This window comes from Pseudorasbora parva, chromosome 14, assembly GCF_024679245.1.
Source record: "Pseudorasbora parva isolate DD20220531a chromosome 14, ASM2467924v1, whole genome shotgun sequence".
In the NCBI taxonomy this organism is placed as follows: domain Eukaryota; kingdom Metazoa; phylum Chordata; class Actinopteri; order Cypriniformes; family Gobionidae; genus Pseudorasbora; species Pseudorasbora parva.
Genome location: NC_090185.1, coordinates 30186164 through 30258252, shown reverse-complemented (window position 1 = coordinate 30258252; position 72089 = coordinate 30186164). Strand labels below are relative to the sequence as shown.

The 72089-nt window shown below is 39.0% G+C and overlaps 1 protein-coding gene across 11 annotated transcripts; it reads right to left on the bottom strand.

Moving 5' to 3' along the window:
• Positions 1-32950: 32950 nt before the first annotated feature.
• On the bottom strand, positions 32951-66230 carry abi3bpb (ABI family, member 3 (NESH) binding protein b). 11 transcript variants are annotated; one of them, XM_067416188.1, is made up of 21 exons: positions 66052-66230; positions 61529-61597; positions 61230-61362; positions 56965-57146; positions 56825-56877; positions 55666-55705; positions 54634-54705; positions 54370-54444; positions 52553-52756; positions 50107-50277; positions 49439-49504; positions 46063-46131; positions 45724-45834; positions 45473-45562; positions 45153-45362; positions 43237-43342; positions 42557-42636; positions 37996-38025; positions 37215-37373; positions 36995-37117; positions 32951-34312 (listed from the first exon to the last, which is right to left on the bottom strand). In XM_067416188.1, exons 1-21 carry the CDS (start codon positions 66215-66217, stop codon positions 34197-34199), a joined length of 2325 nt encoding a protein of 774 aa, XP_067272289.1. In that variant the 5' UTR covers positions 66218-66230; the 3' UTR covers positions 32951-34196. The 11 variants fall into 11 exon arrangements, with proteins under 11 accessions (XP_067272289.1, XP_067272291.1, XP_067272290.1 ...); XM_067416190.1 differs by having other exon boundaries at positions 45724-45768; XM_067416189.1 differs by lacking the exon at positions 49439-49504.
• Between the last annotated feature and the right edge of the window lie 5859 nt (positions 66231-72089).

Sequence of the window (72089 nt, the reverse complement as noted above, 5' to 3'; positions counted from 1 at the left end):
AAAGTGGACCAAGGAAGGAACAGTTGTGTATTACCGACAGGGTCATGGGCGGCCAAGGCTCATTGATGCACGTAAGGAGCGAAGGCTGGCCTGTGTGGTGCGATCAAACAGACGAGCTTCTGTAGCTCAAATTGCTCAAGAATTTAATGCTGGTTCTGATAAAAGGTGTCAGAATACACATTGCATCGCAGTTTGTTGCGTATAACTGAGGACACACCTAACGACTGTTAGGTCGATTATGAATGGACTTTGGTTGTTACGACTAATCATGCTCAAACGCGCCGAATCAAGGACAGTTGCAGTCTGTGTTTACAGTCTGTATGAAAAATCATGCAGTGTGCTGTATTTTAAGATTCTAGTCTTAGAATTTAAGAAACAGTCATTTTTCTACGTTTAATATTTGAGATATTGAGATCCCAATTCGTCGGTTCAGTTCCGACGTACGTCTCCGTTCCCTTCTTCAGGGAACGAGGGTTACATACGTAACCGAGACGTTTTACACTCCGTGATAAAGGCTTATTAATATTTTGCGGTAAACATAAATACGATCAGTTATCCAGATGGCGACAACTTGACGTGATCAAATGTAAATGTGCTCTGTCCTGATCGAGTGATGAGCCGATCGGCGATCGTATATGCCAAGTGTAAACGCAGACAAAATAAGTTACCTACAGTAGATTATTTATGATAATAAGCTAAATATATAACAAGTAAGTTACATTAGATGCCGATCGCATGCAGTCAGACTGGATGTTTATAAAGCATTCAAGCCAGGCTTTTTGGTGAGTCACACACACTGTTTTTGCGCTGGTGTCCTCTCTTGATTGTTAATATTTATATGCTATCCAAGAATAGTACGTCAAAAATGTGTTTCTACTGAGTGCGCCATAATATCCACTAGCAAGACTGATAAAAACGGTTTTATTCAACAAACATAGACCTGAGGAAGTTAACTTCGGGCCAGGCGTAACCGTAACCGTGGCAACGCGCGTTCATCCGATGAAACCATTTATAGTCGTAAACGTTTGTGCTGTTCTCTGACTGCCAAAGATTAAAATCTGCTCCAGTCGAAGGAAACAGTCTGTAAATGTGTTCAGTTCAGTCTTAGAATGTTTCAGCTAGTCGTTCAGTGTGTCCCCGGCTTAAGGGGCCGATTTATGCGATTTATTGGACAAACATCAATGAAACCTGAATAAAATTAGCCAGTCTCTGTACAAATTTCTCTTCATAAATAAATAAATAAATAAATGCATAATCTAACCTATATGCTTGTCCTGTAAGTTTGTGAAAAAAAAGGAAAATGTGAACAAAAATAGAGCCTAAATGGGATATCATTAAAATATGAAAATTTAAATAACGGGTAATGCATAGAAAAAAATGCAAGTAGAAATAGATGCAAAAATACATGTACTATTTCAGCATTTAAAATTATAGGTTATAATGTATCCAAAAACTAATTTGATGACTTTTTTTTTTTCTTTTAATTTTTATTAAATCATCCTAGAGGGACAGAAAAGTTTCAATTGACGAATGAAGAATTGTCCATTTATGCCACTGATTAAAAACTAAAATCTTCAGCAGTGTATAAGTGTATAGCAGTGTATGTAGATGTTGGTTACAAATTAGTATTTTGGGTTTGTATTTTGAGGCGAAGTGGTGTTAGAGTTATATGGAGTTATAGCAGCAGTTTGTTCATTTATAGTTTTATTAGAGTTTTGAATGGGGTCTGAGGCCAAGGTAGTAATGTACTCATAAACCAGGAGGGTCAGGACAGCCTCAGGCCCACGTTCTTTCCTGTTACCTTGGACTACGTGGGTCTCTGAGGTATATTGCTGTGGTAAAAGGACATGATATTTCATCCAGGTTTTCTCTCCAATGTCCTGGCAATAAAAGGCTGATTCAGCATGCCTCATTAGAAGAGGCTGAAGGTTGGCTGGTATGGCAAACGCTGCCTGTATTGTTTGGCTTAAGGAATATTCAGTGTATAAACTTGTTTATGGTGCTTGTCACTGCTTTATTTTTAATAGGGTACTTTTTAGCTGTTTGTGACATATTTGATGTGATTTCTGAGATCTGCCTAGTTAATTTATGGGAGAGGTCTGCATTCTCTACTTCAATGGGCTACTTCTTTTATAGGCTCATGCTTGTTACCTTTACAAAAAATGACAGATATTTGGAGGGGTTTGCTTGTGTTGCCTACCTGTAATGAAGCTGAAAGGACACTATTTATGAGGGTCAAATAAGAGGTTTGCTTTTGCTGATGCTGTAAGCAAAGCATAAAGTTTTCCCCAGAGTGTCGTCCGCTGACAGGCCATTTATCTTGGCAAACAGGAAAAGGTGGTTTTTCACTCTTCAAACGATGTCCTCCTTTGCTTTATTCTTCCCCCAAGGTGTGTTTGTCATCTTTAAGGAGGCCCTGCTGAGATTTTCATTCGATACATCTGAAAGCTCTCTGAGGTAGACCGCATATTTGAGAAGAAACACGGTGCCAACCCGACCACTGTAACCCACCTTCATCATAAACTTACCTCAAACCTCAACACAGCAGTGTATTTTGATATCTCAAGTGCTTGTGCAGAGTAAAACTTGCCCGCAAGCCTGCGCGATAACATCGGTTCGTGTGTTGAGGGTCGTTTTAAAGACCTTTGTATGTTCAAAAACAAAGCTGAAGCCAAAACCAGAGCCTCCAAGGCTCAGACCAATATTAGACCTCTTGAGGCCCAGATCCATATCAAAACTAAAACATTCAAGGCCCAGATCCAAACCAAGACCTGTCAGTTTTGTAGAACTGAAATAAAGAAAATGCAGCATTCATTGCACATACCCAACTTGATCTGTCCCTGACTAAAGATTGGTCTAGTAATTGTCCATTTAGTTCACTTCAAAATGAAAATTTCCTGATAATTTACTCACCCCCATTTCATCCAAGTTCATGTCTTTTTTTTCCTCCAAGTTTTGTGAGGAAAACATTCCAGGATTTTTCTTCACATAATGGACTTTAATTTCAACCATGGTCCAAATCAATGCAGTATTAAAAGCACTTCAGAGACTCTGCCCGATCCCAAATGAGGAATAGGGTCTTATTTAGCTAAACAATCGTTAATAAAAAAAAAAACTACATATACTTTTTAACCTAAATTGTTCATTTTGCGCTGCACTGCGACGTGCCAGTGATTGTGCAGTCATGTTGAAAATGTCACACGAGGAGTAGGTTTAAAGTACCCTCCCAAGCGAACATTCGAGGATGAGTACAAATGGCCTTTACCAAAAAACAGTCCATCTTCAACTTAAAAATCGTCTGACATTGACAAACAAGTGTGTTTGTATTAGTCTTCGCATGTGATCTTTGTAAACAAAGGGGCAGTACTTCTGCCTACGTCTAGTGTGACCTATTCAATGTGATTGTGTAATCCCTGGCAAGATGAGCAATTTAGGTTAAAAAGTATGTTAATTGTATAAACATTTTTTAAATGGCCGGTCATTTTGCTAGATAAGACTCTATTCCTCTTCTGGGATCACGCAGAGCCCCTGAATCCCTTTGAAACTGCATTGATTTGGACCTTCAACCAGTTGGTTACAATTGAAAACCATTATGTGAAGAAAAATCTTAGAACGTTTTCTTCAAAACGTTTTCTTGGTTTAGCATCTTGTCTGCCAGCATTTCAGTGAGTGTTCATCGTTTTTCTATCGGAGTTTTACAGCAGCTCAAGGAACACTCTTGTGTTTACTTGCCAGTTGCAAAATCATGTCATTGCCACTGTAATGATGGATTAAACATGATAAAACCTTGCAGCGCAACCGCAACCGCTACGCACGCCGTCATTCATCTTGAAATCATATGATTCGCATCTTCTGATTGGTTTCTGCCAACAAACTGGTATTTCTGAATGGGCTGATCCTGGGATTTAGCAGATTTGAAGTGAAAGTGTTTGCTGAACACATACTATGTGCGGAGAGCATTCGCTCAATATCATCAACTCATTTTTGTCAGGTGGTGTTTAGCGCCTTTTGCATCTGAACTCTTCAAATTTTCTGAGGGACAATATTTACGCTGACAGGGAAAGAGTTAATATTGCAGTGTCAGCTTCAAAGATGAAGTTGACAATGCTGAATCACCATCTCAACAGTATATAGTGGACACGCCTTTAGAGAGTATTTGTTTTCAATTTTAATCGGTTTGTTTAAAAGTAGACATTTCAAGCAGATATGACAGACTGTATCCTGTTTGTTTTCTTTATTTTACAAAAGCACAATGTTTTGTTGTTATTGTGAGTTTACACAAATAAAAGTAGTTTACAGTTACATCTTAACAGTTTTGAATGATGCTCTTATCTGTAAATATTTAGAGTATTTTTAAGTTGTTTCTGCTGTTGTAAGGAAAAAATGCAAGTGATCGTGCCGGCACCTCCATGTCATGCAGTAAGCATGCTAATACTTCAGCTTCCACATGCTGCGCAAACACTTAGGCCAGGGACACACTGCAAGCGTGCTGTGAGCGTCTCGGCTGCGTGGCGTGTCAGTTTTTATTTCGGCTCCCATGTTAACCGATTAGACCTTGCACACTGCCTGGCTTGAGCCGCGCGGAAAACGCGTGCATGCTTCAATTAGAAGAGATGCCTATTTTTCACGTGACACACGAGCGTGTTGGAAGGGTTTCCAGGCAAAATAGAATAGGAAAAGGTGTTTATATGCCATTTTGACACGAATTTATATTAATAAATTACATTTTCATGTTTGAAATTCTGTAGGTTAACATAAATGCAGATGCAGGCCTAACTGTAATAATAAAAAAATATAGAGATTTTGAAATATTAAACCTGTCAATACAGAACAAAATATTCTGTATCCCTATTTTGCCGTCAATACCATAGATATGTATGGTCAATAGGCTACTGCCAACGTTTTCTTTGCTGTATCAATAGGCAATATATTTATATTTAACTTGAAGTATAGGGCTTCCCTGTACATCAATAGCAGTAGCAGCGCCGCGTCAGACACGCTTCTGGTGTGCAAAGACAGAGCCCCGCGGCTGGCACGCAACAGAAACGCAACGCTCACGCCACGCTTGCAGTGTGTCTCCGGCCTTACAGTGAGGAAAATAAGTATTTGATCAGTCTGCTATTTTGCAAGTTCTCCCACTTAGAAATCATGGAGGGCTCTGAAATTGTCATTGTAGGTGCATTTCCCCTTGAGAGACATGATCTAAAAAAAAAAAAAAATCCAGAAATCACAATGTATGATTTTTAACTATTTATTTGTATGCTACAGCTGCAAATAAGTATTTGAACACCTGAGAAAATCAATGTTAATATTTGGTACAGTAGCCTTTGTTTGCATTACAGAGGTGAAACGTTTCCTTAGTTTTTCACCAGGTTTGCACACACTGCAGGAGGGATTTGGCCCACTTCTCCACACAGATCTTTTCTAGATCCAACACGATCTCATGGTAATGCGTATAAATAGTACGAGTGTGCAATCTCGTGGAATGGATACGCCAAAATGAGTTTTGGCGTGCAAATGCTACGCAGTTTTTCACGTGCATATGATACGCACTTTATGGTGTGCATATGACACGGGATAGGGTAAGATTAGGGAGGTGGGGGGGTTACGCAATAAAGTGCGTCTCATATGCACGCGAAAAACCGCGTACTATATGCGCGCCAAAACTCATTTTGACGTATACATTCCACGATGTAGCACACTCGTACTATTTATACGCATTTTCGTGAGATCAGGCTCCTAGATCAGTCTGTCGCTGAGAAACACAGAGTTTGAGCTCCCTCCAAAGATTCTCTATTGGGTTAAAGATTGAATGGATGATAGGCAAACGTTTGGATTTCTGCCCGACATAATGTAATTAATTACCACAAGAACCCGCCATTAACGATCTGTCCCTCACAGACTGCGTGAACTTCGCTACTTCCTGTGGATTTTTTTTTCCTGCGACTAAACGACTAATACAATTTTGGTAGACTAAGCCTCTTCCATTCAACTATTTTGTTAACTATTAGAAGGCAGCCCTATACCCAAGAATCAATTTTCGCCTGTTCAGTGCTTCCTTTTCCCCATACATCACCACCTACTAAATCTATTTAGATAACTGAACAGTAAAGTAGTCAAATGTTTTGTTATTCTTGAGAGCGTTATTTGCCTCCTGTGAGATCCTACAGTCTGTTGAATTGGGGGTTGAAAGAATTTTGGAGCCTAAAAACTGGATCACTAAGTAAAAACTATCGAGAACCACTGATTTAAATCAAGAGGATTTTAGGTTTCACAATGGAAGGCCGCATGCCAGACACTGTCAGTGAATCCTGCTGAATGATAAAGATACCCTGCTGACTTGCGGTTGAGGTAATTTTCACCTTTAATACGCTGGAATTGGACTGCGGTCTTGTCCGAGACCATAAGCTGGGACCCAGATCCAGACCAAGACACTGTGTAATGAGACCCACACCACGCTCACATTATTGTGGTCTCGAGAGATCTCAAGACCAAACCCACAACATCAAGACTCTGATTAAAAGCGTAATCAATTTAAACTATTAATTGGAAGATGCAAATGGAAACCCTTAAAAAAAACATTTTGGATGTTCCAGCAATGAGATTGTGGTTCTCGTCTACCAGTTTTCTTTTTCATTTCAATGCTGTCTAAGCGCTCTGATGAGCTGGAGTCTCGGTGTGGAGAAAGTCAGATGGGACCGAAGCCAGTGTGGTTTCTGCGGCAGACGTACTCGGACAGGCTTCAAAATAAGAAGTTGAACAAGAAAAAGGGGGTAGGGCAAGTGTGCTAGTGCTAAGAGGTCATTAATGCTATCAAAATGTACCGAAAAGCTCTTTGGAACGAAATAACGCCACATAGCTGCTGTACCTGTTCTAATGTGTCTAATGTCTGACTTCTGGACAGATTTGTCAAAGTTCAGCATTTTTAATAATTCTGGTACAGTCCATAATGGTGAAATTGTGATGGGGCTTTGGCCTTTTCTCTCCAGCCACTGCCTGCCATTACTTTGGAGGTTCATTCCATCCTGATTATAATTGCTTTCATCTTGTATCGTGACTGTTTTCAATTTTTCACGGCCCTGTCAGCTCAGCCAGGTTCACAGAGGTTGCTGGAATCCCATAAGTCCTGTATTCACTGCTGTGATCTAAGTGTGTAATTAATAAACACTTGTTTTGGGCTCTATTGTCAGTGGAAATCTTGATGAAGAAGTTATTTACTTCTTTTAAAATGCCTTTTTGTGTGTTCTTTTGTTTACTTGTGTTTTATTTGGATTTTGATTTACATTTTCAAACATTTGTTGAAGTTTGGTCTGTTAGAGTTTGATATTTTTGTCATTGTTGACTGAAATTGTCATTTTACACTACCGTTCAATAGTTTGGGGTTGGTAATGTTTTTTGAATGTTTTTTAAAGAAGTGTCTTATGCTTACCAAGGTAATATTTATTTGATCAAAAATACAGTAAAATGGTAATATTGTGAAATATGTAATTTTTTTTTAATCATTATTCTAGACTGGGTAAACCCAGCCCGATCTGCCGGGCTATTTGATTTCGCCCTGCAGCTCGGGCTGGAAACCTGTCAATATTTCTATCCTGGTTCTGTTACAAATTTGCGGCGACCAATCCCAAACCGCCTTAATCCATCTATTGGCATGTTTAACACAATGATGGATAGAGAAGCAGTGTATTGTTGGTCTGATTGGTTAAAGGATTATTCAATTTCGTACAGAGTCATTTGAACTATGCCCGTTGATCACGCCTCTTGTGCAGTAAAAATAAAGAGCAGACTCCCCAGACCAATGTTCAATCTTAAAAGATTGAGCTTGGTCTGGTGATAGCCAGACAATCATTACTTCAGTCATCAGTGTCACACAATCCTTCAAAAATCATTCTAATATATTGATTTGCTGTTCAATAAATATATCTTACTATCAATGTTGAAAAGGTTGTTCTGCTTAGTTCACCCTAAAATGAAAATTCTGTCATTAATTACTCACCATTGACTGCTACACAACAACTACATTCAAGCCCCAGAAAGGTAATAAAGAGATATACTTTAAAATATATTTTATATACTTTATTAAGGTAATAAAGGTAATACTTTAAAAATATAATTAAAGTAATCCATATGAGTAATCCAATCATAATCTATATGAATCCATGTGCACTAGTAATAATAATAATAATTCATTACATTTATTTAGCGCTCTTCTAGACACTCAAAGCGCTTTACATCGGAATCTCCTCAACCACCACCAACGTGCAGCACCCACCTGGATGATGCGACGGCAGCCATATTGCGCCAGAGCGCTCACCACACACCAGCTTATGGTGGAGAGGAGACAGAGTGATGAAGCCAATCATTATATGGGGATTATTAGGAGGCCATGATGGACAGGGGCCAGTGGGCAAATTTGGCCAGGATGTCGGGGTTACACCCCTACTCTTTATCGAAGGACATCCTGGGATTTTTAACGACCACAGAGAGTCGGGACCTTGGTTTAACGTCTCATCCAAAGGACGGTGCTCATACGAAAGTGACTGACGCTAGAGGCTATGGTCTTTAGCATCCTTGTTATAGCACCCGCCGCCCAAGCCGGAGACTTGTATTTGTATATAACCAATAATGAATAAAAGGAAATGAGGATCTTAAATACACATGGCGATGAATTTGAAAACAGACAGGTGACAACTAATTAGTTAAAAGAAGAATAAAGATAGCAACTACTGACAAAATAAACTTTAACATGATGCAGAACTGATATATATGGGGATTACATGTTCCAGTTCCAGTGTTTTGATATAAAGGTGTCTACTTAATGACTCAAATAGCTAATAATGAAGTACATTCTGGGTTTTAAAATTATACTTTCCCTGTCAGTTATCTTTCTTTCTTTTTTTGTGTGTGCTAAATGCATGACTTTTTTTTTTCTGTTCCATCTACTGTAGGGCTGTAAGTCTTTCCAGTATTTTAATTCAGAACATGTTCACTCGGAAGAAAAAAAAACTTAAGTTTATGTGTGTATTTTTTTTTTTTACAGAAAAATATAAAGATAACTAAGTATGTCCATTTGGTGGCAGATTTCTCCAAACATGGCGAATCTGTAGCACTTTCAACATGGCTAGGTTTGTTGGAGCGTTCACATAAAAGATTGGCTTGACCAGTGCAGCGTTTTATTTTATTCATTTATTTTTACAGCACGACAGTCTGTGGTCACTATGAACAGATTTGGAATGACAAAGAAATTAAATGAATCAGTACTGTGATTGGAAATGCTGATTCATGTTACCCTTTCATGTTGGTAGAGCTGCATATCCAGACAAACTCCTACATTGTGGTCAGTGCATTTCAGATTCATGTTCATGATTCTAATTTATTCCACATGTGTTAGATTAAATGACCTGGTAAAAAAAATCAGCTGGTTGAGAGGGCAGAGCAACAAAGACTTGCTGGCTTAGCATATGCATAATTAATTATTTAATGAAGCCCACTTTAATGCTGAGTTCTGTCTCTGTCCTCCTGTCTTTTCTTTGGCAGCTGACAAAAGGATGAAGGACTGAAGGATGAAGGCAGTTTTTCCTTGCAGTACCTTGGAAAGAATGAATCTAAAGAAACATATGTTGGGTGATGAAGCGGGTGCCTTTTCCGGCTTGAGAAGGTGACTTTTAAAGTACATTTTGTACTATGTAAACATTCTGTGAGAAGAAGAATGTGCCAAGTAATGCATTTAATGTCATTTTATTATTATTATTATTATTATTATTATTTAAATTATTATTTTTATTTACCGTATTTTAAATATTCACCTTTTTTTCAGTTGTTACATCATGGTAACAGGGTTGATGTTTTAATATTGTCTTTCTGAGAAATTAAAACAAAAAGGAAAAAAGTGTTAACTTTCTTGAAGAGTTATATATATAGTTTTGATGTAATATATTATAGTAATGACTTTTTTTTCATGTTTGTTTTAAATTATAGACCGATTTAAGATAAAAGTATGATAGTAACAGAGTTGACCTTTTTAGTATTGTCTTACTGACAAAAAAAAGAGATAACTAAGATATATACTTTCTAGAATAGTTCACTTCTTGAGAGTGTAGTGTTTTTATTATGGTAATTACATTTTTCCCAAATATTGTTTTATAATATAGACCAATTTAAGATACAAGTATGACAGTAACATGTTTAACTTTTTTTTGTATTGTCTTAAAAGACACTTAACTTTCTTGAAGAGTTCACTTCTTGAAAGTATGATGGCTTCATTATGGTAATGAAATTTTCCCCCATAGTAAATTCTAGACCAATTTAAGATACAAGTATGACAGTAACAGGGTTGACTTGACTAAAAAAACAACAAGATAACTAAGATATGAGATATACTTTCTAGAAGAGTCCACTTCTTGAAAGTGTGATGGTTTCTTTATGGTAATGACGCATTTATTTAATGTTTTATTTTATTTTATTTATAGAACAACGATAAAACAAATGATGGTAACAGGGTTGACTTTTAGTATTAAGTATCATCATAACAATATAGCTAAAAAAAAATTATGTGGGACATAAATGGCACCCATTCTGTGTAAGTCGAGAGGGCCTAAGCAGAACTCTATTATGTTTCAAAAGGAACAACTGATGCATATTTCTGGATAGATGTGCCTTCAGGAGGAACATGAAGGTTTCTGTTGGAAAGATTTACCTTGCGATCTTGTAGTATCTATGTTGTCCACAGTCCTGTCTCCGTCTCAGTCCATGCCGTTCCTCAGAGACGTGTCCTGTTGAAGTTTTCATGTCTCGTGATAGTATCTGGTCTGTTCATTACGACATTCCCTCTTGAGACGGTCAGGGTGAGTAAAAAACATCTCCCTTTTGCAAATGCACGCGTAGTTACACACCAACTTTAGAGTGACTTATAGATCAAAAGATTTAGGCAGAGAAAAGAATACACATGGCTACTTTCGAACAGCTGTCAATGGAAAAACATGCTTGCATGCAGGCCAGCTAAACCTTGACCCTTTGTCTGGAACTACATGTAAATCCTTGCGGTAAGCGACATGCGTTTTAGTAGTCACTGATAATTTGTTCCGATGATTCCTCCTGATGGTGACATGAAGACAGTCGAGTTAGCCAAATGTGTCAGCTCTTCCTGAAAGAGGCCGACGTCAGTGAAGGACCAGAATCATTCGAAATGAAAGATGACGTTCATAGTGAACACTGAAACAAAGGAGCTTTAATGTTGAGGGACTTTACCCTTCACTTTCAATTCAATGATTCGCTTGCAGTGCATCTGGATGAAGTACTGATGGAGGGTTAAATGAATCAGATTGGCCAGTAACAGCAACAAACCATTTTCCCTTCACACCTCAGTGCTGCTGGCCTCATAAATTGAGACTTTGAATTTTTGCACACATGGCTTTTGTGCTTGCCAGTAGTCAATATGACTATGAAATGTCTGAAATATGAGCCTTCATTGAACAGTTTGAGAGTTCATGGAGGCTGCCAAACTCATTGCTTGATGGTCTATTCCCCTCGCGCTCTCACTTACCCTGGTGGTCTTTGAAGCAAACTTCATAAGTTTTTCTTTGCTAGAGGGTGGTGACAAGGTTCACATCTCCTCTCACATTTAATACACACATATTATATTTCTCTCCAATGACATACTTGCATGTTGCAGTGTACAAAATTAAACAACAAAGAAGCTGTACCTTCTTATTACAAAGCTTATTGCAATGGACTATTTTTCTTAGCAGAAGAACGTTTACTGTAAGTATGACCATGTACTTGTTTAGTAAGTAGCTTCTACTTTGCCCTTTTCGGTTTATTTTGTGATAATGACCACCTTACAGTATGCTATGCCTTACATATAATCAAGTGTTTCTGGCTAACATTGCCCGATTCCATGTATACTGCTTTAATCAACCACAGGGCTATCAAAACAACGAAACATTCGAATCACTTAAAAGATGACTGATCTAAGGATGGCGATGCAGTGCATGCAGTCCATTCATCAGCAGTAATTACATTACATTACAAGCATGCAAGCCACAAGACCCCTCTCGCTTAGGTAACCATAAACAGCCCCCCCCCCTCTCTATGGCTAAATGAGAACCATGCATGTATGTCTGTAATCCCGTAGATGTTGTGGAATCATAAACATTGCATTTAACAATACATTTGCGAACACTGGACAGCATGTTCTTGATGAGGTGCAAATTCATTCCCCATTGTACCTGAGGTTTATTTTTTAAACTATTTAAGATTAAAATTATGATTCTAAAAGGTTTGGTTTTAATATTGTCTTACAGACAAAACAAAAACAAGATGAAGATATCTTGAGGAGAACTTTCTTGAAGAGTTTATTTTTTGGAAGTACGATGGTGTTATTTTTCCAGATTTCTTTTTTTTATTTTTTATGTAATGAACCATTTAAGATGGTAACAGACAATGTAATATTGTGTTTATATATATATTTTTTATTCTTAGAATAATTTAAGATAAACATATGGTAACATGGTTGACATTTTAATATTGTTTTATGGACCCCCCTCCCCAACAAAAAACAACAACAAAAAACAAGATAAAAATAAAAAATACATTACGTCATGAACGTGATAGTATCACAAGATCAAGATACATTACTTTATTTAAGAGTTCCTTTCTTGAAAGAATGATGGGGTTATTATATTTTTATGTATTAATTTATAGAACAATGTAAGATGAAATTATGATGGCAACCGGGTTGATGAAACCTAGAGACAAACTCCAAGCCCTCCAAGTGTCTTCAAGTTAATACGTTGTCAAATAAATATATATTTTAGGGTTGACCCCGAATAGTCGAAGATTCGATGCATCGATATGCAGAGCCTGATTCGACCACCGATCTCACAGTCAAATCTTCGCAGGTGTTATGAAACGAGGATCATACCATTTTGGCAATATGGGGGTGCTCAATATTTTAAAGACATGTCGCGGCGCTGAGCTGAGCTGAGCATCGGTGTACGACCCCTTTAAGGGCGCTGAGCTTCGCACCGCGCCTTTAAAATTAGAACACGTTCAATGAGTGTACACACACCGGCGGCAGTATTCAGCGCCTGTCCGCGGCCACTCAGGAAGTTGTTTAAAATCCTGCTGCACCACAGAGCGCTTTCGTGCAGCTCATTTGTCAGTCAATTCAAAATTGAGCTCGCGTGTATATAATGTGCGCGTCAGGTGGCGGTGTGAGTGAGATCCTGAGGCGCGGGGCTGAGCTTCGCGTACGTCTTCACCCGCTTTAGGCACAATCGGCTTCAGAACATGCAAGTAAACGCACTCAAAGTGTTCTTTTCCTCTCTAGGCAGGTACATTTTTAAGGTTTATTTATCAAAATGTTCTTTTATATATTCGTATGATGTTCTGTATTTCGGTCGCGGCTTTAACATGTTATGAGAAAACGGTTAATTAATGTTTATCCACCACATTACCTTTTAGGCTATTTAAACCTAAATCAGAAAGCCATTGTTAGTTCGTCTGTCAGTTGGCAGGCAGTTTTGGTCGCTTTATTAAAAGTTATAGCTGTGTGCAGTGTGTAAAGGAAAATAAAAATAGTTTTACCCTTCTGCTGAGAGTGTCGTGCCCCTCCCAACCCATTCACACGCACACAGATGATTCGATTATCAGTCGACCATAGAGAGATTCGACAATTCTGATTCGATTGTCTAAATCCTTAGTCGAGGACAGTCCTAATATATTTTAATTTAATCAAAAACAAAATTGAATATTAGCTGAACACAGGGAATGTCGAGGAACCATAAAGACTGTAATTATTTATTATAAGGATAGGCTGTGAACACAGGACAGCTTGTTCTTGTTAAGGAGCGAATTCACACCCCCTTGTTCCTGAGTCACAAAATGAACCGAGTCTCATAAGATGTCAGAGAGTCTATCACTGTGTATCCTTTCTTTCTTCTTTCATAGATTTCAGTGTCCTGTTCTTTTCCCAAGTGATGGACCTCTAATTGGATCTGCAGACAGCCATATTATGTTTGTAATCGGACCGTATCTTTTCTCGATTAATGCACAATTGAACCAGATCAGAGTAGGACAATTTAGAAAATCTGTTTTCTTTATTAAGGAATGTACGAAATAAACAACCCAGCGATTTGAAATCGCAAGCATATGTGGAGAGGCCTTTCTGCACCTACACAAATGCCGAATTGGTAACTTCTGAGCATAAATCTATGACCTGTGCCAAAAGTCAAGATTTCAATCGGTCAAAGGACTCATTGCCTGATTGTATGACAGCCAGGTTGGCGGGCACAACGATGGCCTGCAACTGCAGAGCTCATCAGGTGGAGAGATATTCAGTGGATTTGTTTCCCTTTTCTTTTGTCTGTTTAAACAATTAAGGCCTGGACATGACAGAGAATTGGACGGGCGTCCCCTTCGAGGTCTCTTGTGTAAGATCCCGCTCCAGCCGTGATTAAGTGATGTCTTTTGGAGCCGGTGCCGGTTTAGTTATTTCTTTTGTTTTGGGCTCCAAGGAAAATCTCCACCAGAGCAGATGGTGGGGTAGGCAGGAGTGAAAGGGAGATGAAGGAAAGCGAGAGAGAGGTGACACATTTTCTCCGGGAAACCTCGGAGGGCTCATCACGGCCTGCTGATCTTCCAACTGCTTTAGAATATTTTAGTGTTTTTCCTTCTTATTGCGACGTAAGAAACTTGCAGAGTTGCAGTCCAGTCCGCCGTGAGTCCAATAATCATGTGAGATATTATCTACAGCTTCTGCTTCCAAATATGTATAACTTTATAGATCAGGAAGAGTCGAAATGATGCAGTTGTAAAGGGATAAGTGATTCAAAACCGTCCATGTATGGCTGCAATCCCAAAGATGTTGTGGAATCATAAACATTGTCATTCAACATTACAGGGATGGTTTGGAAACACACGACAGCACGTCCTTTTTGTTAATTCATGCCCCATTTTTTCTGAGTTTGAACAAAAATATGATTCTAACATGGTTGATGTTTTAGTATAGCCTAGAAATCTAGCAACTCAATGTTGTCTTGCGAGCCTGAAAAATCAAAATCTAGACAGGCCAATCACATCGTGTATGTAGTCGGTGGGTGGGTTTAGCATAATGACGCTGAGTTGCATCAGTTCCACGAGCTTCTTGTAAACACAGAAGCTGGCGAACGGCGATCTTTCGAATCGGCCGCGACTCTGGAAGATTTGGAGTTAAGCTTTTCTTTGAGAAAAGATGAAAAATGGCAAAAAGGAAGATGTGTTCGAAGTTTTCCCGACTGAATAAGGCAAAAGTTGAATCTATAAACTAGCTCCGCTTAACCTTCTTAATTGCGCTGGTTGGTTGTAGCGCTCTCCTATTGCGTGGAGAGGGAATTTAAAAGATAACCGTTTATCCCGCCCCTCGGATTGAGCCCTGCCAATGGTGAGTTCCCAGACCAAACATCTTGATGTGGGTCTGGCTTGTCAGGCTAGTTTTGATATGGTCTTACCAAAAATCTAAAAAAAACAAGATGAAGATACATAAATAACTTTCTTGAAGAGTTCCCTTTCAGTTCAAAGTATGACAGTGTCATTGTGGTAGCTTTAATTTGTAGAACAATTTAAGATAAAATATGATTCTAACAGGGTTGACATTTTAATATTGTTTTACTGACAAAAAACAAGATACATCATAGATGTAAAGGGACAAGTGAAGCAAATATTTTTTTCTGAAAATGGCTTAAGTGAGGGTTTAGTTAATAAATCTCAAATTTACATGAGATGTAATAAAACAAAATGTACTTTAAAGACGTAGTTCCCTTTAACTCTTCAATTCTGTACAATGATTCATGACTAGACCTTTTAAGCTTCTAAAAGGGCATAAAAGGACCATACAACTATCAAAACTTTCATACGACTCTTGCAATGTATTCTAAATCTTCTGAACCCGTATGAAACTTTTTGTGAGGAAAAATTAATTCATTAATTCATTGATAATCTTCTCCATTGCCACCTGGATCATTAGATCAGTTCAATTTGACAACCAAATCAGTCTGATTCATGAACAATTTATTCAACCTAAATTGGAAGATTAATTGAAAAGATCAGACTTTGCTACTTTACTAGGATTGCCAGGGAATAGCAAATATTTTGTTCTGTTCTTCACACAAAAACATTAAGTCTCATTTGCTAAGCGCATAGACATACATCTGAATGCTTTCAGATCAAATCATGATTCCTCAATAGCATTCATATTAAAATGTATTTAAAATTTATAAAAACATGTAGGAAGAACTGAATCTACAAGGACGCAAAAATCACACTCTGGGTGGTCTTAGAAACGTGTTAAGATTACATTTTATTTTTAGATATTTTATCTTTATACTACATCACATACAGTAAAAGAAAAGCTTAGAAAAGATAGAAAAGGGCACATACTGTATGTTTGCTGAGTGCAATGAAAGGCTGTAAAGGAAAGGTTAATTAATCCCTCATTTAGAATACTTCAAAAATCATTAGCTTTTCAAGTTTAAGAAAAAAAAAATTGTGTGTAAACACTCATGTTGTGAATTAGGTGAAAACATCTTTCGTGAAAAGATCTCCTGTGTAATTAGTCAGTGAGACCTATTGAATGACTCAATATACAGTCAAGCCAAAATGTATTGAGACACCTTTATCATTTTTTAATATTTTTTGGTATGACTGTATATAACTTTTTATTTTTATACTTTTATTGCATGTTTTTTTTTCTCCTTTTTTTTCCAGCTTGACCTCCCCAGTCATTATTCACTTTTATTATATTGAAAAGAGCAAACAGGATTGTCTTCAAAATTTCACCTTTTGCAGTCCACGGTAGATGGAAAGTCATAAGAGTTTGATGACAGATTGTTAATTGATTCCCTTAAAGCGATTGTTCACTCAAAAATTTAACTCACCCTCATGTCGTTCTAAACCCATAATCTTCGGAACACAAATTAATATCTTTTTGATTGAATCTGAGAGCTTTCTGTCCCTCCATTTACCAGCTACACAACTACTAATTTGACGCTTAAAAAAGTTCATAAAGAGATTGTAAAACTTATCCATATGATCCAAATTTTTATCCATATGATCCAAAACAGATTTAATTTATGCTTTTATTCACATATAAATATTCATCAACGCACACATCAGTTGTGGTAAAACGGAAGCTCACACGTTCGCTTGACGTTCGAAAACCAATGAGGTTCATTCTCATGTTACGCAGCACGCTTGAGCTTCAGCAGGAACCAATGAGGTTCATTCTCATGTTACGCAGCACGCTTGAGCTTCAGCAGGAACCAATGAGGTTCATTCTCATGTTACGCAACACGTTTGAGCTTCTCAAGAACCAATGAGGTTCATTCTCATGTTACGCAACACGTTTGAGCTTCAGCAGGAACCAATGAGGTTCATTCTCATGTTACGCAGCACGTTTGAGCTTCAGCAGGAACCAATGAGGTTCATTCTCATGTTACACAGCACGCTTGAGCTTCAGCAGGAACCAATGAGGTTCATTCTCATGTTACGCAGCACGTTTGAGCTTCAGCAGGAACCAATGAGGTTCATTCTCATGTTACACAGCACGCTTGAGCTTCAGCAGGAACCAATGAGGTTCATTCTCATGTTACACAGCACGCTTGAGCTTCAGCAGGAACCAGTGAGGTTCATTCTCATGTTACGCAGCACGTTTGAGCTTCTCAAGAACCAATGAGGTTCATTCTCATGTTACGCAGCACGTTTGAGCTTCTCAAGAACCAATGAGGTTCATTCTCATGTTACGTAGCACACTTGAGCTTCCCTTTAAGAACCAATGAGGCTCATTCTCGTGTTACGCAGCACGTTTGAGCTTTAGCAAGAACCTATGAGGTTCATTCTTGTGTTACGCAGCACATTTGAGCTTCAGTAAGAACCAATGAGGTTCATTTTTGTGTTATGCAGCATGTTTGAGCTGAATCTGTTCATCGTATAAAACGGTCTCTCAATTCCTATGGATAAGTTTTATGATCTCTTTATGAACTTTTTGAATCATTAACGTGATATTTGAATAGCTGTTAATGGAGGGACCGAAAGCTCTTAGATTTCACCAAAAAGATCTTCATTTGAGTTCCGAAGATGAACGAGAGTCTTACTGGGTTTGAAATCACATGAGGGTGAGAGACAGAATGACAGAATTTTTCTTTCCTTTAAAGTCAGAAACAGAAGTTGCAATCGTCTTTTCTATTTTCTTTGTGACGAATATCCATATGAAATGGCTTCTCGAAGAAGAACATTTATGGGGCGGGGCTTGATTTTGTCCATGGGGAATTGATTGGATGGTTATGGTTTGCTATTGATGGGTCTCATTTGAGTGACAGGTTATCCCACCATCATGTTAGTAAATGCATCATCAGAGAAGAGAAATTTGATTAAAGATTTAGAGGCCACTTACTACTGTAGCATTCCATAAAAAACAAGAACTGTTAAACTTGGTGACTTTAAAACATGCCATAAAACATCCAGTTTTTGTATATCCACTTTTTAGTATTTGCATTTTGCTTTTGGATGAAATAACATCAACTTCCTTTACTCTTTCGGAACCTACTCCCACTTGTTTGTGTAATGTAAGCCACCACTGTTCTCCATCATCCTCTCTTTCTTTCTGGCTCCAGAGGTCTTGTGAAGAATTGCTGTCCACTTTTGGCCTTTAGACCAGACCAGAGAACAGGTGGTGAAGCCATCTCTTCCAACAGCTTTTCTTTCGCTTCAGCTCTCTGCTTATTCGAAAACGAGCCATGTGGCGTGCAGAGCCGCGCTGAAGGTGAAGGCAGGGCTGGGTCAGCACGGGCACAGGATGGAGAAAGTCTTTCAGGAAATTCCTGCGCAGAACAAAACGTTTGACACAAAGCCTGGTCTTAAAACCGATCGCTACATTTCTCTCCCTTTCACTCTCGCACACTTTTTCTCCAGTGTTTTCCATGCCATGTGTTTTATTTTCATTTTTTACGTACAAAGAAACTCAATGCCCTTTTTTATCACACCGAGCAGTGCTGCATTGCAAACAGCACTGACCTTTTTACAGGACTAAACTTTGCTGTTACTGGAGGCCTTCTTGCTAAACGATTTGAACACACATGATGGTAATTGACAGCGTATGTTCTTGTTGAAGTGCAATATGGAAACTATTCCTTCTCTCAAATGTAATTTCAAATCACAGGTGTCCAAATACATGAGATTCTGTGGAGTGTTCCTTCATTCCATTTGATGGGGTCAAGCGAATAAAGAGGGGGGTAGGATAATGACAGATGCAGTCACTCTGAAATGACTCCCCCAGAGTACAGTGGATTGGAAATATCTGAAAAATCTTGCTCTGGCTCGCCCCAATGTCATTACTAAGTATTCAAACGAGTGGAGAATCATACCACTATGGTTTGGGCTAATAAATGTGGTCCTCACTGTGACCTATTCACCTTACACTGAAAACGTGTTATTTATTTATTTACGCATTATTTAAATTTTCTTCAGTTTAAGTAAAAAGATTATCTACAAAAATACCATTTATAAACAACAAAAACAATGTGATATATATATATCATTTCGGATCATATCGTTCTAAATGAACCAATATTGTCCTTAAATTGTATCGACAACCTCAAATTGTGATACAAATTGAATCGTTGTTAAAACGAATCGTTACACCCCTAATATATATATATATATATATATATATATATATATATATATTAGTGGTGGGCCATTATCGGCATTAACGTGAGACTCTTATCGGGCGATTAAAAAAAATAACGCCGTTAATCTATTCTCAAAGTTGGGTTGGGAGCTGGGTCTATGCCATCTCTCACATCTGATGACGCATCTTTACTATGGGTTAACTTAACTTTAAGTTAACTTTAAGCTTTACATATGTTTCTGTCAATGGATACACGTGCTGGCTTCTCAGTGATTCATTACAACAACAGCAATAATAAAAGAAAAGCGTGGGAAAAAAGGTCTCTTTGTAAACTGTTCAGTCCATGCGAGTAATCCCGTATGTCCGAATATGAGCAGTCGTTTCGCCATCATCACCCACGTGTAGAGCCAGAAGATGCGAGTGAGAACTTACGTGCGCTGAGAGAAGATTTATCTCTGTGCACTCACTTGAGAGCAAGCAAACGTCTCAGTGTGAAAATGTTGAGTTATCTTTCAAGTCTTGCGCTTGAATGGACAAACTCACACAAAACGTATGTCAGCATGTCCATCTTGATGAGTGTCCAAGCAGACATAGTCTGAAAATGCCTTAAGTAAACTTTATACAGTCTAGAAGGACGACACATATCCCTGCATTAGGTCTTAAAGGGGCAGTAACCTTTACTTTGTTTAATGTCAAACAAAAGTTAAGGACATCACTCACTGCTCTTGATTGAATAGCTTGTGCAAGTTTAATAAGGATTAATCTTTAATTTAAACAGTGAAATATGCAATTATTTTACATTTGATTACTTTATTCAATTTCCCTACCTAAAAACAAATGTAAGACCTACCTGAAAAAACGGAAAAGCATTGTTTATTTTATTAGTATCTTTGCTCAATAGTATTTATTTGTGCTGCTTTTATTTAAGTTATTTGTTCTTATTTTCTTTATTTTTTTTGACAGTAGTCCTTTTTTCCCCCCTGAACCTAAAACCGTGATACAAACCAAACCATGAGCAATCTGTACCATTACACCCCAAGCGTAACATATGTGAGAGGGTAGCACACACATCCCGAAAGCCTTCAGCAAAATTCAGATGAGCCATTTTAATCTAGATTAATCTAGATTAAAGAAATTAATATATGCCCACCTTTAATATATATATATATATATATATATATATATATATATATATATATATATATATATACACTCACCAAAAGATTATTAGGAACACCTGTTCAATTTCTCATTCATGCAATTATCTAATCAACCAATCACATGGCAGTTGCTTCAATGCATTTAGGGGTGTGGTCCTGGTCAAGACAATCTCCTGAACTCCAAACTGAAAGTCAGAATGGGAAAAAAGGTGATTTAAAGGTCCCCATCATGCCTTTTTATCACTGTGCAGGCTGGTGGTGGTGGTGTAATGGTGTGGGGGATGTTTTCTTGGCACACTTTAGGCCTCTTAGTGCCAATTGGGCATCGTTTAAATGACACGGCCTACCTGAGCATTGTTTCTGACCATGTCCATCCCTTTATGACTACCATGTACCCATCCTCTGATGGCTACTTCCAGCAGGATAATGCACAATGTCACAAAACTTTAATAATTTCAAATTGATTTCTTGAACATGACAATGAGTTCACTGTACTAAATTGGCCCCCAAAGTCACCAGATCTCAACCCAATAGAGCATCTTTGGGATGTGGTGGAACGGGAGCTTCGTGCCCTGGATGTGCATCCCACAAATCTCCATCAACTGCAAGATGCTATCCTATCAATATGGGCCAACATTTCTAAAGAATGCTTTCAGCACCTTGTTGAATTAATACCTCGTAGAATTAAGGCAGTTCTGAAGGTGAAAGAGGGTCAAACACAATATTAGTATGGTGTTCCTAATAATCCTTTAGGTGAGTGTATGTTGCCCCATTTTCTCCAAAATCTCTGCCTGATATGCTGACAGAAAAGTCACAGCTGCATACTTGTATATCCTTTGATAGACGGATGCGGTTAAACGTTTCATCTTGATCGGCGGAAAAATCTGAGAGGAGGCAGAAATGGAGAGTTAATTCGGATGGAGGTTATTCTACCGCTGGGGGTCCGGCTAGCCCCAGCTCTCCCATCCCTTGAATCTCCAGCTTAGAGCATCCCTTGGTCGGAAGCTTGTTCTTAAAGGGGTTACTCCATTGCTCCATGGCGGGACATTTCTTTCATGCATGCCGGCATGGCGGACAGTAGTTGTCTCACTGTGGGTTGAGCAGGGGGCAGCGTTTTCCCGTCGTAATGGTCCCTCTCTGCTCCTTCAGCATCCAGTACCGGACATGGGTCTTGCTGGCAAGCCACTGCTACTCTCAGCCTTCTCCCAAGAATTTTCACCAACATTGATGCACAGTGGACGCATGTTTGAGGGTCTGTAAGCGACATTTGATTATGCTTTGAGCCAATACACACGATGCACATAGGATGGGGGTCCCTGCCTGAGATGGTTGCTCCACATGACAATGGACAAGGGTGGGATGACGTCTCCCTGCTTTTCGGCTCATTCCCTTTGGTGGGGGTAATGACTGTCAACATAATGGCAGGAGAAAGAGTGATTCAATGACTCGTCACAATACATCAGTCTGATGGTTCAAGTAGGGTAGTTACCCCTTTCAAACGGCTTGCCTTAACATGAAAAGCCCAAAAAGATGACTTGACGTCACTGAATATCCTACCGGCGTAATTTAATACGCAATAGTCCAAACAGAATAGCTTGTCTCGAAACGGACATTATTCAGTGTTTTCGATGTCGCTCAACATAGTCCAATCCAAAGATGTCACGTTCGGTGGTGTAATCCAGTGACGGTCCGCCTGTTTAGTAGTTTAGCGAAATCATCAACGAAGTCGGACGTGCTGAGAGAGCTTGTTGTAGTCCCTCATGGGAAAAAAGCGCAAATGACTTCGATAGGGGTCAACCTGAGTGATATAGGTGGAGGCGGTCAAAGACAGACGTGGTGTCATTGGAGCGTCAGCAGTTGGTCACGCCCAAAGTGAAACACCGAGCGAAGTTAGAAAAAGAACATGCTAAAAGGTTCTTATGACCTTTGAATATATATAGATACAAGAGATATTGTATTTTAAGTGTATTTTTGCTTATTACACTGCATTTTTTTAATGTAAGTATATTATATAAAATGAAAACTAGATTTAATATCTTACATTTATCTTTATTTAATAATTTGTGTATATTTTCAATGGAAAACTAGAAAAAAATACTTAGGAAATGATTATTATTTTTTGTATGGAAACCAGAATACAAGTCCTAAAAAATGATCTTTTCAGCAGGAGACTGACAAGTTTTCAGTTTGGGGAAGAAGTCATTTCAATGACATTTTGTTAGGAAAAACTATGAAGACAGCTCTTGACCTACATGTCAGCTTAAGAAATGTAATTAAAGATCATCTTGTAGTGTCAGGTGGAAAGACGGTCTCAAGCTATTTTATTTAGCACTGAAATTAGGTCACCATCTTTCTGGACACAGAGTTCCTTTATTAACTGACAAGTGGAATATTAGTAGTTGTATTATTTTTAAGCATGTGTGGCCTTTTTAAAATGTAAAATTCAGGACCGCTTTGACGGGTTTGTCTTCCTTGAACTCATCGGCATGTATAAAACACTGCTGCATTCATCACAGAACGAACGTGAAAACTTTATATTATATTATATTAGTATATTATATACTAATATATAGTATATTATATTCATTCATTACACACAGACTGATATATTTCAAATGTTTATTTCTTTTAATTTTGATGATTATAACTGACAACTAATAAAAATCCCAAATTCAGTATCTCAGAAAATTAGAATATCAGCTAATTCACTCAAAACACCTGCAAACATAGATATGTATACGCAGATACCTCATTTGAACACTCAAGGCACGTTGACGAGCCGACATTTTAGAACGGTCAACACACGTCAACACTTCAGATGCTGTCAATCAGCATCTGAAGTGTTAACTTTAATGTTACATTTATCAAGTGAACAACTTATATACAGCATATTATATGCATGTGTGTTTCGGAATGGGGCATTTGCAGCAGAAATATGCTGCCTGTCATAAATCAAAGCAATCTCAGAGGAGAACACCGGCAAATGTGACAGACTGGACGATATTATAGTCTGTATTTGTAATACATGTTTCAGGTGGGAGTGATCAGTGAGACAAACGCTGCCAGAAACACAACAGACGGGCTCCCGCTCTCCATATCCACTGCTTCTGTCAACAATAGCTTGTGTGTGGTGTGTGACATTTGAATGGTCACAAAGCGTGTTCGTGACCGGCTTTGACCGTTCTAAAATGGTGGACGGCTAATGTATAGTGGCCCATAGCAACAGTGGCTAATGAGGTATCTACGTTATACATATCTGTGCCTGCAAATGCCTTTAAATGGTGTCTCAGTTTAGTTCTGTAGGCTACACAATCATGGGGAGTTGACAGTTGTCCAAAAAATGACCACTGACACCTTGCAGAAGGAGAGCAAGACACAAAAGGTCATTGCAAAAGAGGCTGACTGTGCATAGAGCTCTGTGTCCAAGCACATTAATAGAGAGGTGAAGGGAAGGAAAAGATGTGGTAGAAAAACGAGTTCAAGCAATAGGGATAACCACACACTAGAGAGGATTGTGAAACAAAACCCATTCAAAAATGTGAGGGAAATTCACAAAGAGTGGACTGCAGCTGGAGTCAGTGCTTCAAGAGCCACTACGCACAGATGTATGCAAGACATAAGTTTCAGTTGTTGCATTCCATGTGTCAAGCCACTCTTGAACAACAGACAGAGTCCAAAGCACCTCACCTGGGCTAAAGACAAAAAGGACTGCTGATTGGTCCAAAGTTATGTTCTCTGCTGAAAGTAAAATTTGCATTTCCTTTGGAAATCAGGGTCCCAGAGTCTGGAGGAAAATAGGAGAGGCACACAATCCACATTGCTTGAGGTCCAGTGTAAAGTTTCCACAGTCAGTGATGGTTTGGGTTGCCATGTCATCTGCTGGTGTTGGTCCACTGTGTTTTCTGAGGTCCAAGGTCAACGCAGCCGTATACCAGGAAGTTTGAGAGCGCTTCATGCTTCCAGCTGCTGACCAACTTTATGGAGATGCAGATTTAATTTTCCAAAAGGAAACCAGTACCTGGTTTAAGGACCATGGTATCCCTGTTCTTAATTGGCCAGCAAACTCACCTGACCGTAACCCTATAGAAAATCTATGGGTATTGTGAAGAGGAAGATGCGATATGCCAGACTCAACAATGCAGAAGAGCTGAAGACCACTATCAGATTAAACTGCACCTGTACACTGATCCAGAGCATCCCAAGCATGCTCAACGGGTGACATGACCCATTACACATCAAAAACCTGATCAACTCTATGCGAAGGAGATGTGTTGCACTGCGTGAGGCAAATGGTGGTCAGCCCAGATACTGACTGGTTTTGGGACCACCCCAACGGAGCCGGTATACAGTAAAACTGCACATTTCAGAGTGGCCATTTATTGTGGCCAGCCTAAGGCACACCTGTGCAATAATCATGCTCTCTAATCAGCATCTTGATATGCCACAACTGTGAGGTGAATGGATTATCTCGGCAAAGGAGAAGTGCTCACTCACAGATTTGTGAACAATATTTTAGCTCATGAAAAGTGGGAGAAAAAACAAAAGTGTTGCATTTATATGTTTGTTCAGTGTATTTTGACTCAGGAACATGTCTAAATCGCCGCAAAATCAGCTTGGCAGCTAAACAGTCTGCTGCACAAAGCATCTTTCGTCCTTCAGGTCATCAAAAAAAAAGCCTTTGAATGCTAAATGCAGAGCTAGCATGTTGCTGTTGGTCATTTGAGGTGAAAATAAGAATGGTTTTCCTCTTCTTTCTCTTTCATATGATTAATGTGCCATTGGAGTATGAGCTTTGGCTTCAACAAATCACACGCTCTGACTGGATCGATGGAAATAAGTTTCGTGTTGAAAAGCGAAATAACATTGTGTGTATGTATTGTGCGTGTGCGCCATTTCTCTGCTGGAGGCGACTCTTAAGACATTGTTTTGGAAACACTGACTCTGTGTGTTTTTCTTTCAGATTGACATGTCTCTCCCAGTGGGTTGAGATTTGACAAATCACATGGAGCATTGTGGAGGAAATACCCTGATCTTCTCGTGGTCGGGATTCCCTGAGTGAGGGAGCTGATGGAGAGATGGCCTGCTTGGAGAAGATACCTGGCTCCCAAGAAAGCGTGTGCGAGAAAGTCAGAGAAGAAACAAGATTGATGGTCCTTGTCTCTGTGGTGATTGGCTGGGTGTTCATGAGTTGTGCTCATCAGAATGGTAATGGTATTACCAGTCTCTCTCTTGTTTTAATCTCATCCAGCTCTCAGTTCATTTAACATTAAAATAGGCCCAGATTCAGAATAGAATGCGTTACTTTAGCGGGCATTTGGCCATTTGGAGGGGACACAAGTTTGTCACGTTACCCTAGATTACCCAGTTTACCCACAATTCATACCCATGAGCTGAGGTGTAGCACTGTCAGTTATAGAATTAGTTATTATATTATTATAGAACCGTACATATTGTTTTTTGCATGTTTTTTATGTGTATTTTGGAATTGTGCGTTGCATTGTGTTGTGTTTTAGGGTTCATGGAAATTTCCATAAATTTGCTGGGTAATGTTCTGGCAGAAAATTACCAGTACATTTTCTGTTTTTATTGTTTTTACCGTGTAGTAGAAGTAGTAGGATTACCAACACCAAGATGTATAATAATGACAACGACAATAAATATTAATTTGCAATGATGTCAATAGAATTTGTCTAATATTAGCTGTGCTATTATATTAGCCTGACAAGCCAGACCCACATCAAGATGTTTGGTCTGGAAACTCACCATTGACAGGGCTCAATCCGACGGGCGGGATAAACGTTTGTCTTTCAAACTCCCTCTGCACGCGATAGGATAGCGCTACACCAACCAGAGCAACGAAGGTGAAGCAGAGCTCGTTGATAGATTAAACATTCACCGTATCCGGTCGGCAAAACTCAGAACACATCTTCCCTTCTTAAGAATGACTTCAGTGCCGTTCTTTGTTCTTTTCTCAGAGAAAAGCTTAACTCCAAGTCTTCCAGAGTCGCGGTCAGAGCTGATTCGAAAGACCGCCGTTCGCCAGTTTCTGTGTTTACTAGAAGCACGCAAACGCAACTCGGCTGTCGTCATTATGGCCCCGCCCACCGACTCTATACACGATGTGATTGGCCCGCCAAGAGTTAGGGGAATACAGCTCAGAAGGGTATTGAGAGTTGCTATATAGACACTCGCGGGCAGATTAAATTTGCTGCCACTAGGGTGCGTCTAGATTTCTAGACTACTATTATATAGCACATCCCACAGATGCTTGATTGGATTCAGATCTGGGGAATTTGGAGGCCAAGTCAACACCTCAAACTCGTGCTCCTCAAACCATTCCTGAACCATTTTTTTTTTGTGGCAGGGCACATTATCCTGCTGAAAGAGCCACAGCCACCAGGGAATACCGTTTCCATGAAAGGATGTACATGATCTGCAACAATGCTTTGGTAGGTGGCAGAGGTATGGACTCAAGTCATGTGACTTGGACTCGAGTCAGACTTGAGTCATGAATTTGATGACTTCAGACTCGACTCGACAAAATGTACAAAGACATGCAACTCGACTTGGACTTTAACATCAATGACTCGTGACTTCACTTGCGCCTTTTGACTTGAGAAGACTTGCTACTTCCAATGAAAACCTGGGGAAAAAATGTTCACACGGCCGTGCCGTTCTCAGTGTACCTGATTTTTATTTCTGTGGTAAGAGGACTTGAAATGACTCAAAACTAAAATGGTAGGACTTTGGACCCGACTTGAGACTTGTTGGCTTTGACTTTTGACTCGACTCAGGACATGCCTCATCTTTGACTCGACTTGACTCGGGACTCGAGGGCAAATACTTGAGACTTACTTGTGACTTGCATAACAATGACTCTGGTAGGTGGTACATGTCAAAGTAACATACACATGGATGGCAGGACCCAAGGTTTCCCAGCAGAACATTGCCCAAAGCATCACACTGCCTCCAATGGCTTGCCTTCTTCCCATAGTGCATCCTGGTGCCATGTGTTCCTCAGGTAAGCGATGCACACACACACACACGGTAATTCATGTGATGTAAAAGAAAAATGTGATTAATCAGACGAGACGTAATTCTTCCGTGGTCCAGTTCTGATGCTCACATGCCCACTTTTTGGTGGTGGACAGATTTCAGCATGAGCACCCTGACTGATCTGCAGCTATGCAGCCCCATATGCAACACATTGTGATGCACTGTGTATTCTGACACCTTTCTATCAGAACCAGCATTAACTTCTTGAGCAATTTGAGCTACAGTAGCTCGTCTGTTTGATTGGACCACACGGGTCAGCCTTCGCTCCCCACGTGCATCAATGAGCCTTGGGTATGAAGCCATGTCCCTGTCGCCGGTTCACCACTGTTCCTTCCTTGGAGCACTTTTGATAGATACTGACCACTGCAGACCGGGAGCAGCCCACAAGAGCTGCCGTTTTGGAGATGCTCTGACCCAGTCGTCTAGCCATCACAATTTCTCGCTTAAATCCTTGCACTTGCCCATTATTTCTGCTTCATACAAATCGACTTTGAGGACTTGCAGCCTAATATATCCCACTCACTAACAGGTGCCGTGATGAAGAGATAATCAGAGTTATTCACTTCACCTGACAGTGGTCATAATGTTATGCCTGAACGGTGTATCTCTCTCTCTCTCTCTCTCTCTCTCTCTGTCTATATATATATATATATATATATATATATATATATATATATACATATATATATATATATATATATATATATATATATATATATATATATATATATATATATATATATATATATATATATATACACACACTGTGTAATCAATTGAGTAATTTAGTAAAATGTAGTTGATTAATGATTTATACAAGTATTTTTCACAAAACATGTTGCACTAATGAAATTGCAATTAAACTTTTGAATTTCCTTGAAATGAAATTTAAAAAAAATTCCTCTTCCTGTTATTCAACGTCAAATTCCAATGTAAAATCCTTGGAGATACCCTTTAAATTCACACTATTAAATGATGTAAGCATCTTTGTTTGTGTATGTGTGACTATGGTTACATTTAATGAAAGGAATCATTTGATCACAGAAAAAGAGGATAACAGTGAGAAAATTAATAATCAACCACTATGTCCGATACAGCTGTGTGACAGCAAGTTTTCCCCTGGCATCTGATTTGACTTTCTTGAATTTAATTCCAAGGTGGATTAGCAGAATGTTTGTGGTGCTTATGAGCGTTTGAAGAGTTTATAAAGAACACTCTTACTAACAATATTTCCATCTTGGAAGCATCTTATGAACAAAATGCACATGCACATCTGGTCTTTGAGGACGAAAAAGAAAGAAACAAACGGACACTGCACTCTGCAAAGAAAAAAAACCCACATGACTGAAAAAAAAAGTTTAAAAAAAGTAGAGAAACTTATTTCAAAACAGGATGAGATAAATGACAAAACTAGTGAAGGATAGTTCTGTGTTACAGGCGGAATCGTTTCAGTGCTCATCCTTCTTGTTCACAGACCATATGTTACATATATCACAAGCTTTATTCCAATTGGCTGGTTTTCTGGTAATACCAGGAGTCAGTGTCAAAGGGTCAAAGTTTTGACTAGTTAGGTCCTGTTAGCCCCTGAAAGTATATGTAACTACACCATCTGGTTCTAAAAACATCTTACTCCATTGGAAATATGCTGAGCTGGTTATTGTGTGGATGTTCATGTGTGTCTGTGGTTGAAACCACATATATATTTATTTCACCACAACTGATCAAGGACATTTAGTGACAAGGACACTCGCATGCACACATAAAAAGTGAGACCAATTCTGCAGTACTCCAGTTAGCCATAAAAATTACCACAGCACGTTTTCATTTGCTTTGTAGGGTTTATTTTAGTTCGGTTTGATAGTCAGCAGATTCATTAATCTAGCTAAAAAAAAAACTTTAAAAGATTTTGAATCATTGGGCAATTAATTGTTCAAAACAATCAATATTAAAGGAATAGTTCACCCAAAAAGGAAAATTATCCAATAATTTACTTACCCTCAAGACATGCTAGGTGTATATGACCTAAAGGATGTAGAATAAGATCATGCAGAATAAGGCATTAATATGTGCTTTATAAGTACTAATAAACAGCCAATATCCAATATGCATGTTAATAACCAACTAGTTAATAGTTAATAACTGAACCTGAATTTCTTCTTCCAGTCAAAGCCAATAAAACCCCCCAAAATATCCTGGCTCTTTCAAGCTTTATCAACAAAAGCTTATCATCCATCTTAAAATAATCCATATGGCTCCAGGGGGTTAATAAAGGTCTCTTAGATAGAGCGAAACCAACCTGTCCTCCAAAAAAGATACGACTCTATAGGCCGTTTTTCAAGCACCTTATTACGACCTATATTTGTTTTAAAGTCATGCGCCCTCTAGCTGGCGTAATAATAACGACGACAGTGTGGTGTTACGTCTGACGTCATGAAATGACGTATGACTGTCGTTACCAATCAAAATGCGTATTCATTTTAATGCAATGTTTGGACTTTTTTAGCCTAGAAATCTAGACGCACCCTAGCGGCAGCAAATTTAATCTGCCCGCAAGTGTCGTCTAGCAACTCTCAATACCCTTCTGAGCTGTATTCCCTTAACTCTTGCCGGGCCAATCACATCGTGTATAGAGTTGGCGGGCGGGGCCATAATGACGACAGCTGAGTTGCGCTTGCGTGCTTCTAGTAAACACAGAAACTGGCGAACGGCGGTCTTTCGAATCAGCTTTGACCGTGACTCTGGAAGACTTGGAGTTAAGCTTTTCTCTGAGAAAAGAACAAAGAACGGCACTGAAGTCATTCTTAAAAAGGAAAGATGTGTTCTGAGTTTTGCCGACCGGATACGGCGAATGTTTAATCTATCAACGAGCTCTGTTTCACCTTCGTTGCTCTGGTTGGTGTAGCGCTATCCTATCGCGTGCAGAGGGAGTTTGACCCACCCCATCCTTAAACCTACCCAGTGATTTATACACACTTTATGAGCGCATGTGTTCCCTGGGATCGAACTCTCGATCGCATGATCACATGTTGTTCTATAGTGCAATGCTTAAGCAACTGAGCTATGCAAAACCTGAAATGTTAAGCAGATAAAAGGGAAAACTGCTATAAAATGAAAGTGTCTTACTGTCAATAGGAGCACAACTTTAGAAAACGCTCCTGTGCGTTGTATTTAATGAATTCAAATATTGTCAATAGGGGCGCAACTTTAGTAAATGCTCCCATGGGTCGTATTTCAAGGAAGTGACAAACGATCTATATAGGCGTATTGGTTGGAGAACATGTTGAGCAAAACAAAACACATGTCATGAATTAGGAGTCTAAAACAAAGAATTTTTAAAGATAAATGTGGGAGGAGCTTAAGTTTGTTGTCCGGCCTGATTTGTTTGAACCGCGAGAGGCATCTACTCTCACCAAAGCTTACACTACTCTTACATCCTGCGTCATACGTCGGGCCAGAGGTCACCCTTCCACTCAACTCATGTGCGGCCATTACCAGAAGTCAGTGATTATAGTTTATAAAGTTATAAATAAGGATATTTTTCTTACAAAAATGAATTGATTCACTTCAGAGGGCCTTTATTAACTCCCTGGAGCTGTATGGATTATTTTTATGATGGATGGATGCACTTCGTTGGGCTTCAAAAAATTTGCTACCATTTACTCCCATTATAAAGCTAGGAAGAGCCAAGATATTGGCTGAAAGAAGAAAGTCATATACACCTAGGATGGCTTGAGGGTGAGTTAATCATTATTGGGTGAACTGACCCTTTGATTGCAATATTTGCTGAGTAAAACCTTCTTGTAGCCAGGGACGTAGTAAACATTATGACACTTTTAGACATTTCTAATTTCGCACCTACTCCCAATTATATGTTAATAGTTTTGCTTGCTGCCAGACTAAGGGGAAACAAATGTAGCCGCCTACCTAAAACAGCAATTTTAAGATGTCCAAATGGCCGCCAAATGATTGTGGCAACAATCCTTTGATTTTCCTGCCAGATCTTAGTAGCGACCCTCAGGCTTATGTTGAGTGATCCACTTTATACACATAAACTAAAGCTCAATCGTGCAACCGAAGTCCCGTCAGTAAACCCAAAGCTCCTTTAATAACAAACCCATGTGTGTTTGTGAACGTTCCCGAGATCCTCCCAGCACGTGTTGGGACCTAAATTGGACACTGGACTTGTTGCAGGAAGCTTAATTCTTGCTGACAGGCCAGGCACGGACCACGTAGCGGCTACTTTGAACGCAGCTGTGAGAAGAGCGAGGCATTAAAGCGAGCTGTAAAGTTTGCAGAGAGAGAGCTGTTGATATGTGTGAACGCCTCACTTTCGAAAACAGCCAAGTCGTGAGGGCGGCCTGCAGTCGATGAGTTTCTTCGGCATAGCTTCTCGTAATCTGGAGCTTTATACCAGTCAAAGCTGTTCAGGACCTCGTCATTGTCTTCCTGTAAACTACATGTCCTTAAAATCCCAATCTGGACTTTAGACCCATTTCCCCACAACCACAGCGCTGGTCGGCCAGTCTGTAGCCGTAGCCATTAGTGTGCATAATAGCAACGTTTTTATGTAAATAAAGTAGTGGAAAATGGTGACCAAACAGATTGTTTTGCCATTTTTGCTGATTTGGACACAGTCTGTTGACTTTTAATTGTCTTCAACCAAAACTAATGTTTATATCTTTCTATCTCTCACTTATACTCGCCCCCTTTTTCTTTTGGTTGGAAACCTAATAAAGTCACAGAGAGGCATTTTGAATTTTATAGTTTTTTTTTTTCTCCCTCTCTAGCTTTGTGGTTTTCAGAGAATGTCCCTGTATTGGGTTTGGCAGGGAAAGCTCCTCTCTTTTTCTAGCTCTGGAAAAGTATGGTAATGCAGTAAAGCATGTATTGATGTTTATTTTTATAATTTGGGTTGGTGAGATGGGGCAAGTTGAGAGTAGTTTAATGGTGTTCAAATTCCCAAGGGTCAAAGAGACCCAAGTGTTAACAGACCCACCTGAGAGACTGAGATTCATTGAAGTCTCTAGAAAACATTTTAAACAGTGCAACAACAGAGACGGGACTCGGCGTATTAAAAAAGAAACAAAACTTCTGGTTTTTATTATTGTAAAATACATACAGAAGAAAACAAATCCAGAACAACAACAACAAACAACAGTTTCATTTTACAAACATATTCCATGAAAATACGGATAAGCCAGAGAAACTCTGCCAAGGGTTTGGCAGGGACAAAACTGTACAAAATATGGGACCCAGACAAGCTCTTCTTGAAGTGTTAAGATCTCCAAGACTCCTTGAATGTATTCAGTGGGTTAACACTCAAAAAAAAAGAAGTGAGAATTATTTTTTATAAACTTGTATCGTGTTTCACAAGCTTGAGGGGACAGGATTTTTAATTCTCTCATAGGTTTCCTGAAAAAATACTCTCTCCATATACATATAAATACATTTGTGCTGTGCAAATTGCAAGTGTAAGGTCATCCTTACTATCTAGAACCATCAAATATACCAGGACATACATTGGAAGACTACAGCCATGGTACAAAGCATCTGAGTGAATGATAATTTGCATGTTTTGTGTGTAGATGTGTGTGTGTGCTCGTGTAAAGAAAATGATTATGTTCATCCCAGCCCGTTGTAAACATAGACGTGTTGTCGTCTTGAGTCCATTCTTCCTATTCTAGTGTGGGTAAGCTGACTTGTTGAGCCAGTTCTTGGTGAGTGTTTGTAAAAGCAACGTAGCGAAGAGTCCCAGCTATACATATCATCTGACGTAACAGAGACCTAAACTAATACAGCTGCCTCTGGTGGTAGACAAAAGCCCAGGCTGTCTCTAAAGCGCTTAATAAAAGCCTGGCCCTTTCTCACTGGAAGAAAGCCAGTGAAGAAACCACAAACTTTGATAAATAATATTACACAAAATATCAAAATAGTTTCAGGGAGCCAGCTTCCCAATATTTAAACAAGTATTTTTTTACATGTCTTTTTTATGTTCATCACTTCAGTAATTCCGAAGTGTTTTTCTCATAATGAACTGTTTTTTAACCTTTGTTCTAGTTACTGTACGATAAATAAAAAGATGAGGCATTGTTTTGCTATTACATGTCACAAATGCACTCAAAAGTATTCCCTGACTCTTTGATCCTGTACACTATTATACATGGTACGAATTTGGTGACGCAGGCTGAGGAGTGACCGAACTCGCCATCATTGGTGGGGGGAAAACAGTAAAAAAAAAAAGCCTGTCATGTGACATTAGCAGGCACCGACCCCAACCAATGAGAGTTGCTCTTCAGGGTTCCGTGTGGACTCCGGTCCTACCATTTCCCTGGAATTGGCGTACCGCACTCGTACCATGCGACGTAGGTGATGTGGGAGTTTCCCCCTATCTGGCCGAAGTGGACTGGCTCTTGTCTCATTGCTCTGTAGAAACCTGAAAATCATTAAGAAAAGCTTTAGTCTTTGAGCCAAGTAATTGGATGCATTCAAGATCACATACTGCCTTACTATATAGTGGGCGAAAAGCATTATGTGACAAAAGAAGTATGTCTGAATTTACAGAACAAAAGAGAAAGCAAAAAGTATAATTGATAAGGGCAACATGGTGAATGTCTCAAGAGAGCAGGGCTTGACATTAACTTCTTTTTTTTAAGTTATTAGCCACCCAGCATTGGCCACAATTTTGACATGGATACCATGGGGAAAAACAGCTATACACCGGTATATATTTTTTAACATTATCCCATTATGTGGCAGCTTGATATTGATATATGTGACCCTTGACCACAAAACCAGTCATAAGTCGCTCAGGCATGTTTGTGGCAATAGCAAACAATACATTGTATGGGTCAAAATGATACATTTTGCTTTTATTCCAAAAATCATTGTTCATGAGATCATGTTTCATGAAGAAATTTTGTAAATTTCCTACCCTAAATATATAAAAAATGTATTATTATTAGCAATATGCGTTGCTAAGGACTTCATTTGGACAACTTTAAAGGCGATTTTCCAACATGTCCTCCAATCAATATTCCTATATAGGTTGTTTTTCACTTCCTTGAAATACGACCCATGGGAGCGTTTACTAAAGTTGCGCCCCTATCGACAATATTTTAATTAATTAAAAACGACGCACAGGAGCGTTTTTTCAGGTTTTGCATAGCTCAGTTATCATGCGATCGAGAGTTCGATCCCAGGGAACACATGTGCTCATAAAGTGTGTATGCACTATAAATCACTAGATAGGTTTAGGGATGGGGTGGGTGTAGTTGTAAATTTAAAAAATATATTTTTGCTAAATGGAAATATGACAAATTGTGGTAAAAAGTCCAGACATTGCATTAAAATGAACATGCATTTTGCTTGGTAACGACAACGCGTAACACGTAGATGTAACACGACACTATTTTTACGCCAGCTAGAGGGCACATGACTTTAAAACGTAAATGTAGGTCATAATAAGGTACTTGAAAAACGACCTTGCGATTTTGTGAATATACGAGGTTGCGATTTTCTGAATATACAACCATATATCAATAAAAAAGCTTATTTATTCAGCTTTCAGATGATGTATGAATCTCAATGTCAAAAAATGTACCCTTATAATTGGTTTTGTGTGTCCAGGGCATAGACCGTAAGAAAATATGGACGACTCGACGTCATCCGTTTCCGCTTGCCAGATTTGATTTTAGGCGGCCTTCACGGCGGACCGAGTCTGCGCAGTAGAGATTTCGGGACCGGAGTTGCGCAGTAGAGAGCAGGAAGTAGAGCAGGAAGTACAGCTGCGATATCAAAAGCCCGCCCACACTCTCGCAGATGCAGAACAATTAATTATGATGGTGTGAAATAAACAGTTATGGAAATGTAGAGATTAAAGCTAAAGCTCCAATCTGCTCCCAAAAATTCCTAAAAAATTCTGTTAGTGCCTCAGTGACAACCTCACTCAGAGAAGACGTCGATCTCAGCTGTCAATCATGACGTCACACCCCTCGTTTTTATAGCATCAAATAACTAACTAAAACTAAACCTATTTTAAAAACGAACACTTGGAATGAAATCATGGTGATGATAACTGCCCTCAATGACATAAAGTAACTTTGGGGAAAAAATATTTGAAGTGTAATTTTATTGTTTAGTTTGCTTCGCGTCCATTAGAAAACACAGAGGGGCGGCTATACTGGGACCGGTCACCGAGGGGCGATCGAGGCGTGAAAGCTTCAGTATCTGAGAGGGCTGCTGCAGGCTTGGTCCAGGGTCACATATTAGGCTGTTGTCTCTTTAAGACCTGACAAGCGGATCCATTATACAGTCACCCATCCGTTTTCTTTCCCAACTGTTTACATTACTTAAGACTTAAAACGTAACTGACTGAACTGACCAAGACTGGCATTTTGACATTATTATGTGTCTATAATTCAAGCCCAAATTCAAGCAACAATATTCATCTGGAGCAAATGAAACAAGTGAGTGAGGGGAGGCGGGTTCACGTGTCAACTCACTGTCTGAGAGATAAGAGCGCAAGAAAGCGCAGCTAGTAGTTTATATTCTGCGGAAAATGAGTATTGCAAGCATTACAGAGATGTATTAAAAAAATCTATATTTTTGACAACACAAGTTGAACACTGCTGGTCAGTTTAGTTTTAGTGCCATAGAAACGCATAATTCCAAATCTGAGGATGAACGAGTAGAACATCAACTGGTTGTCATCTCATAATTGTGTTAATTATGAAATGGTGTGAATGCAGCAAAATTCTGCATGAGGACTGAAGATTTCAAGCTTCAAGAAGGATGCAAAGGTAAACTTGGTGACTTGTATATCAATTGTATATTAATATCTATACTGTATCTATTACTGTATATCAGGTTTTCAGAAGTCATACGATAGATATGTGTGAATAGCCAAAATTAATTCATTTTTACTGATGATCTGCCCCTCTAGAGAGTGAGTTCAATATCTCAGAATGAATCATTCAGAAGATTTGTATGAACTGTATCAACTGGTTCACAAGAAAACTTTGTTCTGGGTTTGGAACTCCTCAAAGGTGAGTAATTATAATTTTGTTGCATATGTTAACTAAAAACACAGTAACACAAATACTTGCAGTTCTAATACCTGGTCTGTTTGGTAACTGGTCTGCAGGAAGCTGAGTGCCCGTTCTGCCATCCAGGAATGAGTCCACAAATTGGCAGTGGTCTTCACCGTGACCCGTCTGGTCTCCAATATTGTAGAATTTACCTAAAGTAACAGTGAAGAAAAGAGCTGCCAATTTATAATCTATTCCGGCATAAAGTGAATCCAATTTAGTCCGAAAATCAGTTTCCAGAAGACTGACCATTGAGGGAGTCGCTCAGGTAGATCTTGTACCGTAGGGAGTTGCAGAGTTGGATTCCAACAAATTTGCGGTACCACGTTCTCTTCACATACTGCTTCCCGTTACACTCGGAGTAGGAGTCTGTTTTGAAGGGGAACTGAGTCCAAATGGCATCTTTACCTGAAAGTCATGCCGAGAAACCCCAAGATGTTATTTTACGAACTGACAAGGCCAGATATTATGTTCTGGCACAGAACGAGCAAAACAATGTTTCTTTCAGTGGTCTTTTGAAAAGATTACTGGAGTACAGAACCCATTTTTGTTTATACACGTGTTAGAAAAGGCCTGCTGGACACTAAAAGCCGAGGGGCTGCTCCATTAGTCTATGTTTCCATTGGCTCCTGTCATAACCTCGTCTTACTATTGGCTGACTTCACTCTCTATATCCATTGTTCATTACACTCAATTTCGTGGGGAATAGACAATACACAGGAAGAAACTGAGGGAGATGAATATCAAATTGGCCCATTCTTGCAACTCTCTGAGTGCAAGAAGGCAACCAAGCCCCTAATTTGAGAACAGGGATGGAGGAGGATGGTGTTATCCATTTGCCACTCTTAAGTAAATATTTTATCTGGCTAAGAACTTGGTATGGAACAAGTGAACTCATAGGAAGTCTCCACAGCTCCTTTACTCATTCGTTTTCTTTCCTCTACTAGGACTGCTCATTACATTATCCATTTATTCAACAGATAGGAATTTGTCACCTGAGAGAAATGGGGTGCAAAGAAGAAACACGTACCTGAGACGTTCTCGCTCACTCGCGGATCCGCTGCAAGAGAAAACAAGGCTCAAAATGAGGAGAAATCAGAAATTATGGTTTTGTTTTACAGCCACCTGTTCGTAAAGACGATCAAAATGATCTGTAGACCGCAGGAACGTTACAGACACAAATCAGCCAACTCTGCATTGGCTATCTATGGGTGGGCAGAGTGCCTTGAGCAAAAAAAAAAAAAAAAAAAAGTACTATAAATTCCAACAAGCAGAAAATACTGCGCTTTTCCAGCGGATTTTGAATCTCCCTTATGAAGAGAGATCAGCTGGCATGAACTAACCTGCTGGATCTGCCAAAGCTATAGGGGAGAGACTGAGCCTCAGGGGCTTTGGCGGTAAAATCTCATCATTCAGTTTTTCTCTATTTCTTTCCCGTCATCACACATATGGACTCTCTTTCCTTCCTAGTTGCTTTTGCCCTGCTTTCCATTCTGTTGCTAGACTCTATCTCTATGCAGGCCAGACGAGGTTTAAAACTAAAGCCTCCTCCCATAAAACATGTGGATGATATGGATCTTTATTTGTTCTTTATTTATATGTTGTTAGTGAGCTTGTAAGACAGGGAAAGGTTGGCTATGTGACAGCTCTCCAGGGGTGCATCAGCAGGCAGTGATGGGGCCAAACGTTACGACAGCATAGGGATATGCTGGAGTCATTAAGTTAACAACAAGCAACTCATTATACTGTATCTCTAAGAGAATAAAGAGAGGTCACAAATATTGGCTGACTTGCACAAGCCATGGCAAAGCAATTTGCAAGGATATTAGGGGATATTTGCATTGTATGCCTAATGTATGACTTTAAAAAACATATTTTTTGCTAATTCTGGGATTTGGCTAAAATACCATGACTCATGGTTAAACTATGAGCATAATAAACACATATTCAGATAGCTCCAGGGCATATTTCACAATAAAATGGCATATCTTTTAAGATAAGATCAAAATTATCTTGGAAATAAATGTTAAAAGGGCCAGTGTCCGCAATAAAGAAATAGAAACCAAGCCCCAGTTTTAAACACGTGACAAAAAAATACTTTTTGAATTCATGGTTTTGTATGGTTTTAAAACAACTCTTATACCAAGTGTATATGCAATTACCTCACAAAAGTCATCTTATGTTTTAAATATATGTTTTAATATAAAAAGTAGAGATGTCTCAATGATTAGTATTGAGTATTGGGCTGATTAAGCATTTTTGATTGTTATCAGCTTTTCCATGCCAGATCCTTTATTTTAAACACACACACACACACACACACACACACACACACACACACACACACACACACACACACACACACACACACACACACACACACACACACACACACACACACACACACACACACACACACACACACACACACACACACACACACACACACAGCGGGTACGGAAAGTATTCAGACCCCCTTAAATATTTCACTCTCTGTTATATTGCAGCCATTTGCTAAAATCCTTTAAACGTGCAGTATGCAACTTTTGGCCACTAGGGGTCACTCATTCAAAATAATAACAACAGACGTACTTTGATGACGTCGGGAAAGTGCGTGGGCTCATGGGAGTTGTTGTCATTATTGCCACTGTCAACCAGCGAATCTGGCATCTCCAGCAGAAAACATGTTCACTGACAAGGTAATTGTTATATTACATCTCTATTATTGTTAAGTTTAGTTACGGCTTTTCACTTTAATGTAATGTCAATCTAATGAAATAGCAGCGAGCTACCGTTACTTAACAAACTTATCAGTAACGTTAGATAATGTGCGAGACAGAATGTTGTGCGGGCGGTCGCTATGCCAACATAATAAATTGGTAGGCTATGTTGACATATTAACCGCGCATCATAATTTGAGTTACTCAAATTATAGATATGTTGACATGGCATCCGCGATTGTCGAACATTCTGTATATCAACTGTTCAATAAGGAAATACATTTCAATTTAGTTTATCATTACCAACATAAAACAGTAAATGAGAGAACCAGCACCAGCAATACGTTGTTTATTGGAACACGCGCTGTGTCGCCACGTTCATCAATCATTCTAATAAACATTTATTTTGGAACTCAGAGATATATGAATAAGTAGATCATTATTAAATCAATATTATATGTAGCTAGTATTAACATATGATAAAAGTGACGGTCACCTTATATTAATTGACCAAGATAGTGGCATATTACCTTATGAAGCTAACGTTTTTCTCCAGCTACATATAAAACCAATAATAGCTAGTCCATCTGCGTTTTACACATGACATCATCGTGTCGCCAAATATACGGATAGAAATATACTTTTGAATCAGTTTTTAAAAAAATAGCTCTTTCAGTCTCCAAAAACAGAGAATCCGCCTGTTTGAAAAGCCGATACAAAATGTATAACATTACGTATTTAGCTAAACGCGTCTCAATGTGGTCAAGATCGCTATGCAATATGCAAACATACAGCATGTTATGATTATATGATTATTATGTTAGCTGAATGGTTACTTAAATGACCTGTTTATTAAAACGCAAGCGAGATCAGCATCTCTCTGCAGTCCGAGCTTGTCACGAAGATTTCGCCATCTTTCAAAGGCTTCTCCAAGGTTTACACGTCTCTTGCTTCTTCTACTGTCCCAAAATCTTCTCGGGTCATTTTTTTCACCCGTACGTTTGCGCTTTGTTGAGCTGGCAAAACGTACAGGCAAAGAGTAGTCATGATCCATTATCATACAGACTTTTTTATACGGGGGTTCCCCTTATACTGTCTGTCAGTGTTCCTCTTTGAGTTTGACGGTTCCGCCGAGTTCGCAGGAAGCAAGACGCAAACGTGGATATGACGTGAAAGACTGGCGACATAACGGAAATAAAGACACGGTCCGTGTCTTTGAATTAAAATATTAATTTCTCTGGATTTAGAAGTTAATTGGAACTGTCGGGATAATGTAAACACACAACTTTAAAAAAATATATAACATAGATATAGTGATCTTTTATATTTTTAATGCTGAAACATTACATATTGTGCCTTTAAGTTCATTATTTTTCTCATTAATGTACACACAGCAGCCCATATTGTGACAGAATGACCCAGAATTGTTGACATTTTTACAGATTTATTAAAAAAGAAAAACTTAAATATCACATGGTCCTAAGTATTGAGACCCTTTGCTGTGACACTCATATATTTAACTCAGGTGCTGTCCATTTCTTCTGATCATCCTTGAGATGGGTCTACACCTTTATTTGAGTTCAGCAGTGTTTGATTATACTGATTGGACTGGATTAGGAAAGCCACACACCTGTCTATATAAGACCTTACAGCTCATAGTGCATGTCAGAGCAATTGAGGATCATGAGGTCAAAGGAACTGCCTGTGCAGCTCAGACAGAATTGTGGCAAGGCGCAGATCTGGCCAAGGTAAAAAAAAAATATATATATCTGTTGCATTTAAGGTTCCTAAGAGCACAGTGGCCTCCATAATCCTTAAATGGAAGGCGTTTGGGGCGACCAGAACCCTTCCTATAGTTAGCCGTCGGGCCAAACTGAGCTATCGGGGGGAGAAGAGCCTTGATGAGAGAGGTAAAGAAGAACCCAAAGATCACTGTGACTGAACTCCAGAGATGCAGTCAGGAGATGGGAGAAAGGTGTAGAAAGTCAACCATCACTGCAGCTCTCCACCAGTCGGGGCTTTATGGCAGAGTGGCCCGACAGAAGCCTCTCCTCCGTGCAAGACACATGAAAGCCTGCATGGAGTTTGCTAGAAAACACCCGAGGGACTCCAAGATGGTGAGAAATAAGATTATCTGGTCTGATGAGACCTAGACAGAACTTTTTGGCCTTAATTCTAAGTGGTATGTGTGGAGAAAACCAGGCACTGCTCTTCAACTGTCCAATACAGTCCCATCAGTGAAGCATGGTGGTGGCAGCAACATGCTGGTTTTTGTCAGCTGCAGGAACAGGCCCGACTGGTTGCAATCGAGGAAAAGATGAATGTGGCCAAGAACAGGGATATCCTGGATGAAAACCTTCTCCAGAGTGATCAAGACCTCAGACTGGGCCAAAGGTTCACCTTCCAACAAGACAATGAGCCTAAGCACACAGCTAAAATAACAAAGGAGTTGCTTCACAACAACAATTTAGAGACCTGAATATGGCTGTCCACCAGCGTTTACCATCCAACCTGAGAGAACTGGAAAAGTTCTGCGAGGAGGAATGGCTGAGGATCCCCAAATCCAGGTGCGAAAGACTTGTTGCATCTTTCCCAAAAAGATCATGGCTGTATTAGATCAAAAGGGTGCTTCTACTAAATATGAGCAAATGGAATGCTTTGGACCATGTGATATTTCAGTTTTAATGAGAACAAAAATGAACGTAAATTATTTTAGCAAATGGTTGCAATATAACGAAGAGGGAAACATTTAAGGGGGTCTGAATACTTTCCGTACCCACTATATATATATATATATATATATATATATATATATATATATATATATATATATATATATATATAATTACTCTAAGAATTAATTAAAATTACCAGACTCTGTGCTGAAAGACACTGGTTCACTGGGTGGCCCTTCACCAAGCTCATTCTTGGGCTTCACCTTGAATTCATAACTGTAAGGTAAGAAAAATTCAAGTGATGTAACATTACGTTTCTGCTTTGATCCACATTACACAAACCATTAAGTATATTCATTTCAGATCTAATGTTATGCTTCTGACAGTGCTCTGACAGTTTGCTTAATCCAAAATTATTAAAATGGACTTCTGTATTGGAAACCTGGTGGGTTGTTGTCAAATTCTGAGTAAAATGAGGTTCTTATTTCCCGTCCTCTGAGCCCTGACACTTGATATATTTATTCTGCAGAGTCTGAGGACTCAAATCCTGTGGCCCCCTTTTAATGGATCCTCCATGTGCGATGTAGAGACAGAACCAAGGCCCACGTGCCTGGAGACACAGTCCATAGGAAGCCCTGGTTTATATTGTGTCACCAGATCTTGAGCCTTTATTCAGCCTCATTAAAAAGCTAGCAAGCGTGGCAGCTCCCCTACAGCCAGACCACAGCGCACACATCCAACACCTTGTCCAGACCTCAGGATGCGTGCAAGTCCTAACACCCCTGGTATTTGACACCCACATTAACAATAATACATCTATCATATCCAGTACAGTGCCTTAAATAGATAGGTTGGCGTTCTGCATTGAGCCTGTACCTGCTCTCTGGTTTCAGGTTCTCCACAGCCGTATGAGTCTGGTTGGTGGTCAGAATAGAAACCTGTTCACCATCAGGACCTTTTGTAGTTGAGATAACCTCATATTCTGTGAAAAGACAATTGACAAGGAAATGGGTTAGGGGCTGACTGGACAAATTTGAAAGTTAGTGTTTGACAGATCAAAGTTGACAGTTTGGGTTACTAAAGATGACAGGTAAGTTGTAGCCTAGAAATCTAGACGCACCCTAGCGGCAGCAAACCTAATCGGCCCGCGAGTGTCGTCTAGCAACTCTCAATACAGTTCTGAGCTGTAAACGCCAAACTCTGGTCGGGCCAATCCCGAGTCGGTGGGCGGGGCTTAACATAATGATGGCACAGTTGCACTTGCGTGAGTCTAGTAAACACAGAAAGTGTCGAACGGCGGTCTTTCGAATCCGCTTTAACCGCGACTCTGGAAGACTTGGAGTTAAGCTTTTCTCTGAGAAAAGAACAAAGAACGGCACTGAAGTCATTCTTAAGAAGGGAAGATGTGTTATGAGTTTTGCCGACGAAAGTTTAATCTTTCAACTGGCTCTGGTTGGTTGTAGCGCTATCCAATTGCGTGCACGCCGTGCAGAGGGAGTTTGAAAGACAACCGTTTATCCCGCCCCTCAGATTGAGCCCTTGTCAATGGTGAGTTTCCAGACCAAACATCTTGATGTGAGTCCGGCTTGTCAGGCTAGGTAAGTCGAAGTTTAGGGTTAATTTTTGACCAATTGAAGTTGAGAGTTAGGACCAGGTTTACAAACAGCTTGTGCCAACGCAAACCCTCTTTTATCATAAAAAATGTACTGTCAGGATTTACTAAAGACAAGCAGTGAAAAAATTGTGCTGAAAAGGCATGGACGTAGTTATTTTTGTGCTGAACTTATTGCATATGCATTTGGAAAAGTATCCCTTTCAGATGCAAAATTGGTGATTTACTAATCTTTGTGCTCGTTAATTTACTGGTAAATGTTTCTTTAATTTGCGCAACGTCAGTAAATCACGCACATAAATTTCCCCTCCCAACATGCTTATTTTGGAATTGCACTCTCACTCTAATTTGCCCTGTGAAGTAAACCTGGTCCTTAGTGTTTTACCAATCAAAGCCAAAATGTAGTGTTTGACCCATCAAAGTTTGACCAATCATTGTTGAGGATTAATGTTTAACCAATCATAGTTGAGGGTTAGTTTTTGATAAATCATAGTCAAGGGTTTGTGTCTAACATATCATACTCGATGGTTAGAGTTAGACCAATCAGTTGAGGGTTAGTGTTTGATTAATCATATTCGATTGTTAGTGTTTGGCCAATCATAGTTGAGGTTATTGTTTGACATATCATAGATGAGGTTAGTGTTTGACCACCAGTTAAAGGTTAGTGTTTGACCAGTCATAGTCAATGGTTTGTGTTTGACCAATCATAGTCCAGGGTTAGTGTTTGACCAATCAAAGTTGAGGTTAGTGTTTGACATATCATAGTCGAAGGTTAGTGTTTGACCAATCATAGTTGAGGTTAGTGTTTGACATATTATAGTCGAGGGTTAGTGTTTGACCAATCAAAGTCAGGAGTCAGTGTTTGACATATCAATGTTGACCAAAGTAGAGGGTTAATGTTTGACCAATTTAAGTTAAGGGGTTAGTGTTTGATTAATCAAAGTTGACAATTCACATAAGATGGTTAGTATTTGACCGATCAAAGTTGATGGTTAGTTTTTGACTAATCAAATTCAAGTTGTTTTTGAGTCATACCCTAACCCTTGCCTTTGATCAATCAAAGACAATGTTACATTTCATCATAACACCACAATATATTGCACATTACATTCCTCAGATACCAATGGGTCTATTCCAAAAGATATTCGATTTCCTTTGGGGATCCAGCCCTCAGTCTTACCTGTTGTGTCATTATCAGTTTTCTCCCAGTCGAGAATAATGAAGGAGGGGCATCCTTCCACAGTTACAACGGTGAGGTTGGATGGGGCTGTTCTTGGAGGGTTGGTGACATTTTGTTCTCCACCCTCCTCCTCAGGGAAGTAACTCAGAGACGTGGTGATGGAGCAGGGCTCATCTGGCTTCTTATCTGTCTTATAGACCACATGTGGAGCTGGACAACAACACATTTGTGTTTAACTTCAGACACTTTGGCTCTGAAACTCAAATTAGCATTGAGTGCTTGGCATGCAAAGCTTACAGGGATTAAGAAAGTCTCATTACCAATGTAGCGTTCTTTGCCCATGGCATCAACTTTAGAAGCAGGAACAGAGCTGAATACTGAAGAGTTCTCCCATGTCTCAAATCGGGGTGCTAGGACACCACAAATATGAACAGTGTCAATCATATCAAACCATTGGTTAACAGATAGTTACCACACGAGTATTTTATATACCACATGAAATTGTATTGAAAAATGTTTAACCTTCAGCAGAATATTAAAGACTATTATAAAATATCCCATGAAGACAAACCTGTCACTGCAGGAGCAGATGTTGTCTTTGGTTTGGATGGTTTTGCTGTAACAGGTGGCAGATTGGGTTTCAAGATATAATCTTTGTCCTTATTCAGGTCTATTATCTTGTCTGTTGTGTAAATAAATGAGTGAGTGAATACATTAATTGTTTTAAACATAGTCTTTTTTGCCAATTAACACTGAACAAGGAACATGTCAACTTCTAAAGACACCAAAACAGCTCAGACTCCAGTGAGTTAAAACATTTTTAATTACATCTAATGGTCAATTTTTACAGCAAAATAATTTTCCGCTCCTTTTTGGTTGTACTTTTAAGTTCAGTGAACTTTGTACCCACCTAATCCTCCAGGATTGCCCACAAGATTAGGCTTTTTTGGTAGAATAGGGAGGCGTGCAGCTGGAGAACCTGAAATGATGGAAGTGAAAGTGATGAAGTTAAGTTTCCTCCATTCCCTTTTCCAATAATAAATAAACTAGCATGGATACGGTAAGTCAAAAATTGCACCAAAAACTCCAAACACAGCAGTAAGAGGTCAGAAGTAGCCCTTCCATTTATTTGCATTTCCATTTATTATCTATCCATTGCCTCTTGGTCATGTTTTTAGGACACTTGGTATTCATTTCCACTGCTATGTGGATAACACTCTGCTCTACCCCCCCCCCCCCCCCCCCCAACCTAATTCTAATCTTCTTGGACAGTTTAGATGAGATTATACTGGTTCTTGTGCAGTTTTCTCAAGCTAAATATGGATCAAACTGAGATTCTTCTTGTTGGCGCTTAATCTATGTTGGCAAAATTCGATTTACTGTTGATAATTCCATAATTCCCATGTCTTAAATTAAAAGTTTGGGTATCAACCTTGATAGTATCTTTTGAAATACAAGTTAACCTTTTGAAATAGATGTTAATAATGTCATTCGGTCCGCATATTTCCATTTACGGAACATCAGTCGCCTTCACCCATTTCTTAAACCCAATACCACAACTATTCTTGTACATGCTCTAGTTTCTTCACACATATATTACTGTAACTCTGTCCTATTTGGGCTACCGCTCAAACTTCTTCATACAACTTTAGTTGATCTAGTTTGTTACTTGAACCTCATTCATTGAACACATCTCTCCAGTGCTTTATCAATTGCACTGGCTTCCTGTTAAACATTGCGTAAAGTACGAGATTCAGTTGTTTGCTTTTAAAGCTCTGCGCAGTCTCGCACCCTCATATTTCTCTGACTTGCTTTCATTTATACTGCCACAAACACTCTTAGATCTTCCTCACTTGTTAATCCATTGTTATACCTGGATCTCTCTTCCGCAATTTGTATGTGTATGCCCTTTGAGTATTTTGAAAGGTGCCTCTAAATAAAATGCATTATTAGTATTAGTATTATATTCCTCATCCTATTCATACATTTCCATAATGTTCTCTTAACCTAAGATTTCATTCTCATGCAAAACAGTGGAACACATCACTACCAGCCTAAACTTGGTTTAGCTGCTTTTTTTTTTAGCAATCTTTCAAAAAAATCTTGGGGTTAAATGAGTTTGACACCTCTTCGATTTTAGATTAAAAAAAAAATCTGCTTTCAGCTTTTAAGACATTGGCATCCTAATAACAAAAGAATGGTAAATAAAACCAATAAGCCAATTTAATGCCATACGCAGAAATATAACAGCAAAATAGAAAGCATTTCCATCTTTCCAGTATGTGAAAACCTTATGCATATTCTAAAACATGTTATTATTATCTGTTATGGAGTAAATAGCTATGGAGTAAGTAATGCATCCAACTCCAACAGCAGAAAGCTTCTCAAAGTATGTTAATCCAGAATATGGAATAATAGAATAAATGTATTTGACCACATATTGTGGTTCAGAATAAGGACAAGAAATCTCCCAAGATCCCCAAAATCCTTCTCCTGATCAATGGAAACTAGAGTATCTTATACTCTAAATAATACAATTGAGTATGGTTGTTTAATTTTGAGGACCTGCAATTTGAATGGTTTGTTAAATGAGAGTAGCAAATTGCTCAAATTTAAAGTTAATTGGAAATGAAAGAAAATTGCTTGTTTTCTTTCTCATTGCATGGATGAAGTCTAACCATTGGCACTTCAACCACCTTTCAAGCCTTCAGTTCTCAGTGCCATCTTGGAGTACAGTCAAAAGCAAACAGACTAGAGCATGTGGATCCTTCCCAGGAAAACTGATTCAATTTACATCCAAGGCACCAGTTGTGAAACCCTCAGTTCATCACAGGGTAATCAAACGGAGCTCAGCTCACTAAAACCCTGTGGTATGAGTAAAAATGGCAAAACTGGGAGGTGAAAAAGCCACGCTTTGCTGAAAATAAAATTAAAGACCAACAGAGGTCATACTTTTACAGAAGGAAAGGAATTTCCAGAGAGGTAGCTGAGGTTTTCGGCGGTGATGCCCGATGTTTTGGATGATCTAAAGCTCTTGTGGTATCATGACAGACCAGACGTTAGACAATTTCAGGCAGTCACTGTCAAACAAATCTCCAATACGACCTCTCTTTAATGAAAGCCACCAACAATCGCCACAGATCTCTGGCTTTTGGTCAGAAGATTGAGAATTCATGCCAACAAATTGCGCTAATTAAACTGATCCGTTTTGTTGTATTCCACTGTTTTTGCACAAGCTATAAGATGTGACATCACTTTGCAGACCTGGGATTGTTTTGTTTGGTTTTTAAAAGATCAAATAATAGGGAAGAGTATGACCAGGCAAATACCCAAACATTTAGTGTAGTTGACCATACTTATGGAAATTTATATAGTGTCTGGATCGCAGTGGTCGAGTCATAGTGTCTTGCAAAGTCGGCCAGATTGCAGAAGTCTGCTGCGTCTTCCAAAACCAAGTCTAGTCAGAACTGATACACCATGTGAATTGAGTTTACCGCATATTTTGGGGCTGTTTTTTGTGATATTAGCTGATTTGTATGGCTTCAACTATGCAGTTCAATTGACAGCACTAAAGCAATTTTTAGTAAGGTCCCAAAGTTTTCCCTGAATTTTGGCATTTTAACTTTATGTTGAAAATAACATCAATAATAATCAGAATGAATAGGTTGTGGATAAATACAAACATTTTGTCATCTTTCAGCCTTTCTGTTTTGTTTTTGCTACACAGATAAACAGTAAGGCAGATTGAAAAAGACCTCGTACCACATGGAAGCTTGTGACTACAATAAAGCATGCAAGTAGTCATGCACACAATGGACTTTAACCAGAAGCAGCTACAGTCCTCTGCAGAAGGGAGTTTCAAACATTATTGCTGAAATGCACAAATAAAAGAGCCACAGAATGTTACGAGACAGTTTAGGACATTGCGGTGGGTTTCTGTGTCCTCCGAAAGACTCTTGAAAATAAATGTCCTACAGCACCATGATGGTTTAGAAATGAGAGAAACCAATCTGGGAAAAAGCTTTGACAATTACACCATAAAGCTCGCGGCAGCATGGGATCTGCGGAAGCTTGCAAAACGACAACAAACGTTGAAGACAACAGGCAGATTGGCGAGCAAATGGGTTGACTGGTGAATGAGTGGACGGATGGATTGACAGACACAAGTTTACAGGAGATTATGGATGGGAAGGACACCAACATGGGCATTTGGGCTGCGCCACAAACAGAATTTCTGCAGGTTAATGATGGCTAACACACACAGAGGACGAGTTGGCTCTGTTTACCAAGTCTTGCTCTGGGCCATATGACTGGTTTGGGGAGAGAATGTCCCTTATGGTGCTCACCGTTCGCTGTTGGAGGGGAAAAGAGTGGATGTTATGGAGAAAAAGAAGACCAAGGTAGCATCATATTGTTGTTTTAGCTGAGGTGCACAGCAGCTGAAGAAAACTGGGGTTTACATAGAGAGTTATAGGTGGCCGCTCAATTGCCTGAGGGGAAGAGAGGCCTTTAAAGATTAGATTAGTGCAAATGCTGGAGGTCTGCGTGCCCGTTGGGCTAAATCACACATACTTTTCTGACAGTAAACCTGTCAGGTGTGACAGACTATGATGGCTGGTTTAGACACACACACACACACACACACACACACACACACACACACACACAAACACACACCACGTTTCAAATGAGAAAATTGGGCTCTTGAAGAAAAACAGCCCCAAGAGATCTGCAGCCAAAATAACTGTGCTGAAAAGAGAGAATGCAGCACAACACACATATTTTTCGTAAGTATTTTTTGTTGTTTCTTAAGTTAGGTATGTTAGATTTGTATACGTCTAAAATAAAATAAAGAAAGAAAATACAAATAATAATAAAGAAGAAAAACAGAAAATACAAAAAAAAGGGGAAAGAAAAAGACTAAAGTAAGAGGGGTAAGAGTAATGTCTTTTACCCCCATATCTTCTGGAGGAGTCACTGAGCCTGGAGGAAGAAGGTCTCATGCCATTAGGGAAATAGAAAGGGTGTCTGCTCGGTGATGTCTGGTTCCTGGTGGTCGCTGTTTGGACTGAATCGATGGGTTTTGATGGAAGAGAAGAGATTGAGTCTCTCCGGAGGCTCTTACCTAGATAAAAAACAACAGCAGCTTTTGTTATGCCTTGTCAGCTCTAGGAAGTAAAGTGCATGCTGGGGCAGGTACTGTATAATTATGTAAGGGCTGATATGTGTTAAAGTGTTGCTGTCTGTGGGCTGATGAGAGATGTTAAAGTTAGCTAGTTGTATTTCAACATACTATCAAGGGAATTTGGTTTTCTATAAGTGTTGATTCTAATCTTCTGTACATTATTTCACCATAAGGAAAATGACAAAACTTCAGTCCAACATAAGTGATCTGCATTGCTAGCCTAGACAACTAAAATCACCCTCATAAGTGACTAATTTGGAACTCTGTCCATCAGTAGCAACATTGCACTTTATGCAAATAACGCTTCACACGCAGTGCAATAGAGACTCGACTTACACTATATTTCCAAAATATTGGGACACCCCTCCAAATCTTTGAATTCAGTGGTTCCAATCACTTCCATGGCCACAGGTGTATAAAATCAAGCACATATACAAGAATTTGTCTTTTAGGAGCTCAATGAATTAAAGTGTGGTACTGTGATAGGTTGCCACCTGTGCAATAGGTCTATTTGTGAAATTTACTCACTACTAAATATTCTACCGGCAGGTCTTTTCATGTATTGTAACAAAGTGGAAGCAATTGGGAACAACAGCAACTCAGCCATGAAATGGTAGCCAACATAAAATCCCAGAGCGGGGTCAGCGCACGCTAAGGCACACAGTGTGCAGGAGTCGCCAACTTTCTGCAAGAGTCAATAGCTACAGACCTCAAACTTTGTGTGGCCTTCAGATCATAGAATGGGTTTCCATTGCCGGAGACGTGTTCTCTGTTTTGACGAATCACGCTACTCTCTCTGGCAATCCGATAGATGAGTCTGGGTTTCACAGTTGCCAGGAGAATGGTGCTTGCCTGACTGCATTGTCCCAAGTGTAAAGTTCGGTGGAGGGAGGATTATGGTGTGGGCTTGGGCTTGGCTCCTTAGTTCCAGTGAAAGGAACTCTCAATGCTTCAGCATGACAAGACATTTTTGACAATTTCATGCTCCCAACTTGTTCTTCCTGTTCCAACATGACTGCGCACCAGTGCACAAAACAAAAGTCCATAAAGACATGGATGAGCGAGTTTGATGTGGAGGATCTTGACTGGCCTGCACAGAGTCCTGATCTCAACCCGATAGAACACCTTTGGGATGAATTAGAGCGGAGACTGAGAGCCAGGCCTTCTCATTCCAACATAAGTGCCTGAACCGCACAAATGCACTTCTAGAAGAATGGTCAAAAATTCCCATAAATACCCTTCTAAACCTTGTAGAAAGCCTTCCCAGAACAGTTGAAGCTGTTACAGCTGCAAATGATGGGCCAACTCCATATAAAATCCTACAGATTAAGAATGGTATGTAAATGGGATTAAAATGTATGTAACATGTAAAGGCAGGTGTCCCAAAACTTTTGGCAATATAGTGTATAAGTGATTTCAATAGTCTTGTGGTAGCATGTTGCTAAGCTAACAGTGCAACATTTCAGTAAACAGAATAAATAATTAAACTTAACATTCTTTTTACTGATACTTGTCAGTAATTAAATAATTTAACCTAATTATAAAATCTTATTATGACTGAATTTAGCCTACTATTATTTAACAATAATAATGCCATTGTTCTGACTACAGTAAGGCTAGATCTGATGTGTTGGTGATTGCAGTAAAGTGCAGCAGTGCATTCCTGTGAAGACAAAACATGGTGTAGGGGAGTATACAGGAAAGCTGTGATTTCAGACAATAACACAGACATGATATACACCGATGGGACAGTTGTGATAGCTTGCCTGACAGAGCAAATAAATGAGAGGATTATGTGAACTGATGTCACCAGTTCTTGCTGTTTTTACTGGCCGTCTCGCTCACACTGACTAGAGACAGCTCTTCCTGTAATCCATTGAGCCGAAGTGTGAAATAATGTCTGTTCGTGGTTGAAGTTACAGAAATGACTGGGTTTGATTGAAACGTGGTTTGAACATCCATTAATTTCCCGCATATCACCTTTCTCCAAAACCACCCAAAATGAAGAGAATGAATTGAATAAAGCTTTGAAGTCTGATATTCTGATGTTTAGTCTAAGTTCGCAGTGGTAGAATGTGTAGCCAAAGGTTGACGGCAAATACCAAAATACCAAAGTGTCTGTGTGGTAAATAGTGAATCGCTGAAGCAATACGTTATTTTCTCATTACCTGTCAACCGTCAACTTAAAAAAATAAGAAGGAAGCATAGGAATTACCAGAGGAACTATGTGGCATCTGAGTGGCACTAGGTGCCCTGGTTTGAGGGTATCCGCGTAGGGGTGTCCGGGTACTGCTGGGTAAGGAATGGTAAGGGGTAGGGGTGACTGAAGGATGGGAGGGTTTAGTGGGTAGGTGTTGGGGAAGGACAGGAGGGACCTCCACCAGCTGAGAGGAGTCATTTCTAACATGGCTGTCTGAATCTGTTTAAGAGAAAGGAGTAGATGAGCCCTCCATGCTGGAAAATTAAGCCATTCCAGCTCAAGGTGGTCTAGTTGGTCAACCAGTTGAAGATGGATCATTGTTAACCATCTCACCAGCAGCTCAATCCAGGTTAACCAACATGGCCTATGATGCCCCACCAGGTGGTAGGACAACTGATGATCCATCTTGACCAGCATGTACCAGCTGTTTGGACCACCTTAAACTGGTTTTACCTGGATTTTCCAGCAGGACTGATTGTTGAGACCATGATTAATCCAACATGGTGGACGGTAGATTAATGCTGTTAAGAATGTTTGGGAATCGTTTGATACTAAGCACGTCTGTAAGAGTTTCTTAGTTCCATCCCATCGAGTTGTGATGGTACAGATGCTTAAGTGTCTGTTACCGACGTTGAGCACTTGTGTTGACAGTTTTGTCAAGGGGGTTGAGAATGAACTTGTTGACTTTGGTCTCATAATCAGTTTGGCTCCAAGTGGAAAAACACAGAGAGAGTCGTAATGTTAGCTTATCCAGAGTTCAGAGACAGAGGAAGACAGGAAAGGAGGTGGGACTCCCAGAATTCTGCCTTTCCCTGCTAGAACTAACATCATGGGACTGATTCTTTCTCTGCATGCAGTGACTTCATGCAGACTGAACAAAGGCCAGCAAGATGCAAAAACTCTGAAAATGAATGAAAGTGTTGAGGAAATCAGAAAAAAGAGATGGAGGATGGAAAACAAGATGAGGTTCAGAAAAAGAGAATATAGAGAACCTATGACAAAAGCTGATACTAAAACCAGTGTAATGATACCAATCTATGTACAGTCTCTTAATAGTGGACTGATTAAATTTGGTTGAAATGTATTGACTACTCAAATTTTTATATAATACAATAACCTTACTCTGCCAATACCATGGTACAGTGATAATAATACCATGGCACTCTGATTCATATGTTGTTACCATATTATGTGTCATAATTTGATGTTCATTTTACCACTGTATATATAACATTTTTATTATTTAATATGTATGGGGTAGTTTGGAGTATATATCACTTATTGAGATCTTAATATTATGGGAAATATTAAGTGAACAAAGAGAAAGAATGACAGAAATAAAGACATAAGAGTGCCATTTATGGCCACAGTAATAAAACAAATGGAGGACTGTGGAAACCAAACATTTTAACAGTTGTGATGTGATTGACAGGTGATGAAATGATAGGGGACTGAATGGGTAGAGATGAACGTGACAGAGAGAAAGAGAGCTGATTGGTGGACACAGAGTCTGACTGGTGCTGATGGGTGGAGCGTGAGCAGGCCTACAGAGACCGCGCGAATGCGTGACCATGCGTGACCATAGAGGGGGTTTTACTTCACAGCACCCTGAGAAAACTTACTCTCACACTTCCTCCTCACTGTGGAGGCGACCGGTCAGGAATCCTCATCACGGCAGGAGCAGGACTTTCTAACTCAACGTTCTCACAAGGCATGCCAGCATGCAGCCAATCATAACAGCGGATGTCTTTAATCCCCGCCCACACCCAGCAAAGCAATTACCAACTGACCGCTCACAAGCAAAACTTCAAAACAAAATTTCTCTTGGTTACCCAATGGGAGATGAGGCCATTTTGGCTCATTGGCTCTTGGAGCAGCCACAGTTCCATGCTGAACCATTGGTGGAGCTGTGGGAAATAATGCAATGTTTCATAAATGGAAAAAAAAATTGAGAGAAAAAGTGAGCAGGCATCCCCAACAAGGCTCTTAAGGGGGAGAGAGTATTAAAAGTCTTCTGTGAGCATGACTTCGATTGACTGCAATAAAGGCCTGTTTGAAAGAAGAGTGCAAACAGAGAGAGTGAGAAGGACAATTACCAAAAGATGTCTTTGGACCTCCATTAATGCCTGTGTTTTTGGGCAGTCCTGACTGGGTTGTCTTGTTGATAACTAGAATGAAGATTGTGGAGGAAGAAACCAACACAAAACACTTTCAAACGATAGAAAAAGAGCAGTACTGCATGTAGTTTGACCCATTTTACACTGAAAAAAAAATTAAACCACAAATGAACAAGCTATCATGATTTCTCTTACTTACTTGCGAGTTATCATGCAGTGTACAGTGACCAGGATTTGTCAAGCTATAAAAAAAGGGCTATCAAGATTTAAAAATGATAAAAAGCACCTTAAAAAGACCCAAACGTTTAATATCTAGACAATTACAAGTAATTTGTTGGTTTGATTCCCAAGAAGTAACATCACTATGCTATCAAAACATTGCTTTGTTTGTTTGGGAATAACAGCCAGGGGCCTATTGCACAAAACTTGGATATGGGATTAACCCGGGAAAACTTGATGATTTTGTTATCTGTATGAGAGATTTTGTACACCGCTGTCGTGCAAACGTACCCTGAAGGCACACTCACACCAAGAACTATAACGATAACGAAAGATAACTGTATATTAGCGGATAAATTGAGCCAAAATCACCCAAATATCCCAGATTAAACCCTTATCTTAGTTTTGTGCAATAGGCCCCAGCCCAGCATGGCAAACCCTGCCTCAGCCAATGGCGTGAGTTCGGGGGCTGAGCTATCTGTTTGACTGACTAATGGTTGACAGAAATTACACAATTCACCTAAATTTCAGTGCGTTCCTCACACAAAGCCACCTGAATACTTAAAATGACCCTGATATTTTACAACAGTGCTTTGTTTTTAAAGTTTGACAGCCCTCATTATATGTTTTTATTTAATGGAAAAGAGCAGTGTGCATTCTTTTGTGATCCACAGAAGAAAGTAAGTCATGGGAGTTTGAAATTACATTAGGATGAACAAATGATGAGAGAATTCTCTTGTTTTCTTTACTGCATAAGGGGCAATTCTTAAAAGTAGTAGTTGATGGTCTTACCATGTCGAGGATGTAACAGGCTGCTGCTGTGAGGTCCAGCCTGTAAAAAAAAGGGTTATACATATTTTTTCGACCTTCTTTAAAAACAAAGTGTTGAGTGAAAGAACACAGCAGCATTATGTCTTCATATCATGTATAAGATCTCTGCAATCAGGGTCTCTCCACTGTGTCTAAAGTGTTTTGGAAATGCCTTGACAGGCACGTATTATGTCCTGCCTCCGCTGAGAAGATTGAGTACCTTACGCACATACACATGCCAACAACTGGATTCTTCACTCAAGAGATTGAGAATACGTGAGAAAGTGTTTGCTTGCAGGCACAGCTCTTTATGTCCATGACAATTCATAAATATACTAGGATGGACAACAAACTACAAAGGCAATCTTCCCAAAGCATGGTGGGAAACCAGCTAAACCATCTTAAGCAAGCCTAGACCAGCCAACCAGGCTCAGCAGGGATGGAAGAGAACAGGGCAAAAAGTAAGATAATAGAGTGCTAGCATTATATTAAGCTGCATTTCCACCACATGAACTCTCCCCAGCTACTAAGTGTGTTTTGACCACGGGGTCTAAATGAAGTTCTGGTTAAAAATGCCCCCCTCAGAAAGTCTCTGCTCGAGAGATAGTACTCTTTCAAAGTTCAGGAACTTTCGGTGGTGGGACTTGGGCGCCGAACAATGCTGATTGGTTGACTCCACACAGAATTTTAATTTCAACCACCATTTTTAGATGTTTGTTGTGGTGTGTGCAGTAAAAGTAGCTTGCTGTTCGAATCAACAATGGAGTTTAAAAAAAAAATATGACAGATGGGCCGAGGACAAGGTTCAGGCATTATTAAGCTTATATGCAAAGGACAAAATGCGTTTGGGATCATTATCACGGTGTTGCCAACGATTTCACCTGTTGGTTACTCTTAACCCAAATCAAAAGGTTCCACCGCTGAATCTCTTTTTTTGTGAGACCAAATTTGCTTTGTTGTCTTGTGGCGCCAAAGCCAACTTTGTCTTCTTTTGTCTCATAATGTGGACATGGTTTGAATTAAATAATGGCAACATAAAAAAAAACACTTAAAGTTGTGCATGCTATGTGGCTTTGCATGTTAAAGTCATTAAGTTGTCATTTATACTATATACAAGTTGTTATGAAACAACTCTACATACCATAGTCTTGGCAATGGGTCTTTTGGGCTTGTAGTTTATATGCATGTTTTTGTCTGAAAACAAAACAGTGGCAATGCAAGTTAGATTTATATTTCAACTTCTCAAAATAACTTTGAATGGATGTTTAGGGTATATGTTACCTCCCATGTTGGTGTTGTGGGTCACTGGCTTGCTCCACACTCCACTGCTTTCGTCTTTGTTGGATCTAACGCCAAATTCATAGGGTGTGTTGGGCTTGAGGTTGTCGATTACCGTATCAGAGGTGGGGCAGGTCTGGTAGATCCACTTCCTGTTTTTTTCTCTATAGCGAATGGTGTAATGCCTGGGTTCAAAGAAACATTGGTTATCTAAAAGGTACATTTGTGCATCCTAGTTTTGGCTAGTTATAATCAATCACCAAATGAGGCAGTAGGGCTGTCGATAGATTAAAATGTCTAATTCTAACACTTAACGTGAAATTAAGCAGTCACCATTTATCTGGTTTAACACATTGATTTTGTCATAATTTGCCATATCCAGCAAAGAAAACTATCAGCTTGAAGGGTGATTTCCAAAAAAGGACATTTCATAAATGGATGCACCCATGAAGCACCCATGAAAAACCTTTTGATTTTTTTCAGAATTCACAGTATGTGTACCATGCAGCAACAAAGAGCCTGTTCAGATTTTAGACATGTTAAGTTGCCATACCAACCAGGACCACATGTTTGTGAATCAATATAACAGACGTGCTTACTGGACGTCACTGCAATCATCTTTACCGTGATTGCAGTCCTCATCTATCTTAACTTTAGCGAGACGCTGGTTTGATTTATCCAGCCAAGAAATGTAGCTTGGGTATCATCTGGCCATTCAGCAGTGGGATGTTTTGATGTTCTGTTCAGAGTTTATTACACATAGCTCGATGCACGAGGGCTCATGTTTCTCAGAAACGCTCACAGGATATGACAGAGTTTGTGTTTCAAACATGCACTGGAATTAATAATCCACTGAAAACGTATCATGAGTCTCTTTCTGCCATCTCTGATGTAGTCTGCCTGGTTGTCTGAACTAGTTTAAAGGGTTAGTTCACCCAAAAATGAAAATTATTTAATTAATTACTCACCCTCATGTCGTTGGACACCTGTAACACCTTCGTTCATCTTCAGAGCACAAATGAAGATATTTTTGTTGAAAGCTGATGGCTGAGAAAGGCTTCAAAAAGGCCTCCATTGGGATTCAGTACATTTCGACTGACCCACTCACAAAACCCCTAAAAGGCACTAAAGACTTCATTACAAAGTCCATCTCACTACAGTGGCTGTACAATAGTTTTACAATGTGACGAAAATAGTTATTGTGCGCACAAAAATCAAAATAACGACATAATCCACCAAATTATTGACGTGAACTCGACGCATGCGCGAGAATATGACGCAGCTCCGCCGTTCGAATCATAGCGAATACATGACCCGGAAGAGGAGGAGCGCCGCTATCGCGTGAGTTCACGTCCGAGACCTACACGGAAGACAATATCTTGGCAGATAAAGTCATTATTTTGATTTTTTTTGCGCACAAAAACTGTTCTCGCCGCTTGGTACAATTATTGTATAGCCACTGTAGTGAGATGGACTTTGTAACGACGTCTTTAGTGCCTTTATGGGTCTTGTGAGTGGGTCAGTGGAAATGTACTGAATCCCAATGGAGGCCTTTTTGAAGCCTTTCTCAGCCATCGGCTTTCAACAAAAATATCTTAATTTGTGCTCTGAAGATGAACGAAGGTGTTACAGGTGTCCAGCGAGATGAGGGTGAGTAATTAATGAAATAATTTTCAATTTTGGGTGAACTAACCCTTTAAGAAAAGTTTAGCAGCTTAAATCTTAAATGCATGAATATTTTGCCAACGATAATTACATAGTCGTGTCTTTATCGACCTGGATCTATGTCTAACACGGATCGACATCTGGTCGCGATGATATAAAACTCTCCTGCTATAAGAGTAGCAATTACAGAATCATAAAAATAAAGTATATTTTGTACCTTTTGGAGCTCGGAAGGGTTCAGTTTGAGCAGATGTTTTATACCATCATCACTGTCCTCGTCAGAGCTCATTTCACAGTACATTCAGCATCTGGATCATATTCGACATCTCAAACATTTTCTCAGAACTATCAATTTTAACATATTTTGATCTCTGACAGTTTCTTCACCAGATCCACCATTGAGTGACAGTGACTCTAATATTTGATAGGATTCAGTTTCTCTGTAGTAAATCACTGAGCCATTTCAAGTTTTGCTGATGATTCTTCCTATTCTTTTTAGGGGTGACCCCTAATAGTCGAAGAGTCGATGCATCGATATGCAGGACCGGATTCGACCACTGATCTCATGGTCGAATCTTCACGGGTGTTATGAAACGAGGATCATACCATTTTGGCAATATGGGTGTGCTCAATATTAGTGTTATAAAAACGTGTCGCGCCTTTGAAATTCGAACACATATACACCGATGGCGGCATTCGACGCCTGTCCGCGCGATTAAATGTTTATTTCCCTCAAATCATGAATGTATATACTGATTTCACCCTGTACTACAAGTTACACTCATCGTGCAGCTCTTCTGTCAGAAGTCGATTCAAAATTGAGCTTGTGCGCGGTGCGTAATGTTCACGTCTGCCTGGTGTGAGATCCCTGAGACACGGCGCTGAGCTTCAGTCCGGTGTGAGACCCGCTTTAGGCACAATCGGCTTAAGAACGTGCATATAAACGCACTCAAAGTGTTCTTTTCCTCTCTAGGCAGGTATTTTTTTAGGTTTATTTATCAAAATGTTCTTTTATATATTTGTGTGATGTTCTGTGTTTCGATCGCGGCTTTTAAATGTTATGAGAAAACGGTTCATTTACGAATGTGTAGTGTATAGTTTTGATCACTTTATTAAAAGTGGTGGCTGTGTGCCGTGTGTAAAGTAAAATAAAAATAGTCTTAATAATCTGTTCGATTTATATAGCGCTTTTCAAGGCACTCAAAGCGCTTAACATTGAAGGGGGAATCTCCTCAACCACCACCAATCTGCAGCATCCACCTGGATGATGCGACGGCAGCCATATTGCGCCAGAACGCTCACCACACACCAGCTGATTGGTGGAGAGGAGACAGAGTGATGAAGCCAATCAGGAGAGGGGGATTATTAGGAGGCCATGATGGACACGGGCCAATGGGCAAATTTGGCCAGGATGCCGGGGTTATACCCCTACTCTTTTTTCGAAGGACATCCTGGGATTTTTAATGACCACAGAGAGTCGGGACCTTGGTTTAACGTCTCAACCGAAGGACTTAGCCTCCTGCTGACTAGTGTCCTGCCCTTCCCAACCCGTTTTTACCGTTTATTTTTTTCGGTTTACACTATGGTTTACACAAACATAGATGATTTGACTATCGGTCGAACATAGAGAGATTCGAAAATTCTGATTCGAATGTGTAAATCCTTAGTCGGGGACACCTAATATGCTTTAATTCATGCTTAACTAATGTACAGATCATCATGAGTTAATGTATTACTAATGGTGAACTAACCCATTTAATAATGATTACTGCATCTATATAATATATAATAACATATTATATTAACTAATAATGTAAATTAACATGTTAATTACCACAACGGGTCAAAGCCATGCATTTACAGACTTCTAAGATCATCTAACTGCATGACATAATTTACATTTATGATGCAAGTTCACATGCCTCAATCAATTATTTTACCGTGTTAAGGACTGTGAATTAATCGCATGCGTTAACGCATTACTTAGTAAACTGGTTTTCTGTCACCATAGTAGGCTTTAAACAAAGGGGCTGATGTTAGGTTTATAAAGAGCACTGGTACACGACTTTAGCTCCCAACTGTTTTAGTCCAGGTCATCATTTCCACTGGCCTTTCCAAAAGTCTCCCCTTAACAGAGGGAAAAAAGGTTCACATACTTCTCTATATGAAAACCAGAGCGATTTAGGGAGTATGTCAGTGCGTCCCAACAGTGCCTGTATCCTCAAAAAGCGTTTAAACATGTAGACACACACTACACCTGCAGTGGCAGGGATCCATATCCCACACATTTTTTTTTGCGTCTGTGTAGAAAAACATCACACTCGTTGAATGGCTCTTTCGGTTATACGACATAAATCCAGTACCCTGTCAGTGCAATGAGAACATTGAATAAAAACCTGCAGTGCACTGCAATGCTTCTGAGGATGGGACCCCTAAATACTGGAGACATGGTATTTCATTATATTTCTTTTTCATGTTTTTCAGGTTAAATGGTCCCTAAATATGAAGTGAAGTAAATTAAGTCTTCCTTAGGGATTTAGGACACTCATATGGAACATGTTGGTGGAGGAAAAAGTGAAATCCAGATGTTGTGTGTAACTCACCCGTCCTCCAAGCAGTCGTTCATGATGTTTCCCTCATAGGGTGTCTTTAAGTAGGTTCCCCAGGATAGCAGCACAGATGTCGGCGTGACAGAATCGATCACCAGGTGAAGAGGTTTTTCCAGGTTCACCTTACCTGTTTCAAACAGGTAATCGAATTTAGCAGAGGGATATGCTTTCTAGCTAATGCTGAGTGAAGGTTTGCAAACATTCCCACTGGTTCAATAGCACATCTGTTGCATATTTTCCACTACACACAGACTTTTTCGATTGCCAGTAGGCTACTTTTTAATAAATGCTACCTGTGCAATGCTTCTTAACGTCGTTGGTTGGGATAGGTTGAACGGCCACCAGATACTTGGGCTCAGCATCTGTGAAAGCAAGTATCTCAAGTTATTTAGAAGTTCAAACAAAACCATAAAAAAGGGCAATTTTTATGGTGAACATAAACTAAATAAGCAAGAAAAAACAAGGCGTCAACAAAAGGAGGAGCCCTGTGAGTCAAAGTTAAGTCTCATAAAATCTGATAAATTGACTTTTTTTAATGACATGGGGACTTAGTTTCAGATTGTAAATGATTCATATATATTTACACATTTAGAATGTATGACAATTGTTTTGTTTGTTACACCAGATGACCACACAACTCATTCAACTGAATATTTAGTTTGAAATGGTGTTAAAATGTGAATCTGTAAAAATATTCATAATTTTCTTTATCTTCTACACTCTTATTTGTCATTGACCCACAATTCCAAAAGATTCTGTGAACGTATGTTTAGTAAAATGTCTCTAGGTGATTAATGTGAAGCTTTTCACACAGTTTAAAGTCCTGTGATGACAACGGTTTGCTAAACATCCGTGTTTCCAATGTAACCGAATTAAACAGCACATCTGCCAAAATTTGATTTGCTGGGGTGATAACTTTCTTATTTATGCCTCTCTCGCAGTTATGAATATGTGCACAGGAAAACTCATTTAGACAAAACAAACTCATTAGGGTGATACAAAATTTGCCAGTCCCAAAGTCCACAACAATCTGGACATTTATGAGTGCATGTGCATGTGGCATGTCAGGTTGGGAAGACGCCAACAACTGCTTTCGCCTTTCGGACATCTGTTGTGCACGTGTATCATATTGAAATCTCCGCACACACTGTAAATTCAAGAGCAATGATCCCTGAGCTCGCGGCCAATATTGAATAATGATGTGACTGTGTATTCCTATGCTGAACTGCAGAGGATAACTCAGAGGGCCTTCCTTATGGAACAAACTATTCTTTGTTTGCGAGTTTCTGGATAAGGGTATAAGCATTGATGTATAATTTTGTTCTGCTTGTGTCAGTGCTTTCCATTGTGGAGAACTTCAAAGACTTTGACTCTTGAGACCTTGTACGCTACAATCTTAAATCACATGTTTGTTGTCAACACTAGTCGCCAGAATTGGATTTTCAAGGACATTACATTTCTGGCCGACACTGGTGAGCAGATCATTGTTTTCATGTTAAGGTCTATAACTATAGAAGATTGTTTCCTTGGAATAAAACATTTTTAAAAAAAGTAAAAGATTATTATGACTTTCTGTCTTTTTACTTACAATTGCAAGTTATAAAATCGGAATTGCGGGACATAAACTCGCAATTGAGAGATATAAAGTCAGAACTGATGACATATAAACTCACAATTCTGACATTTTTTTTCTCACAATTCTGAATTTTTCTTGCAATTGCGAGTTTATGTCCTGGAATTCTTATTTTGTAACTCGCAATTGTATGAAAAAAGTATTTATAGCCTACTTGTCTTCTCAGAATTGTAAGATATTAACTTATTACCAATTAAGATATTAACAATTATGAGTTATTAAGTCCAGTTTTGAGAATTATGAACTGGTAGTTTATATCACAATTCTGAGAGAAAAAAGTCTGAGTTACGAGATATAAAGTTGCAATTACCCTTTTTGTTTATTTTTTGGCGAAAACAAGCTTCCATAGATAAATAGAAAAATGACCAATATTAAAATTATATACAACACTAACAAATAATATATAGTCACTAAAGTCAATAACCGATAAATGGCTAATATTAAACTTCTACACAAAGCTGATCATTATTTTCATGTTATGGCCAAAAACTGATAAACGGCCAATGTTAAAATTCTATACAAACCTGAAATTTATTGTAATTTTATAGCCAATAACTGAAAAATGCCAGATTGTAAAATTCAATATAACTTTGTTGAAATAAATATAAAACACTAAAAACTAAAATTATTGTTTTAAATGCTACAAGCGAAGGTTACATTTAACAGTGTTGTTAAAATTGTATTGTTTTTAAACATTAAGGTTGTGTGTCCATCTAAGCTTTTTTTTTTCTCAAGGCTTGTGTATTTATCCAATTGTTTAAATTTTTTAACCCTTTCACACGTACATTTAAAATATCCTTGCTGACCCCACAGTGTAAGTTTTTCAAGGCGACCGTTATTTAGAACATATCTATGTGGCCACGAGTTCAGAGAATCAGAATGGATTTCCAACATGTGAATTCATTCACTTCTCCCGAAATATATGAAATTAGAACGGAGAGAAGCATAGAGTAAACTTTAAAGTTACGTACACAATGTGTATCGGATATGGTTAAAACTTGTCTAATTATAATGGAAAGGCTCATCTTTGCAACTTCCATAGACATTAGTGTGTATTTTACAAACTCTAAATGTATATTTTTGCAAGAACTTCTGTATATTTAAATGTCTGAAACCTAAAATAAACATTATGCGGTTAAAAACATTGAATAGTTGTTGTATGTGACAAGCCAATGCACAAAAGCACATTTGAATTTAGCAGTTAATCACGCGATTCACTGACCTTTCTAATCACACTGGTGTGATCGTACACCTCAGGGACCAGCCAAGACTGATCACATCGGTGAGATTGTACGTGTGAAAGGGTTAAAATGCCAGCAGCATGACAAGGTTGCTGAGCACTCAACGTTTTTTACCGGGGGCCGAGAGGTAAAGAATGTTCAACTTTGTGTAAAACCCAGCACTCAAAATTTTCCCCAGCCATCCAATCACAGTGGAGGAGGGGCGGGACAAATACCAAAGAACCAATCGCCACATCCTGCTTGTACAGCGACAACAGACGTCATTAATAACGGAAAAAATTATATTTGAAAAAAAAAGCCAGAACATATATATTGTACATTGTATCCACATTTTATTTTCAGAAATAAACTGGAATAAATCTGTGATGTCAGATTCTATTAAGAGTTCTGCCAGAGGTGGACAGTAACTAAGTACATTTACTTGAGTACTGTACTTAAGTACACTTTTTGAGTATCTGTACTTTACTGGAGTATTATTTTTTCTGGAAACATGACTTTTACTTCACTACATTTGAAAGACAAATATCGTACTTTTTACTCCACTACATTTCTATCTAGGTCGAAAGTCGTTTCTGTAGCAGCTCTGAAAGTCGGAGGATGATTTCTTCCATCTTTAAAAGTTTTTTTGTTGTTGTTGTTTCAGACAGTCTGTCAGGAATCACTCTTATAAGGTCATATACATTTTCCCAACCTTTTTTTGAACTTTTTTTGTGTGCATCCATAGCCATACTTTGAAAGTATGTTTCAGTAAAAAAAACAAAAAACAAGACTTGTATAGTTGGGTGCATGTCTTATAAAATATAAAAAATATAGAAATCTGGGAGAAAGAGAAGAGGAAAGATGGGAGAATATCAGATGTGTATCAGTGTATTGGATCCATGCATTCAGCCTTAAAGAGACAGCAGCTTTGTAAAGAGCTTTGTAACTTATATACAAGTGTTTAAATTAGTTTAAGTTAGTCGTATGGTAGTATGTCAGATGGAGCATCACTGACTCCATCACTGACTAACTGGTCTTAAACCATGATGACAGTGTGCATTTATACAACAATAATAAAATAATGCATTGTCATAAAAAAGGAAATTTACTTTGATACTTAAGTACTTTTGAAAACAACTACTTCTGTACTTTTACTTGAGTAAAAATCTGTTTTTACAACTTTCACTTGTAACGGAGTAATATTTGACCAGTAGTACTTTTACTTTTACTCAAGTAATAGAGTTGTGTACTTTGTCCACCTCTGAGTTCTGCAAATATTCCGTATAATAGCACATATAGCATCTCAACTGAAAAAAAACCTGCTGCGCCGTCATGTGCAGCAAGAGGTTTTTAGAAGAGCGATGGCATTTTCAGCTTGCTAAAAATGCTTTGGTGGACTGGGCCTAATCACGCAATAAATCCACAAGCAACTGAACACTGTTAAACCAGCAGAAACAAAATGAAGCACCTGGCATGAGCCCGTTTAGAAAAAACTTACATTAGCTTTAGGGACCCTCTGACCTGACCCTAACCTCCTCAGAATGAACTCCAGGATTGTAGCTCCCAGGAGAATGATGATGAATGGACAACAGGAAGTTATTTTACAGGCAAAAAAAAATTATAACTGTGGTTAGCCTTACTGGGAGTAATATGGGACCTTTTTACCTTGTCAAACGTGATCTGTGGATTTTTTTCTGTGTTGACAAATGCTGTGGTTATCAAAGCTTTAACAAATAGCATTCATTTTGGGTTCAATTACAGTTTGTGTTTTCAAATAATGGATGAGTTGGCGCAAATATAGGTGTACAAATCAAGACGGTGGTTTTGATGGGTCAGGGAAGCTACCATTTGTGGTTTCTCCTGTTCAGTGCTAACCCACAAAACAACATTAGTGATTGTTTTGTGGGCTTCCTTCAGGCTCTTGAGTGAAAAAGCATCTGAGTGTGGTTATACTGGAACTCACCAATCTCGGTCTCATAGGGTTCTCCGTTTTCTGGAAGTTGGATGAACTGTTTGGAGAACATGCTGGAACCGTAGCCTAAGATGTAACCCTCAAGTTTGATGTCAGGGTTGGGCCGAACAAACTTCAAAACTATGGTATCCCCAGTGGCGTTGATCCGAACCTTCATATTCTGTCTTCTTACTGTGTGGAGGAAAAAGGGTTTGAAATACTTTTAATTGGCTTAAGAAACAGTGCTGCAACTCTTCAAACGCTCTGTATTTCTTTGTTTGACATTCAATGGCAGCAAAAAGCAACTGCACAAAAATTGCGACTTTCAGAGCACTGCAATGAATAAGTGATTAATTACTTAAAGAGTTAAGAGTAAGACTTTATGTTTCCCATGTGTTGGATGGGGTTTACGACTTTATGGGGTTTGTTGATTTATGTGGCCAAAGGGGTGCGGAGGAGCGCACTTTTGAGGAGTGCAAAAGTGTGTGCCATGAAAGTATTTATTGAGGTAAATCAAGGACAATGGCTTTCACAGTTGAGCTCCTCATCACTTCACTCAAAGCACAGTAGCATATGAACCTCCAGCAGCATTATATTTACCAGAATTATGAGCCTTTGAGGCTTTGTACAGTTTCAAAATTTGACACAGACACACATTTCAAGTGCTCTGATCATTATCTTTTCATAACCGCGCCAAGCAATTCATTATAAATTACCTCCTTTTATGCCAGCGTCATCTTTCACTGGCATTTCATTGGATAATATGCAGCATGGAAAATGTTTCGAGTCAGTTTCAGGCCTATTCTAAATCCAATAAGCCACCAGGCTGTTGAGATTTTTCCGCTTCCACCTTTTCGCCATCAATCAAAACTGTTTAACGATTACGTTGAGTTAAAGAGGCCACGAAACGTCCTCTTTAAACTGATTTAAGCTAGTTGGTCTCGGCCTTTGGAAAGTGATGTGTGTATTTATCTTTATAAGTAATTGCAAGCTTGGCAGGTCAAGCTCATCTCCCCAATTTGTCAACGTCACAATGAAGCACCAACTTAACCGGAGAGCTCATTAATCAGGCTCATTAAAGAGACAGTTCGCCCCAAAAATGTAAACTCTGCCGTTATTTACTTATTTGACAATCATTTGACGTCTATAAAGCTAAATATTTAGATGTATGAACAATCTTCATGCAAATCGACAGTTCATTCACAGTTACCACCAAAAAAGCACAGTGAAAGTGAACAGTATTACACCAAGTTTCCATAAGACAGCTTTGCGTGATAAATTTAAGTAATTATTTATGGAATATCTTCCTTTTAGTAAGCCGGTAGCTCAAGCTGTAACCAGATCCATTGATTTAAGAAGTTGAAGGTAAGAACTGAATCAGTGAATTTTTAGTCTTTTTTATGATTTAATTAATCCATTCGCAAATGGAACTGGATTAACGAGTGCATCAAAAAGAACAGACTCAATGAAAACGACATTGTTTCTGCTCTTGAGGTCAACTCACTGATTCAGTTGCAGTGGTTCTGGAATTAAAGTTCTCCAATTATGGTTTTTCAAATATTCCCTTTCATGCAGTGTGTAATATAGCTGACTGTGAACGTAAACATTCTGCAAAGTTGTAAAGTCGAAAGTGCACAATAAATATAGTTGTTGTCTCTCAAAAGAAATAATCAACTTCGGTTCTACGTCACTAGAAAAGACATTTGCATAATACCTGCCTATGTTGTATGTTGTCCGTCCAATCAATGGCCAGCCCTCAAATGTTGGTCATTGATTGGACCAACAAAAATTGACAGTTACTAACGGCTGCTCTCAAATCTCAGAGTTCAAAGCGAGATTCACAAAACACTTGCTCTTGAAATATGGGTCAGTTTATTTGGACTAGCTTGCTCCGCAGAATCACAACCTGTTAGTATAAATAAATTAGAGGTCGACCGATTCATCGGATTTGCCGATTAATCGGCACCGATAGCTGATTGGTGGAACAATCAGTTATCGGCAAAAATCAATACCGATAGTTTTTCTACCTACGAGAGCTCTGAGCAGGGTCTGCTGGCATTATATACAGCGAGAGCGGCCTCTAGAGGCCAAATAAAAACCTATCACTGATTGTTTACATTAACACGTGAGTGAGGCTGCGCGCTTCACAGCTCATGCTGCACAGAGCGCACTGACACATCTGACGCGCGTTTAAAACACCAACAGAGAAACGGTATGAATACAGAACACTTCAGTACACGTTGCCAAATCATTATAAAGTAATTGATTTGTTGACTAGATGCTTTAGCAGGGGAAGAACAGCAGTATATGTACTTTGTCGTCGAGGCTGACAGGACGCTAATATTAGCAGCAACGGTTACCTCAAGCATTTAAAACGATGTAACTGAGAAACTTTTTTTGATGTGAGAAACTGTATCATGCATCCAACAGAAATATAAACGCATTAGACGTCAATACATATGTTGTTATTTTGATAAGAAAACCGCTGTGTTCTAAAAAAAAGCTAACTGTTTGGATTTAACAATATTCAATTTGTAATATTAAGTAAGGTTAATAAATGCTGTAGAAGTATTATTCATTGTTAGTTTTATCTGTTAACCTTTTTTTATGCACTATGAACTAACATGAATGATTAAGGTAGAATTGTATTGATCGAATATTAATACATGCTGTAAAATGTACATTACATAATGCATTTAGTTCATGTAAGCTAGCTAAATAAATAAATCATTGTTCACAAATGTCATTTGTAGTTTGTTACCTGACATTTACACACTTGTTTCTAGGTTATAGCTTAAGAAACATTTATTTGTAAGATTTTAATGTTTTAGTTATTTACTGTAGAATTTTTTTTCTGTTAGAACTCATTTTAATAATTTCATATTTACATATGAAATTTAACACATTTTCATGGTTCAGTACTTTTTTAATTTCTTGTAATAAAGTTCAGCACTGCTTTTTACCGGTTATTTAATGTATTATTATATTTTAATCTATTATCTTTTTAAAAACTTTCGATCGATTAATCGGTTATCGGCAAGCGAGGTCCAACCTAGCTATCGGCATCGGTAAAATCCACTATCGGTCGACCTCTAAAATAAATATTGATGTACCTGGTGTTCAAAATACGTCATTTTGTGTTTTATATTGTGTAAGTTTCCGGCTAATTATGTATTAATGTCTTACTGAAATACTTCTGCTAAGCACCCCTTTAACATCTATTAATGCAGATTGTCTGTCATTCTTACTACATTGAGTAAAGATAAATAATGGAGCAAGATTTGTTTTACAAATGTTTATGTTACATCCCTCATTCACGGCTTGGCTAACATATGGATTGTTATTAATACAATAAATTAGAAATCTACACATGGGTTTGTTGACGGACATGCACTTGTTAATGCCGATGGTGACGAATTACAGTTTCAACATCTAATGTACTTCAAAATGAGAAGGATCACTGAGAAAGGTCCTGCTCAAGTCATCCTTGCGATAGATGTTTGGGTTGAATAACTAGTTCTTCCAATGTTTTATCATCGGACTCGCACTCGGATTGATACGGTAAAATCAACGGCATTGTTGTTGTCTTTACAGTTTGTGCAATCGCTGAGCTTTAGGAAGCTTCCGGGTGGAGCTGAAGTTCATTTATGGTAATGGGAATTTAGCTTTGGAAATGCGCGGTACACGGTAGACCAATCATAACAGACTGAGCCATCTGACCAATCAGAGCGGAAAGGAGGGATTTTGAGAATCATTGAAAAATGTGGTGATGTCCAATATGAGAACATTCAACTTGTTTGACCTATGTAAACATGCTGTAGGAGAACTCCAAAACAAAATGAAGAGACATTAAAATAACATAATTGGGGCACTTTAACAGCTTTTCAGGGGAAGATTTTAGGTAAAAAATGATTTAAATTTGGCTGGTTCCTCACACAAAGGTATTGACTTCAGAAGACTTGGAATATAGTGCATGCATCTGATGGACCACCTTTATGATACTTTTTAGTCAATTTTGGATGTAAAAAGAAGTCAGTATGAATTATGAGCTGATTTTGTCTGGAACTGCAAGCGGTTATTCTTTGTGTTTCTTAGTCGACACCTTTCAAATCACTCTACAGTGAAGCAGAACGGTGAAAAATCAACAGGCTGATTCAGTAACTCGTCTTTTTAATCTTTAGAAATCCTTTAAACAAACAGAAGAGAGAAGTGTGTGTGGTCAGAGAAGCTATTGAATTTGTACAAGAAAAAAAACACACACTTCTGAATCTCGCTGGGATCATTGTATATAAACTCCTCAGTGGAGAGCACTCTCTTTAGGTGTTCTTTAACATTGCAACAATATACTGTATCACTTTGATGAATTAAAAGGGAGGCGCAGTCTTGTTTCTTTGAGATGTTTTTTTTTTAGTCGCTAAATCATGTCAATGTAGCTTTAGACCGAGGCCAAGGCTCTGAGTCACGAACAGGCTGGACACTTGCGGTTGGAGTAGTGTTGTTGGTTTATCTGTTCACACCAGCTTGTCACCACAGAGGTTTTAAAAGCCGTAGCCGAGGGATTTTTTCCGTTCCCGAAGTTTAATGGTTTTACATCTGACAAGAATCGTAAAATGTCGCTTTGCAGTTACAAGAGTTTTACCATACCAGTGGAGAAGGGCTGGACAATGGTTTAACCTCAATAGTCAAGGCAAGAAAAAACACCAACACATTTTTCATGCTGGTCGTATAATAAAGCATTTGAAAACATCTCAATCTGGTGGTTTTCCTTGAAGACAAACACATTCTTAGTACAAAATGAACATGCCAAATTCTTATATTACATTTCAACTTACCCGTTCCTAATGGATTCAATAACTTGACTAATAATATGTTTTTAGTCACGTTGTGCACTGAGTGTGTTTTGCACACCAAAGTCAATTGAAAATTTAGATTCCAGTCACTTGGATTGATTTTTTCATATGTTTTTGAATACAAAGATTTGATGTTTTACCTTAAAAAGCCAGAAACGCAGAGGGTGGGCGGATAGCACAGATATTAAGGGGAAGCAAAGGGGGAAGGTATATCTCATTTGACACCACTGACAAGCGTAATCATGCATGCTCTTTCCTGGCTCTGATGTTGAATGATTTCCAGGCTCAGACAGAGCCAAAACCCTGCCCCAAGCTGTGTTCTGTCAGATACGGTTCGTTTTTAGTTTTTGCGTGAATACGGTCCAGTTTTTATTGGACGTCTGGCACTTAAAACATAATTTACAAACACATTGATTTCTAGAAGGGTCAGGTTGATTCACAGCATTCCTTGTGGACTGCAGCCATGCTACACAAAGCACTTGCCAAGTCTGCATTCAAAATCAGTCCAATTATCTATTCAATCTCAAACAGTTTCAGTTGTTTTTCCTTCTTCATGTTCAAGACTTTAAATAAGCAAATTCAAGAAAATTAAATAGTGATCTTTGGCTTTACAATGAACGACCACCAAAGCTTAGAGGGTTAGTTCACCTCAAAAAATGAAAATTCTGTCACTATTTACTCCCCCTCATGGCCTTTACATTTGCATGACTTTCTTTGTTTGTTTTTTTTGGTTTGTTTTTTTGTCCATAAAATTAAATTCAGTTGGGTCCAAAGTTGTTTTGTCACTGCATGGACAAAAACATTCTTCATAACATCTTAATTTGCGGACGAAAAAAGTCTTGCAATGGAACGCAATGAGAGAAAGTTAATTCATTTTTGGGTGAGCTATTTCTTTAAGTCAGCACTTTTCATGGAAAATTCAGAAAATGTGGTCCTTATGCAAAACTCCAGGCTATTTCGCACCCCATTAAAGGACAAGCATGACCCAAATATCCAAGGAGATGATTTAAAAATGGCACTAAACTTCAGAAGAAGCAAATCGCCTGAGGGCGCGGAGGGGGTGAGTAAATCTAATGTTTTCCCATACTTCAGCAAATCATTCGTCTTTCAGGCACATTTACAACAGTCCTGATCTCTGCACTCAACAGCTGCTGCCATCTCCCCCTCACCCCCCAAATCCTTTCATCCACGTTGTCTTGT

Bases quoted from the DNA above. Each gene is read 5' to 3' on its own strand.
- abi3bpb (XM_067416188.1), bottom strand. From the start codon at position 66,217: ATGAAGGTTCGGATCAACGCCACTGGGGATACCATAGTTTTGAAGTTT. The intron at 54,706-55,665 runs GTAAGACCATCA...TCTTCATTCTAG, and splicing joins CCTGTTACATCCTCGACATG to TTATCAACAAGACAACCCAG. The intron at 50,278-52,552 runs GTAATTCCTATG...TTTTTTATCTAG, and splicing joins GATGCCACATAGTTCCTCTG to GTAAGAGCCTCCGGAGAGAC.